Below are 59,675 nucleotides of genomic sequence, written 5' to 3'. Positions count from 1 at the left end.
TTTATTGGATTGTCAACATGGTTTCACTGAGGGAAAATCTTGCCTTACAAATATTTTTATATGCTTTGACAATGTTACTGCATGTGTAGATGAGGTAAGGGTGTATATTTAATGTATCTGGATTTCAGAAAGTATTTGACAAAGTGACACATACGTTTGTGAAGAAACTTGTATCTATAGGAGTGTGAGATAAGTTAACTATTTAGATAAAAGCTTGATGGAAGGAAGCAGATGGTTATAAATGAAATTAAAACAAACTGGATTAATGTAAGTTGTGAACCTCAGGTCTTAGTCTTCGGACAACTGTTAGTTTTGGTTTACACCAATGACACAGATAAAGGAGTTGTCAATAAATTATTTATATTTACTGATGATATCAATGGGCTTTGGTTTTATTAGCTGTAAGAGGATGCTGCTGATTTACAAAGTGATTTAGATCATTTAGTGAGTTGGACAAATAAATAGCAGATGGATTTTAATTTTAATAAATGCATGTTAGTTATACTTTGAATTAGAATAACAATTTTGATGGGAATAACTTCAACAGTCATGAAAGAAAAGGATCTTGGTGTAGTGGTTGATCAGTCATTCAAACCATGCAAGTACGGTAGTTTGATAATGGCAGGACAAACAGGATTTTAGGTTGTATCTACAGAACGACTGAATACAAGACTAAAGACATATTTTGTTGGATAGATCACTGGTTTAGGCCACATTTGGAATATTGTGTTCAGTCTTCAGTTCCTTACCTTACACCAAAGAAAGTGAATTATCAGAAAGAGTTACTAAAGCAGTATCTGGGATTAAAGGATTGTCATGTGAGAGAGTAAGATACTTAAAATTGTTTTCTATTGAAAAAAGACTGTTAAGGGAATCCAATTGAAGTATTCAAGATTGTAAAAGGAAATAATGTTGATGCATTAACATTTATAATATTTAACAGTGAGAATTATAGAATCGGGGTGCATAAATACAGATTTGGGCAAAGTTAAAAAACCATCTTCAGCTAGGACAATTTTATTTTTCAAATAGAATGTTTGCTCTATGGAATTAGTTACCTTTAGGTGTTTTAGAGGCAGTAAATCTGAGTGAATTTAAAAGAAAGTTTCCTATATGAATGATAAGAGCTGGTTTACTTGATGATGAGAAACCCACTTGAAATAAAAACGTATCTTGGAACGGTTGGTATGGGTATTAACACTTATTGATAAGAATAGAACATTTCAACCTTCCTAGGTCACCTTCAGGTTAAGAAGGGCTGGCTTTAAGTTACTTTTTTAGTTTGACTTAGAGGACAGGACAGCTGAGATGGATCAACAGGTCCATTGTTGTCTCAAAACATTATCTTAAGACAACACTTGCAAAGAAAACTAACTTAAAGGTTCTGAAAGACCTTGATGAAGCAAAAGAGAAATAATATTTAATCATTCTGTGAATGGTGAGAGTATTGATATTTTATTGATATAATTATTTTATATTTATATGTTTTGTAAATAATGGTATTTACAAAACATTGAAGTGAAGTGATTATAAGTACAAATGCATTTATTCTCAATAGCTGTCCTTTCCAAGTTGGAAACAGAGAAATTTATACAATAAACCTTTCATGAGAAAAGTATCTACAAACCTCATTTTACATCTAAAAATTAAAACATCTTTTATACATGCATACATTCATCAAGGCTACAGTAAATATAAAGTTTAACATTCACCAAAAGTACATGACAGTTTTTATTGATTAATTCTACCTATACACGTAAACAATGTAATACTATACAAAACTGTCAGAGTAATTTTTAGTTTGAGCTTTATTTCATCACTAGTGGTTAATTCAGATGTTACAACACATATCTTTTAATTAGTCAGCATAAAACCAAAAACCTACACACCGACAGATTGCTGAAGTCATTTTTTTGTTTATCTTACATGATTTTTCAGTATCTTTCATTGATTAGTTTAAATGGGCAAAACAAGATATTAAATTTATGACCTTTACTTCATCGATTAATTTTATAATATAAATACCTCGTTTCAGACATTTTAAGAGATATCCCTCTTTCGTTTTTAATTATCAGAACATACCACAGTTACACAATCTGTTTGTTCTAAATGTTAACATGGGAACAAGGTCACATAGAATTACAAGACAACTAGAATGTTTAGTAACAGAAAAAAGGTTTAACATTTAAAAATCGTTTTCAACTGCAAGTTTTTCCTAGAGATTATAACAAAGAAGAACAAACAACTATATTGATAACTTTTAACATACAAACCCAATGATTTTTACAAATCTTAATTTAAAACATGCATGTAGTATATAGTGTTCAATGAAGCCGTATTGCTAACTTACTCTCAATGTCTGTGCTTTATAGTTAAACAAATATATATATACTATTTATAATACCAGATTCTGGAAATGAATTAAGCCTAACACAAGTTTCTGTACTGAATCTTCATGTCATTATCAAGCCAGGATTCTTCTTTGATCTACGATTAATGTTGGACTACATTGCTACACACTTGCGTTTTTTCTGTGAAGAAAATATACAAAGCACAAAGACAAATTTTGTAGAAATTTGTATTACTGATGAACTTAAACGATTTCACGGTCGTGTTTTAGCAACAAGAGTTACCAATGTTAATACAACTGTAATGGGCGTTGGAAACTCAATCTGTTGTTTAATTTCACATAAAATTTCTTTCAATACCTTTTGTAAATAACAACCAGACAAATATAAAGATGAGAATTCATAGATTGCTGAAAACCAAATTTGAAAAGACATTAATAGAAATATAACTTTTATATCCCAAGTGAAGAACCGTGATCCACATTCTAAATAAGATCTACACATACCTATCAAACTGAAACTTGGAAAGACTTTCTTTCAAACTCAGCTGTTTCTTAGTCCCCGTTGTTGTCTCAGGTGATTTTTTGGACAAACCTGTTCTTCGACATTTTCCTGTATCTGCTAAAAATATAAGACGATAAAACTAATGTATTGACAACCAATCAAGATAGATATATGTTAAAAAGAAATGTATTTTTACAACTAAATAAAATACCACAAACATTTTAATAAACAAGACACTACAATCAGATGTAAAATATAAATTACTGAATTAACTGTTCAGTATAAATACAGGAAGGACTAAATAAATAATCATATGACAGTAAAACCAACCTTTTAAGTTATACAATTATTGGATCATTAAACTCTAATACACTGTCATGGTTAACACAAACCCCATCATCTTTCTGATTAATTAATTAATTAGATATATTACACTGAAATATCTGACATTCTGTTAATCTTTGATTTCTTTGAAACTGAAATGCTTGCCTATTTTATATACATTTTCTGAATTTTTAAAAACTTTAAACAATATTCAATGGATGATTTACTTGGTATCTGTAAATACAACACAAAGGATACATACGTGTCAGCAGAAACAAACTGTAATGTAACCATATAATGAAATAATAAGATAACCAATGATCAGCTATAGAATTACCTGAGGTCAGCAATTATATTGTTTAGTAAACGGATCAAGTAGTGTCATGAAAGTAATTGACTAATGAAAATTAGTTGTTTTCCATTATTAATATTTCATTTTTGCAACAACCAATTAATCTAATTTATACAGTTAAACTGTCAGGAAAACAATCAGCTAATGTGAGTATTAAGTTAATCTTTGCTTTGTTGTTATATAAAGTTACATAATAAAAGGGAGAACTCATGATTTTAGGGCCACTGGTTCAATTACCACTGCCATTAAGAGACCACCGAGTCTGGTCCATCTTTCTGTTTTTTTTTGTAAGAAATTGTTTTACAGCAAAGCCACATTGAATTACCTACCTGCTATGTCTAATACAGGAAAATGATCCCAGATGTCAGCACTGTAAATCAATAAACTCACCAGGTACACACAAATAAAGACTGTATTCTTTAAAATTGTACAAGAAGCAGAGCGAGGTTATGGAACCAAATCATTTTCACCCACTTTTCTTCAGTAATTAATAACTGTATAATTTGATGTTGTATAAGCAAACACAGAGGTAGGAGAGAACCTTTCACCCACTCTTCAAAAAACAAATATTATTTCAAGTTATATAAATAGGTACTAGAATGTTTAAACGAATTTTTTCTCTAACCTGCACAACAACCAATTAAATGCTGCACACTTAATTATCCCAGATGCACACATCTCTCAATATGTTGATGTCTTTAATCTCTACAGAAGTCACTAGGCCTAAAGCTCAAATAGCAAATTAGTTGCATTGCAAAATTACCAAACGATTCAGTAGGGTTGATGGTTTAAAAATATCCCCCTCTCAAAAAACAAAACAAAACTGGTTTACAATTCAGTCAAAACAACAGCACACTAATTGATTATTTCTACACTAATATAATAAATATGGATGTCAATTAAGCATTGCTATTGTAAATTTTTAGGCTGCCTTTTTCTAGACACTTAACAGTGTGTCTAAACTTTATAGATTTGATATTATGACTTGAAGATTGCTTCAAACTCAATAATGATAGCTTACTGCTTAAATAAAGGTTTTTTAATAGGTTTGGTTGAGTTGTAATGTTTATTAACATGAGCTGTTCACCATTTAGTAGTTGTGGTAGGTGACAGCAGAATATTCCATTAACTTCAAACCTTGTGCATATATTTTATGTTTATCCAATTAAAATAACTTGCATATAATAAATATGCTAACTGGATACTTAATTATTTTTTATTGCAACTGTGATAATAAAACATTTTTTTAAATTATTTATCCCTTTATTTGATTAATAAAATGTCAGTGCAAGATTACTGCACACTGTAAACATAACTGGGAGAGAGTGGGTTATTTAGTCAACATCAGTGTGATGTTTGCTAAGTATGAATTGTTCAAATTATCTTTAACATAATTTGTGTCAAAATATTTTCAGTCAAAAACTGTGTTTTTGTACAGAATACGCAAATAACAACCTTCAGAAAAGATGCACGATATGAAATAAAATGCAATTCACAAAGTACTTAAAAACCAAACTACCATTTTAAAATAATGTGATCAAAAAAGTTATAAAGTCAGTGCACTCGTGTTGTGTTTGCAGGAGGGGTCAGAAGGTTCTGTATGATATGCACTAATCATTTAGCTGTCAATAAATCATTATCAAATACCACTAATCTTTCAACGAGCTCCAGATAACCATTCAAGTTTTATTACCAGTCTTCACTATATTCTAATAAGTATCACTATATATGAAACATCAGTACATTAGTAAAGTAATTTAAGTAACACACAAAGCTATTTTATCACAATAATTTCAATCTCACCATATTTTTTTCCTGTGGAATATCTGATTTTCTGAGTTGCAGTGCTTACAAGATCATCAGTTTCTTGGATTACTTGAGAAGGAGAGGAAGAGTTGTGAGATATAGGAGTGGAAGAGAGAGGAGCGAGTTTTTCATCGTCCAAGAAAGAATTACATGGTTGAGATTCTGACAGTTTTCCAGAATCTTGGGACAAATGAAAAGACTCCTGATCTATGCTACAGTTTGTTAGGGGAGATAGGCTTTGAGAGCCATCACTGTTTTCTCCTAAAGGGCATATAGGCTTGTAACCAGACTGACAAGCTGGGCTGCTTTGAAGACACATGCTAGGATTGTTCTTCTGAAAGGAGAAAAGTGTTTGTAATTTGTCCCTCTTCCACTGAAAAGTTCTCGAGTTTCTTGGAGTTAATGAAAGTAAGCTGTCATCAAAAGAAGTTTCTATTTCATCTAAAAAGGAAGATATTTCTTCTTGATTCCTGGTAGAACTGAAGTTAGCAGAAGTGTCAACTTCTGGATCACGTCCTTCCAGTTTGACATTTTCGTCATCAACAACTTTCTTTCGTGGCTGCCGAGACACGGCAGACAGATCTGTCTGGACACTATTGTACTGTTTGTCAATTTCATCCAACCAAGAAACTTTACTTTGTTCATTCTTATGATCCATTGCGTTCTCTTGAGGGGGTGACTTGAAGAAAAACCTAACACACAGTAAAAAAAAAAATAAAAAAAAATTAAATGCATCAAAATGTAAAAATATTTCCACTCAGTTTTCGACACGGCGGTGCGAGTTTATTCCTCTTTAATGAAGCATCTCAACAAACCTTTTTCTTTGATCTATTTCTGAGATAAGAAAGAGCTAAGAGATTTCTATAGTGATACTACTTATAACTGACCAGTGCTGTTCTCTCCGTAGACGTTTCTTCTTGATAAAATACTAGGCTAGAGTACATTAAAAACATTTTAGTTGTTTAAGTGGTGTTAATTAAGAAAAAATGATCTTGTTTCTTTCACATTATTACAATCAAAGATAAAAACATGTTATTAAGCAATTCTTTCCTGCTTAACTGCTTACACTTTTAGTGTGAACCACCTTCCTTACCTACTGCGAACAACAGGTGTTGAAGAGGGCTTGTTTCCATCAACTTTAAATTTGTTCAGAATGGTTTTAGATTTTTCTGGGGTCTCAGCAATTACTTGAAGAACACTACCTTCATCATTACTCTCTACTTTACTTTTTTTGGCATTAGGAGAAGGTGACATGTATATTGAAAATAATTCTTCGTTTGAGGGTGCAGGATTCACAGGGGCAAGAACTGTAAAGAAAAATAAATTGATTGAATATTCAGTCATAGTTAAGTATGACAGTCACATGTTTCTGTAGTTAAGTGTGACAGCCACATGTTTCTGCAGTTAAGTGTGACAGCCACATGTTTCTGCAGTTAAGTGTGACAGCCACATGTTTCTGTAGTTAAGTGTGACAGCCACATGTTTCTGTAGTTAAGTGTGACAGCCACATGTTTCTGTAGTTAAATGTGACAGCCACATGTTTCTGTAGTTAAGTGTGACAGTCACATGTTTCTGTTCAGCTACAACTCTGTCCAGTATAGTAATTATGCTTCTGCTTATTTATAACTCCATCAAGTATGACAGTCACATGTTTCTGTTCAGCCACAGTTCTTTGTTAAGTTGTAGATCCATCATGTATAAAAGTCCTGTGTTTCTGTTTATTCATACACCCATCATATACAATAGTCATGTTTCCAGAGCATGTTACTTAAGTGACTTTAATGTTCTGAAAGTAAACTTAATTCTTAAAACAAGACCCAGTTTTAACTGACCTTTAAACAACCGACTCATATCTCATTTTAAAACAATATTTCATTGAGTAACACCAAAGACATTGAACAATAAGATTGTCTACCCACAAAAGTTACCTTTGTTTTCTCTAGTTCGTTTTGTAGGCTTAATACACTGAAGAATTTGATCAGTTTCAAGTGTGAGTACTTTTCCACGAGTAGTTGGAATTCTTGATACATTCTGGAGCTTTTCCTTGCTGGATTCAGACACTTTATAATTTTTATCCCAAATGCTAAGCTGAAGCATTGAATTTTCTTTGCCAGACCACATCATACTTTTGGGAATTTTTGCCTTTGTTTAGAGATACAATAAAAATATTTTTAACTCAAAATGTTTACACAGACTATATCAATACAAAATATAAATTAAAAAAAAAGATATTTAAAAAAGTATTCTAACAACTCTGTAAATGATGCTTAATATTTAATATATCTTACTTTATCAGGATCAAAGTTGTCAACTGGTTTCATTGTGTGGACATGCAAGTTTCCTAAAGCAAACTGCAAAGCATCATCAAAATATCTGTGACAAACAGAAGTTAAGAACTGTTAATTTTTACAAAATATTCTTCATCTCTATTGGTTTTTAGGATACTGAATGTTAATTTGGGCACTATTCAGAATATGCCTCAAAATCAAAGTATCAAATATATCTCACCTACATCTGTACTTCAAAATACAAGTATGGTGCTCCTTCCCAATCAAAACCTAAAATTGTAAGAAAATAGTATGTATATACTGATAAAAGTGATTGATTTATTAGGCCTATAAAAACAATGTCAAAATGTGGCCTCGGCCAACACCTTTTGCCATTTTCACCAATGTTATATAATCCATTCATTTGATGTAAAATACTAGAAGTACACGCTTCTATAAAACACCATTTTCTCTCATCTATTTTTTATCAAACTCTTTTCTCAGCAGAGCACTCATTCCTGCCACTGAGGTGGGAAAATTGAAATACATATCAAACTTTAACTTCATTCACTTGCTTATCTGTTTATGCACCATTTTTGGGACAGGTCTACCTCAGTTTCTCTATCAACTTCAGCGAAAGTGGTTCAATCACTTCTTTAAAACAACTTGTGAGATCAGACAGACAACTGTGGTTCACGTTTATTGTTTGGTTTATATAAATAGATAGTATATAGTTTTATAAAGTACATTATTAATGAGAAATCACTCTTTATTTGTGGTATTCAAATAAAATCACTAGTTTAAAATATAATAAAAAATATTTATTTTGAAAAATGTGTTCAATTTGAAATTCTCCAAATTGTCAGGAAGAGAGAAAAAAATAAGAATTAGAACCAACATTTTTGGATCAAACCAATGTCTCGTAGAACCACCCAGTGTTTCACATTTTTGTTTCGTAATGAGTAAATGTTAATGCATGAGTACTACAATGTTCATGAATATAAATAATTATCAGTTAACTTAACATGTTTGTTTTATGGATTATACTGTTTGGGAGAGAAGTTATATTAGTAAATAATTATATTAAGATATCTAAGTATAGTAAGCTGTGGATAAATTAAATTCAAATATAAAACCAAAAGGTAAGTACATACAATGCTACAACTCTTTTAAATTTATAAAAACATTTGAAAGGATACTCTCCAGCATAAGACAATGTCTCTGGTTCAATGTCTTCAGAATACGGGTTCAGCGGAACAAGACGCCTTTGAAGAGGACAGAATACCAACTGATACAAAAATGTGTTGTTAGCTTTAATGAAATTCTCTTTGTATTCAGAGGAGACTTCTAAGTTTGGCATTTTCAAGTATGTTGGTATCTTTGGCAATACCTAAAATTAAAATGGAAGTAGCCATTTTAAAAACTGTAACCCATGTATCTTGAGTTCTGTAAGGGTTAACAAGAACAGTTTGATTCACTCAATTGTCTATTCTGCACAGCAATAACAAAACTTAAAATAATTTTCCTCGAGGAAATGTTGGACAAGTTTGGGTTCCTTACATCATGATTACTAATGTTGCCAGGAACATATTTGAACAAACAAAATCATCTTTTTTATTGGTTAATAATAAGATTTAATAATTCTTACCGAACATCGAATACAAGAACAAAAATTGTTTGTTAATAATACAGGCCTGCGATAATTTTATTGTCTTGACACTTTTACCTATTATACTGTAATTCCTGTATGCTAACTTTGAAAATATCCATTTCTTCATTCCACATACAGATTTCACACACAAGCCATACACACCTTTACACAAGTGAATCGTTTTCATTGAAATTGGGTCAGATTTTATTATGTTTAAAATGTTCACAACCACTAGCTATTGATTCCTTTAGACCACTTGCAATGTGAGAAACACACCACTAGTATACAAATGGTTAACAGGTTGCACAATGGTCATGCCTGAAGAGTATTTGATTGTGTGTGCACTGTGACATTATTTTGTCTTCTTAATATTATTTATTCATCACTATGGCTACAAATGTTATATCTGTAGTAGCAAAATAAAGGACAAAACACTGCACAATCATTATGAAGACCATATTATGAATATTTTGGAATAAAATGTAGGACTCAAGTCATATCATGGACTCTACACAAAGTTTGCACCATTCGTGTTGAAAAGATGAGACAATTACTAACTGAGAAAAAACGTTTTTTAATTGGATCAACAGATCCACACTTTCTAAAAACCTACTTCTCTTATATTCAAAATTTAAACTACAGGGCGGCCCATAAGTCCCGACCCATCCATATGTTATTATGTTATATTCACGCATGTATTATAAGTTTGTTTCTTTTTTTCAGAGAAATATGGCCGATGTAAGCTCATTTACACTTGAAAAGCGTATTGTGACAAGTACGTGGGTACATGAGCACAAGAATACTGGTGACACCATACAGATACACTGGATACATAAGATATATGGATGGGTAGGGACTTACGGGCCACCCTGTACATTTTTTATATATTACTTCAGCCAAAACTACTTTTGTCATCAATTCCAATAAAGTTAACCTCATTTATATGTTACCATCTTTACTAGCTTTAGATTTATTTGTCCCCTATCAAGAATTAATTAGTCAATCATCTTGAACTTCAATTGTCACTCTTATTTAAACAACTTGTGTCAATTTTGAGCTGGATATCATTGGTACAGTGTTGGTTCCTTCAATGTATACTCCTGCTCTGTCAATATCAAGTCACCTTTTACATTCAAGCCTTCATAAAAGTATACATACAGTTTAGTTTCAGTATCAACCTCTCTTTCTTTCAATGAACTTCCCTTTTTAGATACCATCTGTTTTGGTTTATCCCCAACATTTATTACAAGATGTCAGCTCTCTTTGTTCACTTTATTCACCAATCGTGGTTGTTATCGTGTCTCTCACGTCCCAACAACATGAAGTGCCAAATTATTTTATCAAATCACTCAAAAATAGTAAATCTTAATTTCTTGGCAGCCTTTGTGGTTGTTCAATCAAATATTTCATGGCAGGGCATTTAAAAATTACAGCTTATGACTGCCCCTGGTCACTTTTCAAGTTCCTTCTGGACCTGAAAGTTTTCAAATCAAAATATCTACCATGGAATTTTGGTTTGCTCTTTTGTCACAGACTCCCAGAGTATGATATTCTGACAGATGGGCAAGCAGCTTTACTTGTGGCTTTATTGTTCACTAGCACAGATCTTTCAGTATGTCTCAATCAAGTTGTGGTACCTTAGCCACGACAGCCTTGGCAAAAGTTACAAACTCCCTGGAACACATCATCTTGAAACCACATTGCCTGATCTGTTTACACAACACATACACACTGTTCCTTGGGTATAATAGCCTCTACATGCCATATAAATCATACACCAGGGCAGCTAGCACACACATCCCTGAATTAAACATTCAATGTACAGACATTAATAGTGATGATGTTTATGGATTTTATATGACTGAAGAGTGTTTGGGAAGATCCATTCATGGTTTGTCACAAGTTCTGCTTCGTGAAGAAATGCTTAAATCAATTTCATGTGGAGCCAAACTTTTGATAACTCTTGATTTTAAGGGGTCATACAGGCTACCTAGCACACACTTTTTGTAGGCTCTCACTACTTTCGAGCCCTGCTATGATATAACCATCACAGATTATACAGTCCCCTTCATTGAGCTATGCTGGACATTAGGATAATTAACATACTTCAGATATTACCACTCATAATAAGTGAAACCCAATATTCAAACTGCTGACTTCCTGTTATACAGTTCACTACTGGGTGGGTCCAAATAAATTGCTCATCCATTACGTATGATGTAAAGATGACCCCAGCAGTAATTAGTGAAATTATGCTGACAGTATTCTTATTTAAATTTTTGGGTGTATGTCACTCGTAGGTTATCAGGAATCCTATAATGGACGTGTGATTGACCCACTACCAGTTTTGATGCATAAATAGTTCAGTAAAAAAACGTGTTTAAAAAACTTGTAGTTTGGAGCACTAGCACTTCTAAGGTTTCAAAATCATTCTGTTATAATCATCTCAGACTACACAGTCCTCTTTCAATGTCCTCCATGGGCAGTGAACAAAGGTCGAAGAGGAACAAGACCATAAAATATGAAGAAACCATTAGGGATCCAGGATTTAAACATTCAAGAAACCAAACTAATTAGAAAAGACTACTTAAAAGCAGCCTTAGCTAGAATTTCCATAGTTAAGCAATACTTTCAAAGACTACCTCAAAGAAAGGATGATAGATGGAGATCCTTGAGGTAAGACTGAGGTAGGTGAATGTCCAAAAATAAGCATGCAAATTCCCAGAAATAGAGAAACCAAGCCAGATGATGTACTGCAGAAGAAGAGATTGAGCCAAAATGTAAACAAGTAGGAACAAATGTCCTCAGCAGAACTGTTGGGAACACAATGTGGAGCAAAGAAACTGAGTAAGAGAAAGATGATGACAAGACAGAACATGAGAAGATTAACCTGAAATGGGAAAAGTTCAGAGGACTGAAAATCTATTTAAAAAAAAAGAAGAAAATCTTGGTCACAGGCCATAGAAACACTGCTATAAAGTCCAGAAGAATGAGTAAGACTGTTGGGGGCCAGGGTAAACCAAGACAAAAAAACAAGTATCAGTATAACCACAAGTAACAGGGAATGGAGAGAATGAAAAAAATAGACGGAGGAAGAAGCTAAGGCAGGAATGCACCCCAATACTTATCAAAATAACTGGAAAAAAATGTTGTGTATCTAAGTAATCAGAAAAACAAAGGTGGGGTTATTATTCTCATCCAGTAGAAAAGAAACAGAATCAAAGACAGGCAGTGGAAATAGTTGGTCAAAATTATTAAAAGACAGAGCAATAGAAACAGATGACTGTAGAACTAGGAATCAAGATGAAGGTAGAAGAGAGCCAGTTACCTGGGATACATGGAAGTAAAACTGCTGACCATCAGGGTATCTCCATTCACCATTGAAACAGCAGGACTTTGAGAAGTAGCAGAAACATAGGATTCAGGAATTTGTAGTGAAAATAAATTTTATGTGGAGTAGAAACAATCAAATTAAGAGTTAAAATATTTCATTACAAATGTAAAAGTGAAACAGGTTTATCTGAAAGTTAAAGAATAAAGATCAAACAATTTATAAGACAAAGGAACAATATGAAGCATATCTGAAGACAAACAGTGTCAAAGAAAGATACAAGTCTTTGTCCCTTAGGATTACAGCACATGAAATGTGCATTTTCCTTCTACTGGTAGAGCGCTATAGTCTCTAATGATGATTAATACACGTATCAATGAGTTTTGTTCAAGGCCTGTGGTGAGAGGTAGTAGTTCTCAGTAGAGCAGAAAAGTTAGTAAATACGTCCAAAACTAAGGTATAGATAAAAATAAACATTACCTTCTTGTGCACACTCACAGTTGACATTTTCACATGACCACACAATACATTTTCCTGTTACATTGAAAAGATACATCAGCGAGTAGCTATAACTTCCCATGGTGCATACTCGTAACATGTTGGTGTTTAGATCTGCCGACATGTCACCTTCCGTGGCCCAGGGCCGTATATCTTTATTCGTGCATTGATTTGGCACATTATCTAGTAACTTTTAGTTCTATGCATTCTTAACACCAACAAAGAAAAACACAAGTGTTATGTTTGATAAAGTCAATATCAAACTTATATCTATTAATTAAAAAGTTGTATTCAAGGTTACTTACAACCTACAGGTTTCATGTACTTTATAATTATTTACCATTTTATTAAAACTCACCATTTCTAAGTTTGGATTAGTTGTCAAGCTGAAAAACTTGCATGATTTAGCTAATCCAATTCCTGGCAGGGATGGGAGATAATCACAGCCAGACAAAATACACATGTATCGAAACTTGTCGAACGTAAAACTCTCAGCATGTTTTCCCATGGTTACAGGAATCTTGGTCTTTTCAACCAGAATACCTCTCCCACCTGTGTCCATTTTAAAAAGTATCTGAAGAAGAAGAAATTGCAGGTAACTTGACTTTATCTAATACAGTAAAAGTCACTTTTCTCTGTATTAAAAAAGTTTTCTTACACTTGTAAAAAAACATTTGAAGTCTCATTTACTAAACTCTGGTTTTCTGAAGGTACGTTTATGTGTATGCTTTGTTAATAAATTGTAATTTCAAAGTAGACTTGTACATAAGTGATGTGCTTTCTGTGAACAACTGAAACTTATTTGTTATATCAAATCAACTTGAAGTACAACAAAGGGTGACTAAAAAATTACACAGATTTTGCCCCAAAAAATACTTGTATATTTATTTCAATATTGGTTTCTTAACAAATTATTAAAAAAAAACATTGGTTCTCAACGTCATTTTGCCATTTCAGATCTATAACTCAGATAAGAATACAGAAATATAAACCTTATGTACAATGTTAAAAAAATTACATGTATATATAACATATACACACAGAAAATAAATCAGAGTATTACAAGAAGATCAGAGTTATTCCTTCATTACCAACCCTCTTGTCACTCTTAAGTCATAATGGATAATGTCAAAGGTCAATATTTCATTTATCAGACAAGATCCTGATGCCAATGTCAAGCTCTCCAACAACTACAGAGAATCCTGATGCCAATGTCAAGCTCTCCAACAACTACAGAGAATCAATTTAGGTGTGAGAGTTGAGTGCTTAAACTTATAATATCTCAACTCTTACCCTTTCCCTGTCTGCAGCCAGTTATTGGGAGGTAGTTACCTTCAACATTTAGATATAACCTTGAAGTTTTTTTTTTTTTTTTTTATAACTGTTAATGAGTCGTACATTGTGTAGTTCAATTATTGTGAACTGTAGATTGTTATGTCATTGTAAAATAATATTTCGTTTCCTGTGAAATGTTCTAGACTTATGTTAGGCTATAAATACACATTAGAAATTCAGATAGATGAGCAGATTTAGACTGAGTAATTGTGAATTCAGCATTAACAGCGTAGAGTGGCATTATCAAAGATTGTATTGCAATAACAGAGTATAGAGGAATAATTTGTCTTAACAATTGTGTTTTAAATTAACTGAACCAGCCTGTGTGGATTTTGATGAACGATACAATTATCTAAAGATATGGATACAACTGTGGTAACCAACACTTGCATATTTGTGTGACTTGTTTTAATATTTTAAAACAAATGGACTGTGTGCTGTTTGTTTATTGTTAACATTTATTGCCAACAAACATCTACTCTAAAGAACCCAACTCACACATGAAAACATGACAATAAAATAAAAAAGCAAAACATTTTCTCATATTAGAAATAAACCATTCTATATTTCTACAAAACTCCCAACCTTCACTTTTCTACTTAATAATTAGTGATGTTAACCAGTACTAAAAACCTTCACCTAACACAGTTTTCCCTTTATCAGCTTGCCTGGTTCAAGTATAAACCAGGTGAGCTGAGATAGCTTAGCTACCTAAAGTTTTCTCTTCACCCAGGTATACTGAATAAATATCTAACTAAATATGTTATTACTTAAAACAAGGATAATCCTGCGTAACTAACGCCCTCTACATTCTCTACAAGATAGTTTCCACAAACGAGAGTTTAATATTCAATACAGTTTTACATTTATTACAAAAAAAAAAAAAACATGCACATTTCTTCTTATATACCAGTCCTTATAAACATTATTTTCCAGTGTATTTATGAATAAAATTAAAGTTTTATATAAAAGGGTTACTGTAATTACAAATTGTTAAAAACCTTTTTAATTAAGAGACAATTCCTTTTAACAATATGGATGAACTACACTGTTAGAAGTAAACAAAACAAAAATGGAAAATCAAATTCTCTTCTCTTATCAAGTAATAGTCATCTTTAAAAACATTACTAAGTGATGTGGATGAATATCACATCCATTACTTCTTTCCGTTATAAGTTTTGTTGAATATATTAGATCTTATTCAAAATACAAGTTATTAATAGCATGTTTTCTTATAGCAAAGCCACATCGGGATATCTGCTGAGGCCACCGAGGGGAATCGAATTTTAGCGTTGTAAGTCCGTCGACTTACTGCTGTACTAGCAGTGGGCGATTAATAGCAATTAAATCATCAATCTAATAGAAAATATAAAGATTACAGTTTAATACCTGTTTGAAAAATATATATTCATAGAACTGATACCATTTGAAGAGAAATTAGTGCTTATCAGAAAACTGTTTACATCTGTTAAAACTGTTTATATAAAACAGACAAAAATTAAGTATGTTTTTACATTGATGTTTTGTTAATTTTCATTTTGAAATAATTAAATAATTATTTTGAAATTAATTATAAAAATAATTATTATATTAAAAACCATGATTAAATCTTTCAGAACTATTTTTAATATATAGAGTATCAAAATCATAAGGAATAACACAGTTGGCTGTTTTTAAAGTTTTGGTCAATCTAAAACTGGATTATTGATTTTAATGATCCAAATCCTTTGATTAGAGTAACTTTATTTTTCAAATAAAATATCTAGAATATTATTGAGTGTAACAGAAACAAATTTAGTAGATGTGTAAAGAGTGTGTAATAAGCCTGAACTTAATACAAGTTTTATGCAATTTCAGAAATTGGTAATTTATAATGAGAAGTCTGTATTTATACTCCATTTTTTAATTGCTTTCTTAAAATTAGTAATAATCATTTTTAATCAAAGGGCTTTTTGTAAGCATGTTTGTTGTATTGATTTCATTAATTAAAATATGTGCACGTACTTTTTTCATATAAAACCAAAATTATAACCAGTTTTATCAATAAATGTAATAATGAATTTTTTTCTTTAACTTCCTTTACTTCATTTTTAAAAATACTGAAAAAATATTTTATATGTTGAAAAGATTATTTAAAGTCTTTAATCAGTTTTTTTCCTTGTACAAAAAAAAAGATTTTTTACTGACTTTGGTAATATAATCATCACTATTTTTTTCTAAGTCTTTTAAAGATTTTACCTTTATTTTTTGTCTTTTTAAAGTTCTAAATTTAGTTTTGTTTTTTGTTTGTTTTTCAAATTTCATGCAAAATTATACGAGGGCTATCTGTGCTAGCCACCCCTACCTTAGCACTGTAAGATTAAAGGAAAGGTAGTTAGTCATCACCACCCATTGCCAACTCTTGGGCTATTTTTTTACCAATGAACAGTGGGATTGATTGTAACATTATAATGCTCTCATGGCTGAAAGGGTGAGCATGTTTATCTTTCAAAGCCTCTAAGTTATCTGTAATAATATGATTATAATAAAAAAACTCAATAAATTCACTATTGAAACTATTACAAGTCAAGTTATAAATTTCTTTCAGATATTATTCATGAATAAATTTTTTCCTATACATTTATTTTTTTTAAAATTAACTGTAGGTTGAAATGATTTTATTGGGAATATTTCTTTCTGAACACTTATGAACTAAATGTGAAAGACCTAAATCATCACATACTTTATGTCTAAAATCTATTACTACATAAAATGTTTCTCTTTCACCAAAATACTCATTCGAATTTGATTCTATTTTAATTATAATTTTATTTAACCTTGAATAAGATGTTTAACATGAATATATACAATTTATTTCAATTCAAAAATTAACACATTTTGACAAATATTTGTTTCATATTCCTTAATTCAATATTTGTTTTATTATAAATTTTAAAATATTAACAAATCATTCAAGAAAAGGATCTAACTTCCTTTTTATAAAATTTTTCAAAATTAAACCTCTTTTTTTAATCTCTATCTTTTCTTCTGCTGAATGTTATAACTATTCATACAAAATAAACATCTATTGGAGATATTTTAACTTTAAGATTCAACACTTTATTTTTACAAAATCCTGGTTTAGTGCATACAGATACATTTTTTCTCTTTCAAAATATTCTTTCCCTTCCAATAATAATTTGACATCATGCATGTTTTCTAAACTAATAATTTTAACGTTAGCAAATAAATATTTACAATAAAGGTTTATTTCAATGGATGAGAAGAACCGTTATTACTTTGAAATCTATGAAGGCTAGTCCTTTAATAAATACCAAATATACCACAAGTCAATAGATAAATTATATTATCCACACTTTTCATACTGGTATATCTTTACATAAATGTTGAAAGTCTGTGGTGGTATGACAAATTAGTCATCTTGAACTGTAGTAAATAACCCTTTCATAAACCAAAATAGCATATTTAAGTTACTACTAGATAGCTAGCCAGGCTAAGAACCAGTATACCAATGTAGTAAAATATTCCTAAGTAAGAAATTCCTAAATAGCAAGACACGAAGAGGGCAACAAATCACTATCTTAACATAACTCTCCACTATATGTATATATATATATATTAGTACAGTCTTTTGTTTTGCATTTTGTGGTTTTTATGAGTGTTTTTTACTACCTTGCCTCACATGGATGGAACTTCACCAAACTTGATATGAAGGTTCATTTGGTCCATCCAGGGGTACATACAAATTTTCATTTCACATTTTGTGTTGTTTTTTTTATGGATGTTTTTGCTTTTTGTTTACCATTACTTTGCCTCCTGTTAACGGACCTTCACCAACTTTGGCATGAAGGTTTGTTGGGTCCACAGGAAGACACACACAAAGTTTCAGTTTTGTGTTTTGTATGGGTGTGTTTTATCACTACTTTACCCCTATTGATGGAGCTTTGCTTGGTCCACCTGGAGATATGTGAAAAGTAGTTGTTTCATGTTTTGTGTTTTGCAGTTTTTATGAGCATTTTTTACATTTAAACATAAGGGAAAAAACTTTTCATATCGTAAGATAACCTATCATTAATTTTATGATTAGTATATGCATTCAAACTTTAACTATTAAAAACAGAACCGTTCACATTGAAAACTAACTATAGCAGAAAGACATGCCTTGTTCATATCAATAATGGAAAACAGCAGAAAGACATGCCTTGTTCATATCAATAATGGAAAATAGCAGAAAGACATGCCTTGTTCATATCAAAAATGGAAAATAGCAGAAAGAGATGCATTGTTCACATTTAAAGTTAAAGGCAATATAAATAAATACAATATTATTTTACAGTCAGTATTTAAATACAAGAACGTTTCAATGAACATACCTTTTCACATCCAAATAAAACCAAGTCTGAATCTTCTGTAATAACTAATTGTACAATTCCAATTTTATTGAGGTAGGCCAGCTGTGCATCAGATTCGTATGGAGCTACAATGTAATCTACACCTTTCTGTTGACACGCCTGTAAAGAAAATGTTATTGAACCATAGAAATCCCTTCTATTTTAGTACACTAAACATATCAGCCTTGTAATCAGATACCTACAGCTCCTTGTGGTAATTAAGCAATCTGTAGTTGAAACAGTTCTTGCACAAGCAACTGATATCTTTTTCCTCTTAAGAAAATCATATACAACCCTAACACACAAATGTTCTATATATATTGTCTATACAATTAATCTATGGTTTTTTATTCTCGGTCATACTCTTTTTACAAATCAAAACAGTCAATTATCTGTCAAGCTCAAAGTTAACATCAAGCAATGTCTTTCTTTTTAATGTTGGTTATAAATCACACATCACAAAAGAACTTTGTACAGTCTTACGTAACCATTAAAGATGGAGAATCTCTATGTTATTATGGTTATTTTTTGTCCATTTTAATTTTAACAAACTAAAAGTCAACAGTTTCAGTGTCGAGGTTATAACTTTAACAAAATAATGTACTTAACAGAGTAAATTTAAAATACACCTCAGTTTCTAAACTACAGCCCCTTTCAGTCAATCAATCAGTAATTCATTAAATATATATTCATATTATTAAACTACTTGACCTAATCTAATGTCTCCAGTAACTAAACATTTTCAGAATTCATAAACAATTAAAAGCTTTCATAAATTATTAAATCATCTGGTTATTAAACATAAAACTCAAGATCAATATATTTCACAATCTGATAAACACAGATAAACAAAACTCAAGATCGATATATTTCACAATCTGATAAACAGAGATGAACAAAACTCAAGATCGATGTATTTCATAATCTGATAAACACAGATGAACAAAACTCAAGATCGATATATTTCACAATCTGATAAACAGAGATGAACAAAACTCAAGATCGATGTATTTCACAATCTGATAAACACAGATGAACAAAACTAAAGATCAATATATTTCACAATCTGATAAACAGAGATGAACAAAACTCAAGATCGATGTATTTCACAATCTGATAAACACAGATGAACAAAACTAAAGATCAATATATTTCACAATCTGATAAACAGAGATGAACAAAACTCAAGATCGATGTATTTCACAATCTGATAAACACAGATGAACAAAACTAAAGATCAATATATTTCACAATCTGATAAACAGAGATGAACAAAACTCAAGATCGATATATTTCACAATCTGATAAACACAGATAAACAAAACTCAAGATCGATATATTTCACAATCTGATACACACAGATAAACAAAACTCAAGATTGATATATTTCACAATCTGATACACACAGATAAACAAAACTGAAGATCAATATATTTCACAATCTGATACACACAGACTAACCTTAATCAATTCATGAGCCATTTCTGAGGTGATGTCGACACTTCTCTGAAAACACTCCCTTGCTTCTTTTAATTTTCCTTCTCGAAGGTATTCTTTTGCTTTTTTCCTGTTTTTTTCTCGGTTCCTAGAACATTACTACACATTTAACCATTTTCTTCTGCAGTCTTATATATACAATTCATTGAGTTATATGTTTAATGTAAAATTCTTTAGAGAAATTGGTTTAAAAAAAATGGAGTCACTTTATCTTATTTTTAAAAAAGCAGAAAAGATTAAACACACACTACACCTTGGCATCACAGAATGTAAACCACCAGATCTTTCCTACAACATGTAAATATTATGGCAAACATATCAACATATGGATTCTTTTATTAAAAATTTGCTAATTGCTTTGAGAGATAACTGCTAAAATTTAAAGCAGGAAAGTAAGATGACAACAATTAAATTTGATTTACAGGATAAATCAGATTTCTAATGCACAAGGATGAAAACCATTTTCTTACATTTGAAAAAAAAGGTAAAATACTGGGTAATTTATCAATGTTACCAAAATGAAGTCTGTACATATCAAAAATCTTATCTGTGTTAAACACCTGATAGTAATCATTCTAAGAAACATGAATGAAAGTTAAAAATATATATGTCAACTACACTAAAAATAATATCTCATTTACTGCTATGTACAGTATCATATATATAAAATTCTAGATTAGTTCAAGTATTTTTTCTCCACACAGTACATACTTTATTAATTAAATATAATTATTTATAACATTAACTATAATTATTTTCCTACTCTCTTCTCTTTTGTTCTGTAACTTTTTTAGATGGAAGATGTCGTCCATCAAAAACCAATACCGGTTTTATACCAGCTCCCAGCAGCACATTCACCATTTTCATGCAGTACATAACATACCTAAAACAAAAAAAAAAAGTGAAAAAAATATCCCAATTATTAAATATGCTAATATCAATTGGGCTGTGACAATAGAAATGGGAATACTGGTATAGTACTTTGAGGTATCCATTAAAAGCATATCAAATATTTCAGAATTACAGAAAGTTAACTAGTTTTTCAATACATTCCATTTTGGTTCCTTTACTACAAATATCGTAAGATTTATAAACAAAATCATAAACAAGAGTCATCAAAACCTTTACTCTGCCTCCCTCAAAGGGAAAAAGAGCTGGAGCCAGGTCTATTATTACTACGAATATTAGTAATACTTATCAGCCTAACAGCAGAAATCTGAAATAGCAATGAAAGTAAACTACAATTTCATACCTTGATGTTCAAATGACAATTCCAGTACAAAACATTTGAATACATGTACACCAAAACATGGTTAGCAAATTAAAAACCAAAAATTACATGATTAAATATATTTCAAAAATATCTTTAGGACCCATCACATCAGATTTACCCATCCGTTTTCTCTCCCTTGACTAATTTTTCAGCACACGAAAATGCTCCTTTATGAAGCCAGCAATAGACATCCACTCCAGCAGTAATCCCAGTAAAGTCATTAATATTAACCTCTCTAGAAGCTTTCTTCAAAAATGGAAGCAGACCTTGAATCCCCATACTTAAACTATATTATATTTTCCTTACAAATCATGTACAATTTCTAACTTCATTTATAGTAGTATTTATAAAACAATTTCTTATAGTTTAACATACTTTAAAACCCCATCCTAATATTATGGAAATCGCGCCAAACACACCATACACCCGCCATCTCGTGGATATTAAGCTTTAATGTTTTATGATCGTAGAGAGATACCCGATGATATCCCAGAAAAATGTTTATACTTCACGTATTTCATAATGCCCAAAATATTCAATTACATGATTCATTTTTTTTGAAAGATAAATGGTTAAATAGTCCTAAAGTGTATCTGCTCTGATTTTTTAAAAAATTAAATATTAGCACTTTGCATGAATATTTCTGAGAGAAGAATTTCAAACATAACCTAACTTGTTATACTAGCTGTCGAATCTGTTGGAACGTGGCATGCTTTTGTTCGTAAATACCTTAACAGTCTGACGAAAATGTAATCTTATTTCAATTTTACATAAGTTTATTTAAATACATAGCAAACGTCTATCTGAGCTCTGAAGAGAAGTTCGATTGCTTGAATGTATCCGACTTTATAGAATATAAAATATTTCTAAATCCTGTTTCAAAGAAGCATTGGAAGAAATCTTACTTTCATTTACCAAAAATAAAATAAAATAAAACCTGAATACAATTTGCCATTAAAATAATTCACGTTTAGTTAAAATAATGCAACAAATACGTTTTAATTGGGTTTAGAGTGTAATATTTAGGTTTGACTACTTATATTTCATCATGAGAGCCATAAACTCATTTAGGCTAAAGATGCTTATGAATGCTGAACTTGTCGCAATAAATTTGACAAAAATTATTAATTAAACAGAATAAACTTAATGTATGTTCATGAACAGATATTAATATTTAGTTGAGTGTTTATCTTAAGTGAAGAAATTAAGGAGAGCTGAGATAACATAAACTTATTTTAACGCAAAAATAGCGCTATAGAAAACCTTTTAAGGTATTATTTGAAAACTGTTTTATTTTAGTGCTCTTACCACATATGTTTGTTTGTTTTGAATTTTGCGCGAAGCTACACGAGGGCTATCTGTTCTAGCTGTCCCTAATTTAACAGTGAAAGACTAGAGGGAAGGAGCTAGTCATCACCACCCACCGCCAGCTCTTGGGCTACTCTTTTACCAACGAATAGTGGAATTGACCATCACATTATAACGCTTCCACGGCTGAAAGGGCGAGCATGTTTAGTGCGACGGGAATTCGAACCTGCGACCCTCAAATTACGAGTCGAGTGTCTTAACCACCTGGCCATGCCAAGCCTATCACATATAAATGAATAAACATACGTATGGAAATGCAGGGAAAAGTTAACAAAACAGTCGCTGGTATGACAGACAAGAGACTTCAGGTTAATTTTAAACGTTTAGTTTTGTTCTCAATCATAGAATAGCCAGATGTGGAAATTTGTCTGATGATAATCAGCAGCTAGCTTATATTTCTTAAAATATTTTTCAAAATAAAATAAAATATGTAAGGGTTAATATGAACCTTTTCAAGATGTATTAATATATATATATATATATATACATTAATGCGTTCATGTTTAACAAGAAAATTTTCAAAGTTACATTTGTGGAAAGATGTGTTACAACAAGAGGTTTCAAGGTTCTGTTGAGGTAAAAATAACACAATATTTGTGTAGCAGTAAAAAAACGCATTAAATGGAACAAACTGTAAGAAGTCTTGACATTAGAGAAACTAATTGCGACACATTCATGTGTCTTCTTCAGTTTGACGTTGCATTCCGGCTATAAGACATGCATGTGTCAAAACTAATTTCAGTAATATCAAGTCTTCTGACAGTTTGTTCCGTTTGCTGTTCTCATGCTGTTGTAGTTAAACTCTTGGTAATTTACTTTATATATTGGTTTGTTATCAGTTGTTTAGTGCAGAAATTTAACTTTACAAGTAAGTCATTAGTCTTCATTTAACTTTACAAGTCGTTAGTCTTCGGATTATTGTTCAAATGTACAAAATGAATGTAGCACGTGACAAATATTATTTAAGAAATAAATTAGTTCGTTATCATTACGTAGACTTGGCATTAAAGTCCATTGGTTCAGCTGAAATATGTGGAAGCATTGTTCAAATTTAAAAGAAAGTCCCAATCTTTAGGGTCACGTACTTTCATATATGTAAAATTACATAAAAGCAACCAACATTTTAGGTCTGAACCCTGTAGTGCATTCATTGGTATTTGCATTTGACTCCTGTAAAAAGATGAATTTTTATGATATAAAGTGACCTTTCTGTGTTTGATGTGCATAAATATTATCTTATGCTTTAAATGGCGTAAATTTTGAGTGAAAATAATTATTTTTGAATATTTACACTGTGTTTGTCAATTTTATTTATATTTAATAGATATACATACATTGCTATGCAGGTAAAAACGGCTGGTATGGGTAGAGTCAGTTCAAGAAAGATGTAATACAGAACCAACGTATCTCGCAAAAGCAGCACAATTATAAAATAATGGGAAATAATGAAGAGAAATAGAAATGTTATAGATATTACATGCCATGAAAAATCAGTATCACTGTTTGCACTTGTAAATGTGATTTTGAAAGGGCATGAGATCAAAAATTAGAGAAATCACCAAGGTTCTACACATGGTGCCGTGACAGTCTTTGAATTTCTCATATTTAATGTTGTTAAGCATTCAAGATCTGCATCTACAACATTTTGATACAACACTAACTGGGAAACACTACTGTCTATCTATCTTTTCCTTGTCGTCCATGCTGAGGCTCGGACAATGGGATTAGTTGATAAACTCCACACGTTGAAATTGGCCATTTCATACCACCAAGTAATGCAAATATCGTCTGACATGGGCAACAGCTTACGCACCTTGTGTGTTCACTAAAGCTCAAGAAAGGCCTCGTGACCACTGGAAATGTAAACAGCATAGATCGCAACTTAAGTTCCAGAACAACAAAAGAGTCTTTCCACTGAACTGTCATTTCCCTAACTCAACATTCAAATGGAAACTGACTTGGAATCAACCTCTACAGAACGTTTTTAAATTTTGGCATTTCAAATTCGAGGCAAATCTTACAACTTCCTTCTCAATATACATGTATTCTACCAGTTGTAACTTTCACCGATAATCAGTTTGCTCCAATTACCAACAGTTCTTCAAAATTCCCTTCAGATCTTATGGTAAATATCATGTAAATGGAACATCAATAATTATGTAAGTTACAAAATTCTTAAACAAAGAGAAACTGTAAGAGTACGACTATTTATCATGGTGTTCTATAACACGCAAAGAAAGCAAATATATCTAATAGGCCATGCTTGGAGACAAAAAATTATAACTAGGCAGAAGCTACCTAACCCTGAGGAATAGGGTTGCGTTCAACAACTGAAGGATTGCCACCGCGATCGACAACATTACTAGAAACATTAAAGTGGTTTCTAGAAGTGATCTGTGTGGCAATAAAAAGCTTGTAGAGCACCGCGTAAAAGTAGTCAGGTCAGTCTTTCGTGTAACTGCACTCTGTATCGGAAGTGGAATGATTTTGAGTGGGTAATTTCCTTAAATATAGTTGCTTAAGTTAATGTCAGTAGTTATCTCATTTATGCTACATAAATTTTGTAAATAATTGGGTTATGTGTATGTTTCTTATAGCAAAGCCACATCGGACTATCTGCTGAGCCCACCAAGGGGAAGCGAACCCCTGATTTTAGCGTTATAAATCCGTAGACATACCGCTGTACTAGCGAGGGGCGATAATTGGATTATCTGTAAAAACTGCCGAAGTCGTGAATATTTCTTGGGTTAAACGTTCTTTAATTTGGGAGAATTTAAAAGAAAATTATAATATGGTTAATGCTCACAAGAGAAAACAATTAATGATCATTTGAAGGTGACCAAATAAAAAAAATATAGTGTTAATATAAATTTTCGTGTTAACCACACTGCATTTCTTACATATTAGATAATATATTAAGTAATTGGACCTAGAGGTAAAATCTAAAGTGGGGTTTGCTTTTATACGATTCCTCACACAAAACTCTATAAACCCACGAAGTTTCATGATTTCTTCCAAATTTGAACACTTTTTAACCTAATTGCTGGATTGTTATTTTTGCCAAGTAGTCCAATAGAACCTGCTTAATGGTAAAACACGTTACAACACTGACGTTTGAAGCGAGGTTATTTTGGAGACAATAAAATAAGACTTTGACTCAGATAGTTAATTCCAAGATGACAACTTGATTACAAAATGAAATCGAAATTTGCTAAAGCTTAAGAAACAATCAATAGAAGGACAAGAAGAAAAAGACAGATAAATTAAAAGACGATGGAGAAGAATGAAAAAGAAAAATGGGAAGAACGTGATATAAATTTAATAGAAAGACAAGAATAAAAAATCAAGAGACAAATAAAGTTAAAAGAAACTGAGGTAATATTTAAGGAAGAATAAATACAAGACTAAATATAATTGAAGACAAAAGAAGTTTTTTAAGCTGTAGAATATAAACTTTCTACATAATTCACTGACTTGCTATTATAGACAATTACTTATTCCTGTATACTTTAGATAAAACTACTTTCACTGTAAAATCACCAACGTATATATTTAAAATGAATGGATATTTAAAAGTTAATTATGTTAATTTAAAACTAGTAGCTAAACATTTCTTGAATTGGTGAAATGCTTGTTAACACTGAGTGGTCTCATTGGATATATTAGTGTTTTAAGTAATATGTGTAGAGAATGCCCTGCATGTTACAATGACAGGTCAAACAAATGTGTTCCTTGATATTGCCCAATTATAAACACATTTAGTATTAGACAGGTCTGTATACAATACCTCTCTATTGGCTATGTATTCCAAGAAACTAACCCATTGACGAAACATTTCATGTACTTCTTTGGATTCAGCGTAAGGTTCTCATTATAATGACTTTCTTCAGCCCTTCATAAACATTACAAAAGATCTTCTCGTGTGTGAGTATCCTATCCAAGTAAATGAGTACGACATCCAGGATAGTTCAGAAAAAATACACTTCATAAACCATTGAGGTGTATCAAGTGTATTACATAGCCCAGAGAGTAATAAATTGTCACAATCCACTTAATTCAGCAAAACCTATTTTCTCCCTACTTGCTTCGTCAGTTTCCTCTTCCTGTTATTCACTCTTAAGATTCAATGTTAAAAATAAAATTGTTCCTGATAGAGCATCTGAAGTATAGTTAACCCTTGATGGTGGGTAGACATCCTTATCTGTGGCCTTATTTATCTACTCATTATTATTTTTCAAAAGTGCGACAGGTGACGCCAATGGTCTAGTACTGGGTTCTGTTACTTCTTTTCCATGGCTTCTGTCTCTTTAAAAGCCTCAGCCTGTTTCGTCAATGGGACTTATCAGGCTAACTGGCATATTCATAATGAACTTTCAGTACCAAACTTGTAAAATATCTTATTCAATTGATCTAAGTTATGAAGTCCACTATAGAAACTGTCTTAATACTTCCCGAACAAATCGTAGCATCAATCAGTTATAAGGCCTCTGCATCTCTGGTTATACAACACTTGCAAATGAAGTGAAAATATATCCTTGTGTGCGGATGTACCATAAGATTTCTTATATCTTTCCTCAAAGTTATTTAGTTCTGATGTTCATCACATCAAGTCGTATCTGTTTTCTCACCCAGTTTGGAGCAAATTGGTACTTTCAGCTAAGCCTTATTTCATAAGCTCATCTAATTCATACTCCCATTATTTGGTTAGCACTTTATTGTTCTATTGATCTGACAGGATTCAGAGATTCATTGCTAAGGTTTGAGATCCTTGATGAATGAACAGCTGTTAATTCTTCAAACCTTTTCGAATGTAATGGTCAGACTTTCCACATATATAAAATTTCCATCTTTTTGGTATCCTTTAGAAAGAGTTTTTATTTACCACAAAGTTTGTTTGCAATTTCTGGCCAAATGTCTTGGCAAGTTACATGTGAAACACCTATTGTCTTGTGAATTATTTTCTCCATCTTTTGTAACATGTTATCTAATTAATCTTTTTAGTTATTCTAGATTATTTATAAAGTTCATATTTCATTACTACTCGATCTAATGGTCCCGTAAGTTCTAGATGGGGTACTTCAGTAGACTTCACTTATTCCTTTCCTATGGATAAGTTCACCTGCTCATGAACATTTCAACTTTATTCCATTTTAAGTATCTTTTGCTTTACTTTTTGCGAAAAGCATCTGATAAAGCTGTGTTTTCCTCTCTCATATTTATAGTAGATATTTATTACTTTTATTTCTTCCATGAAACCTCAAGATTATCCAATAATTTAAATGTCAAAACTGAAACATTCTCTTACTATTATTAATGAAAATAACACGCACACAGAATTTTCCAATAATAATTTTCAGGTTAGTTATTACAGTTAACGTCATACTCATCAGTTCCCTAACCTGGAGATTAAATTCTTTGTCTCTATGCTATCATTGCTTCTTTCACTGTTGTGCACTTTGTAACAATTTATTAATTCATGTTTAATAAATTTTTGAATGACTTTATATAATGTTCCTAGACACACGTGGAACCACATGTATATATTTATTTTACATCTTCATTACACGTTCTTCGGTATTCTAGTGCATATATAATTTGGTACCACTCAGGTTACCCTTATGCTCGGTAGTGATGGTAATGTCCATCAGATACAGTTGTTACATTTCAGGCTACACAAAATAAATAATCACTGAGAACACTTGCAATAATTAAGACTTGTAATCTAATGGTCTATCTAGCCGTGATTAAAATTCGTGCTGTTTCTACTGATTATCTGTATACACTCAGATGAAACATAACTCTCTCATTGAATGTAGAACTGACATGCTCTCCAGGTAAATATGTAAAGAACTAGTGGGTAGAGGGTAAATTGCTCTGTAGAGTACTCAACACTCAGGTAAATTATGGGGTGATTATCTCAAACATTGGAGAATATTTCACCTCGGAAATTTCCCTCTGTGGCTTAGAAAGCAAAGATTGAAATATCATTTTGGTCACTGGTTTTTCATTCACATGATAAACTCAGCTTATAAAGTAATTCAACTGATTAACACTTGCATTTTACAGTGACATGCTATCTCATTTTTCAGAAAGTAAGGTTTTCAAAGTATTTTCAACTGAGTTTTCAAGCTCTTAACTACCATCTTTAGTTGTATAAAAACTGTTGATGCACAAGGTTTCTATCTACATGCTCCAGCTACCTTAGCTTCTGTTGAGTGATTAGTAATCATATGATGAAGTATATACATCGTATTGCATGCCATGTTACGACTCAGAGGCTTAGAAAGCAAATATCACGACACAGTTTCAGTCACTTGTCAATGATAACCTTACAGTATAGTAGGTACATTATATTTCGATACATCCTGAGGTCAACTGATCATGGTAACAACATTTATCCTTCCTATCTACAAATGGTATTCTCAGATAAATTGATTTATGTGTAATTCAAATGGTTCTCTCAATAGCAGGATTGAACAGGAAGGTTTTAGGATAATCTAAATTTCAAAAATCAACTGAGTTTTAATCTGTGAGAGAAATAAAAATATTAGTACATTTGAGAAAAAAAATAAGTGAAAACGATCTTATTAATGATATGACAAAAGTAATGCACATCTTTGCATAAAATACTGGGTAATTGCCCTCCCACTGGATGCGGAAATTAAGAAAGAATACAAGTTCTGATTTAGAAATAAATCTCGTATCTTTTTTCATATATATATTTTCAACTTATAACTAGTTATTCTCTCACATCATTGATTAGCTCCAACATATAGACATCATCCACTTGACTAGAAAAGGATGTTGTGATCATCGAACATTTTGACATGAATGTTATACAACAATCACTTGGGCAAAGTAAATATAACCTGTTATAGAGATTAAAGTACAAATATAAAAAAATAAAATGGAATTAATTGTTTTATGAACCACATATTTATTTAAACTAAATGAAAAACTTAAAAGTTTCCTCAATTGCTAACGCGTGTATGAATTTCGTGCAAAGTTACACGAGCACTATCTACACTATCCATCCCTAATTCTGCAGCGTAAGACTAGAGGGAAGGCAGGTAGTCATCACCACCCACCGCCAACTCTTGGGCTACTCTTTTACCAACGAATAGTGGGATTGATCGTCACATTATAATGCCCCCGTAGCTGAAAGGGCGAGCACATTTGGTACGACAGAGATTCGAACCTGCGATCCTCGGATTACGAGTCGAACGCCTTAACACACTTGGCCATCCCGGACCTGGACAAAACAAACCTTACCTTATGTACGATAATGACTGAGAGTGCATGAAGCAACTAAAGACCAGAATAACAACATTGGGGAATTACTTGATGTTGGTTGAGAGTAATTCTACAAGACAATGTAAACTGCGCTCTATTTAACGTGGGAAATAGACACGGGGTTCAACATTTGAAGCCTGTAAAATCACCGCTGATCCATCAAGGTACCAGAGGGAGTAGTCAACAAGCTAAATGAAATGTTAAATGTTGAGACTAGTATTAAATTCTATGTTTTAATGTTAAATTAACAATGAAGTTTGATGAACAGGCTGAAAGGAGCGGTTTTTTTTTTCATTTTTTCAATGACTATTAAATCCTTCAGGAAATTGACTGTATTTTGATATGCTACCTTGTAAAATGTATAGAAAGCAACTTCAGTTTAATAAATCATTTACTAAGCACAAGTCGATATTTATTCAGAAACTCGTGCATAGTCCGTCAAAACTAACAGAGTAAGTACTATCGCCCTCCACCCCATAGTCGGCCCGACATGGCCAACCGTGTTAAGGCGTGCGACTCGTAATCTGACGGTCGCGGGTTCGCATCCCCGTCGCGCCAAATATGCTCGTCCTCCCAGCCGTGGGGGCGTTATAATGTGACGGCCAATCCCATTATTCGTTGGTAAAAGAGTAGCCCAAGAGTTGGCGGTGGGTGGTGATGACTAGCTGCCTTCCCTATAGTCTGGCACTGCTAAATTAGGGACGGCTAGCACAGATAGCCCTCGAGTAGCTTTGTGCGAAATAAAAAAAAAAAAAAAAAACAAACATCACATTGCATCAAAATCAGTGTACATATCTAACTAAAACTTTGACCTCCACTGTCTACACGATGTGCAAACTATTTCGTAAAGCCGCTGAACAACGTAACAATATACTGGATTTTCTATACTTTTCTGTATCTTTGCTGGCTTTTTTGTGGCCATGGTATTTTGTAATAGCATATTTTTTCGAACATTATTTTTACAGTATGTTTTTAAGTATTTTCGGTGTTGTTTAGTAATTTTTTTATCATTAGGACTAAAGTGATTAAATATAAAGAAATATGCTTCATAGGTGGAATTTTATCGATAAAAAGCAGCATTTTTCTTGTGTAATTCTGTTATATAACTAACTACTTTGGACATTGGGATTTCCGTCGTACGTAGTAAAAACAATCAAATAAGGTTAGAACCGCCGTTTGAACTACTTTCGCTCACATGATTAAAATGCTAAACTCAAAGGTAACACTACATGTGACTAACAATAACATGTGCCAATGTAGCAATTTAAACTAAAAACTGAGGTTAAAGTTGCTACAAATACTAGTATTTTTAAAATCAAAACATGTACAGAAACAAAATTATCTTCACTAAATGAAAAACAAAACATATTACTATAATAACAAGGACTAGCAAGATCTGGTATATTTAATTTGACATTAAATCAATATTTGTGTTCCTACTTGTATAGTGTTTTAACTCGCCACGACGCAAAATCCAGAACGTCGTCGTCAAGGTTGTTTCCTTCGCTCGCCTATAACTAGAAATTATTTTTGCGCTGGTTTGAATAAGATACGTGGAAGGTAGGGATATATAAATTTTGTGAAGACGATTTTTACATAACTATTTGCCCTGATAAATGATATTGCGCGTAAACGTTCGTTTACTTTGATGTATAGAACAAACGTGAATGACAGAATATGTACCGTTTGTAATAAACAAACTTGATAAATTTTATGAATCCAAATCAATGGTGGCCAGAAATGTCGCTAAAACGAGGTCCATTGTTAGTATTTCTAGTCTTACAGCGTTTACGTGAAAAATAACTCTAATTAGTAAAAGAATGGACGTAGTAGAAAACATTGTAAAGACGACTGGGAAGTTGAAGAAGTCGTCAGAATATACGGAATGCAAGAATTCTAGAAAAAAAAACTTTGATTTAATCGTACAGTATACACGAAAGCGAGATATAATGTTACTATGATTAGCCTATTTCATTTTCAGTACTAGTGTTGGTATTTTACCTTATTAATATTAATAATTAATTGCAAACCCTTTTAGTTGAAGTCAGTTTGAAAAATAATGTGTATTTTACTTACAGTTATTCCTTTATTTTGCTGGTATTAAAAATCATAAATAATCATTGCCCGACTCCAAGTTTTTCTAGTTTGTTTGTTTTCCTCTCGTAACTGTAATAATTAAGGGGAAAGTGTGGATTAATAATATGGAATTTAATCTGAGTGATTGGTTAAAAGTTGTGAAATCACACGTGACCAAAGAAGTTAATGACAACACACACTTCGAAAAACCTTTGAGTATTTTCAATGTTACCTGTCCAGTGGAACAGCGGCAAATCCACTTTGCGTAGTTTTGTGCTAAATTATAAACAAATTTCAATGTCGTGTTATTAATAAACTCTGACAATTTGTTTTCATTGTGAAGGAGAGACTACAGTGTTTGCTTGTTTTTTTTTTTTATATCAGAGTAAAGCTACGTTGAACTGTCTACTATGTCCGCAGAGGGGAATCGAACCATCACTTTTCAACGTTGCAAGTCTGTAAACTTACTACTGTCCCACAGCGAGACAGACATTTAAAAGAATTAATGTAGTAATTAACTGATCACATGAGTATAATAACCTAACGACTTGATACAGTCTATTGAATTTACACACACTGTACTTATGATTCTAATTTGATAAATCTTGAATACCCAAAGTGGGAATTTTGGGGAGACTTTCGTTCTGCGGTGCCATTAAATACATTGCGTTGCATCCGATGATCTTCAATCACCATTTATGGCACTGGGAGTTGTTATATTTTGTCACAACAGATGGCACTATTGTATTTATTTTATAGGGTAAATACATGGACGGACACGTCGTTGCACCGTTATACTAATATATACACTGCTGGCCAAAATCTTAAGACCAATGAAGATAAAGAAAAAATATGCATTTTGCGTTGTTAGACTCAACCACGTATTTGGGTAGAGCTTCAAAAGATAAAAATAAAAAAGGGAAAAAAAAAAAAAAAAAAATTTTCAGCATTTAATAGGGACATTGTGAACACTATGAAATTAGCCTGAATACTAGCTGGTCAAAAGTTTAAGACAATACCAAAGAGAAGTCCTAAACAGGGTAGGAAATGCGCAACAAGAGGTATCAGTAGTGAGTTGCACGGCCGTCATTGCGAATAACTTCATATTCGCTTTAGCATGGTCGATATAAGGGTTTGCAGAAGGCTGGCTGGAATGTTATTCCAAGTGTTGAAGATGGCTTCACGAAGATCATGCACTGTTTGGAATTGACGTTCATTTATATAGACTTCCCTTTCCATCCACCCCCAAACATTTTCAATGGGGTTCAGTTTTGACGAACACGTTGGATGGTTCAAAAGAATCACGTTATTTGCCATGAAAAAGTCCTCTGTCCTGCGGGCATTGTGGATTGCAGCGTTGTCCTGCTAAAGGATCCAGTCATTTGCACACAAGCGAGGGCCTTCAGTCAATAAGGATGCTCTCTCCAACATGCCAATGTAGCCAGCTGCTGTTCGATGCCACTATATAACCTGAAGCTCCATCGTTCCATGGAAGGAGAGAGCACCCCAGATCATGATGGAACCTCCTCCACTGTGTCGTGTAGAAAATGTCTCCGGTGGAATATCCTTATCGTGCCAATAACGTTGGAAGCGATCTGGACCATCCAGGTTAAATTTTTTCTCATCAGAGAACAAAACCTTCTTCCACTTTTCTACATCCCATGTTTGGTGCTTCTCAGCAAAGTTTACCCGAGTTGTTTCGTGGTGTGGAAGGAGACTTGGCCTTTGATGACGTTTACAGATTTTAAAGCCTTTCTCTCGTAGATGCCGTTTTATTGTCCTTGAGCCGCGTTCCGCGTCCGTAAGTGCCTTAATATGATTGGACGATCGGCTGGTATCTTGCCGGGCAACCAGTCGAATCCTCCTGCTCAACGCCATCGAAATTTTCTTGGGCCGACCACTTGAAATTCTCGTTCCGTATCCCTCAGAGTCTTTTAAGAAATCTGCAACAGCAGTTTTACTTCGCCCAATCTCACCAGTGATGACACGTTGAGAGATACCTTGCTTTTGCAGCTCGACAATTCTGCTACGTTCAAACTCTGTCAACTTTTCAGCCTTTGCCATGTTTTTACCTAACGTAACACAGGAGACGTCAGTTGGGGTATTGAAAACGCTAATGCTTGAACACAAATGACTAAATTTCGTTACGTGTTTACCAATTAACGCTTCATTTCAGTATGGTTTTAAAGTTTTGACTAGCTAGTATTTAGGCTAATTTGATAGAGTTTATGTTTTCCCTATTAAATGCTAAAAATGTTTTGTTTATTTTCCCCCTTTTCTTATTTTCATCTTTGGAAGCTCTATTCGAATAAGTGGTTGAGTCTAACGATGCAAAATGCATATTTGTTTGTGTTCATTGACCTTAAGATTTTGGCCATCAGTGTATATATACTTGAGTTTTCTATCTATAGGAAACATTTTTATATTTTCAAGATGCCCACAGTACCAGTTTAACTGCACCTTTAGTAACTAGGTTCCATTTTTGAACAACAGTCTAGTACATCTGAGAAATTATTACTATTATATCCACAAGTACTATGGTATATTATAAATAGATAGTAATTACATCTACGTAACTTAGTATGTTATAAATAGATATACTGTCTGTAATTACAACCATAGGATCTTAAATGTATTATGATGTATTGTAAATAGACATTGTTTGCACTGACTAAAAGACGCGAGTTTGTACCACAAGAGCTAGAAAAACCGTCGTATAGTGGAAGAGATGCTACAACAAAAAGAGAAAGAAAGAACTTTCCAAAATGGAATAGGTGTAAGTAGGTGGTACACGTTTACAGCACAGAAGCTGTCTGGCTCCAGTTGGCCAGGTCCACTCTTAATATTTTGGAAACTTTATTCATTGAGATAAGAGTTCCAGAAATAATGTGACACTCATGAGCAGGTTCAGCACGTGGATAAGTCTGACCATATGTGATCGATGAGCCACTCAAATTCTGGTTTGACCAATGGTCGATGGGCCAGAGGAGGAAGGGGTTACAGAACGTCTTAGCTCAGTTTCTGAGAAGGAAGAAGCGTGGAGTACTATCTGGCTGTATTTGCGGGCTAGGAACCCGTGATTAGTATGGTTTGGGTTAACTGCCAGACTACCAGTAAGAAGATTCCAGAGGTTAAGAAGGAAATTACTGAAAATAAGTAGCATTCCTTACTTTTCAAACTATCAGATAGTATTTTGTGATACAATATTTGCATTACATTGTGTGATTTCAACTTGAACAGCTAAGAGATTAGTTTTCAGTAAATCGATAACTGAAAGTGCTGTAACTCTTTGCTTCTTAGCTATAGAGTGGTTTAGACTTTCAACTAGTCAATCACCCCATGTTATGACAGTCAGTTGCACGAGAAACCAAGTAATTACCTATAGTAAAATGGTAATCTAACACTTAGTGAATAATTCACACCCTTATCCCAGTAGGAGTAACTTTCCATAACAAACCGTGGATGCTCGAAAGAAATTCCAACATGTACAATTAATTGTTTGTGGCATACCTTTGTGCAGTAAAGGGGTTCTGTTATTTAACAGTACAGAAGATGGGTTAGGGACTATGAACTTTAATGTAAAAGATGTGAATTTATTGAGATTATTTATGGTAAAGTTCCTGTGATGCTCTTAACAATGTATGAATTTAAAACAAAAGTTTTTGTTTGTTTAGTTTCTGTCTAATTTTAGCATGAACTCGCGTCCAGAAAAACTTGTTCTAGTTTTGTTATTTCTATGTTCTCTACAGCACGTAATGCCTAATGTGCCCAACGGAATATTATGGTCTACTTTGAATAAGTATGGAGGGTTTAATGGTTGAAATGCCTCTCGCTGTTTGAGTAGATGTTTGTATGTTACATCCAGTGAATTCTGTGAGGGAGTAACAGACATTTTGTGACACCCTTGCTGAAGAAGTAATTCAAGATTTCTTTTTAACACTGAAGCAATTGCTCATTCTCAGTTCCACCTGTTTTCTGATTGTGATTATTTCATCAGAAATTCATTTTGAGAGATAGAAAACTCATGGTCTATTCAACGATTCTTGAGAAGTGTTTGATTGCCTTCACAAGTATACATGATGTATTTTATTTTTATAAGAACGATTGTGTTTGTTGTATTAAGAAATTTTCAAATACAGATTACTCTTCAAGTCTGCTGGTCAATCCTGCTGTTACTAGCCTATCCATCTGATACTTATGCAGAAATCGGTTTTACCTTAAAATAACAATATAGGAAGGAGAAATTTAGCAATGTGACAGTAGGATTTATTGCAGAGTTTCAGTTCTAATTATGTGCTTCCTAGTCCTTACTTTAATGTTTATTAAGTTTAAAGTAACACATTTACAGAAGAAATAGCTTATTCTGGACGTGGAAATACTCATAATAGTTACAAGGGAGAATATGGCATATAAAGATGTCCAGTGTAGGACAAAGGCTTTCTCCAACGAGAAGAAGGTCCTTACTATTGGTCGGCCTGCAACTGAAGGCTCAGGGTTCATTTTTTATGTCTGGAGCACCCAAAGCACGTGAGCAAACCATAATCCTGAGAATCAACTGTGGCAAGAGGGAAATGCACAGTTGAGAGCTGTCAGAGTGTAGTGGAGCTGACGAGTCTGTTACTGTGTGATGGACCCTTTACAAGACTTACACTATCGCCAGTCAGAGCATGCTGGCCGATCTCTGTTTAAAGTCATTGGTAACCAATGGAGCAAAGCTAGTTATGTTGATGGTGGACAGACTCAACCATTCAGAGCTGTTTACCCTGCAGATGTGGCAACTGTGTTTTCTAAAAAAAACAGCTAAGAGGAAGTAACTTTCACATCACTGGTGACAATAATGGGATTACTCTGAACAAAATTATATAAAATCTAGATTCAATTTCAAGATAACAATACATGCTTGAAGCAGTACTTGAAATTTAACGGAAGCAATGAAACACTGAAAAGAGAATAAAAGAGACAAAAAATTAAAATAAGAAAGATTAAGAAGAAATGGATAGAAAATTAAATGTAGATAAATGAAAAGGAAAGGAACTTAAAATGATGAAGAAGAGCGATAGAGAAATTAAAGGATAAATCACAAGAATGGTACACAGTGTTTACAGAAAAATAACATTTAGTTTGAAAACAGACGGATTTGAAGAAGTCAAAGAAAATATAGAAAATGACATCATTGCTAAAATAAAACTATATGAACTGGACTGTCAAATGCAAAGTTTGAAGCAGTCACATGTCCCTCTTCGTCCACTAAATATTCTGTGTTTGCTAACCTACCCGAGTTTCTTTAAATTTGAAATAACGAAACTGGATAAATATGCAAATTCTTTGTTGTGACAATCAATCAGAAAGTACAGGATGTTTATCTCCACAGTTTTTCCATCAGGATTAATATCTGTAGAAATAAAAGGTAGTACAGTAGATGTAAAATGATACTGTAAACAATACATACATTTTCTGACTTAAATTCCTCCAGAAATAAGAAATCTGCAGATTTGTTTTCTTGTAGATATTGGTAACAGTCATGTTACTTCCACTTAAATGTGAAAGTCTACTAGATTGGAAGATAAACATTAGATGCCATTTTGTAAAGAAGTGTAGTAACTCAAATATAATTGTATACTTTGTCAAATTACAGAAATGAATAGCAAATGTTTACTGCTTGGATTTACTCAATTTCTTCATTATAATTGCACAAAGTGCTTTGGAGATCTAGCCAGAAAGAATAATATAGGACCAAAGGAGATATTACTTCCAAAGAGACGACAGAGATGCAGAAGAACAGTACAATACTAACCTTGTTTAACAAAAGTTACTCCATTGAAACTGTACTTCTGAGCAATGCTATAAATGTCTAGATAAAGCCATATCTTAATGATATCACAGATGCAAATGAAGTTTTGATTGAGAAAATGAATGTATCTAATTAGAAAATTACTAAAACTTAAAGACAACTGCTTCTGAAAAATTCACATGCATCAATGAAGATTAGACAGCAACATATGCTCGCAACAGTCAAATACAGCCCAGAGAATCTATATAATCAAAATGAGCCTTCCTAACAGCACAAGAAAAGAACAGCACCTTTGAAAATTCAAAGAAAACTTCAGTCAACTACAAGGATCCTGGTCTAAACACCTACAAATTGATTGATTTTCAACCTTTCTGTCTTACTCACTTTAGATGCATTGTTGCTACTTTGTTGTGACTGCCAAGAGTGGAAGAGACATGTAATCACGGCTATCATTTCAATCAAGATGGACACCTGTCACAGGGCTTTTGAATAAAAATCAGTTACCAGGAAACAGGCATGGGCTGCTGAGATGAAACCCCAGTAGGCCCTCACTAAGTGTCCAATATGCACCAGAACTTTTACCAGAAAGAGAGGACACCAGAGAACAACAAAGCTGCCACAGTTCTCAAAGTCATCTATAGAAACACAGTTAGGCACTCAATAGTGACCATAAATACCATTTGTTCTAATAGTTAATCAAAGAGCACCATTTCTCGTCGGAAAACTTCAAACACAGTCTCCACCTGCACAAATACAGTGAATTAAAACCTTAATTTTGTATCACTGATTAAGAGGACATATCTACCACAACTCTAGTTCGATAAAGTAGTTCCTACTTTGTTAACAGGGGTAGGAGGGATACACCATACATGACGACTATTTGATTCCATCAGCCAGTCCTTATTTCGTTAACAATAACAAAGGAGTTGTTTCCATAAACCAGTTCTATCAAACATTCTCGACTTTGTTAGCAGTTTTGAAGAGGATGTGTCAGTTGTAACGACCAGTTATTTCTGTAAATCAGTCCTAACTTTTCAGTAGTGATGAAAAATAGGAGAAAAGCACTGTTCTTGTAATATCAGTCTGCATTATGCACCAAAGGTAAAATGTTTGATGAAATTCAAAAGTATCGTTTTGGAAAAGAAATATTCATTTCCAAACACATAATTTGGTAATAAGGCATTGGTTCTGGTTTACTTGCGTTAACATCAATTTTAAGTCCAATGGCACATGTCGAATATTTACCTAGAATCTGAAAACAAGTGTTATTGTCATATCTGTATACCGGCATATAAACAAGATATAATAACATTTTCATCTATCAAACCATCATTCATGTCGACCTCCTATGTTAAATGGAAAGATTTCCCAGAAAATAAATGGAAAACATTAATGGTCTTCTCGTCATAAATTAATTGTAGAACACGTGAAGTGATTTATAATAATATACAAGAATTGTAAGAGAAGCATGTATGCGTGTTTTCTTATAGCAAAACCACATTGGGCTATCTGCTAAGTTCACTGAGGAGAATCGAAATCCCTGATTTTAGCATTTGTAATTCCGTAGACGTAAGAGAAGACAGACTTGAGTGAAAAACAAACAATCAGTCTAACAAAGACGACTGACTGTGTATGAGTTACATCAATCTTCAAGATTTTGTCACTACAGAAATGAACTTTCGAAGAAGCAAAAGACAAGAACAAATAGTCCAACCGAATTAATATACTTCAAAGTAACAGTTATCTGGAATTTTGGAAATTGCTAATCAGAAAAATAAAACAAAATTTTGTCACCAGTGGCACTAAATGAAATACTTAATATTACAGATTATGTAATATTACCTAAATTTTCTACAAAATTCTGGTTTATTTGTGCTAATGGATGACAACTTGACGGAGAAATAACAGCTTGTTGCATCTCTAAGTTTATCGACTGTAAATTAAACGTGTTTGAAGGCTTCGCTGGTATGTAATAAATAGACATGACAATATTGGATCTCAAACAATTTCTAAAGTTTTAGAAGACGGCTTAGAGGTTTATAAAGCAGATTCATGTTCGTATCAGAAGCACGAAGTTATAAAGTAGAATCATATCTGTCACAGAATAGTAATGTTTCCTGTTTCAAAATACAGTAAAGTATAATTATGTCAAAAGTATTTCTCCATTATTTCTAGTCTCTTAAACATAGTACAGCAGATTCTTCCTGTTTCAAAAGTTAATAGTTAACTTAGCTGCTAAGCCTACTTCTAGTCAGCTTGTATAATTATGCCAAAAGTATTTCTCCTTTATTTCTAGTCTCTTAAACATAGTACAGCAGATTCTTCCTGTTTCAAAAGTTAATAGTTAACTTAGCTGCTAAGCCTACTTCTAGTCAGCTTCTTTCGGTATATTCAATAACTACTTGCTGAAGTCGAACGTGGTCTAGTAGTTGCGGTGCTCAGTCCGTAAACCCGTACAAACGCACTCCTGACTTTGGGGTCGTGGGAAGACGTCATCACAGTAATAATCAAATCACGCTGTATTATGTCACACTAAGGTTAGCAATGAGTTCTAGTAAGTAATTGCCTTTGTTTCGGTCTCTCAGCTCAAAATTAAGAACATATATATACGCATATAGCCCTTTGAAATACCTTGCGTGAAAATTCTGAACTAAATAAAACACAAACAATATTCCACTACCGACCACAGCAACATTGAAACCTCTAATGTGATGAAATTTACTGGGGGAAAAATTAATATAAAAAACAAAAGAAAGTTCGTTTGTTTTTAAACTAAAAACCATTTGAAGGGGGAAAAATGTAGTTCTGGTCCAAATGTTTATGATTTTGTATTTGGTTTGTCCATTTGTTTTTTTGCGTAAAACTACACAATGCTCGTGCTCGTTTTAGTGCGGGGAATCGAACCCCGAATTATAATGATACGAATACACAGATTTACCCCTTACTCACTGCTAGGACGTTTATTTTTATCTCAAATGCTATGAATATTTGATTAAAGATTCACTATATTTGAATAAAAAAGAACGTTATAATTGTTACGTTTGTTTTAATATTATGTAGTTAAATAACCATGCCACAATGAAACACAAAAATCAACACTCATAGCAGACTAATTAGACCCATCACAAAAAAGTATATTTTCTGTTTATGTATATATAAAGACACGCTACTGCCATATTTTAGTGACCAGCTCATGTGTTTCAACTTTTCCAAATGTTCAAAGTCCAGCTAACATAGATTGTGAGTAAGTAATACTAAGATTGGGTATATTAATGTCAGAATATTGGAACAGGGTATTATGTTTCACTGCATATACTCATGTGAATGCAGCCCTATTCCAATTTCTAATTGTTCCGTTTGATAGTTTTTTGAATTTCGCGCAAAACTGCTCGAGGGCTATCTGCGCTAGCCGTCCCTAATTTAGTAGTGCAAGACTAGAGGGAAGGCAGCTAGTTACCACCACGCACCGCCAACTCTTGGGCTATTCTTTTACCAACGAATAGTGGGATTGACCGTCACATTATAACGCCCCACGGCTGAAAGGACGAGCATGTTTGGTGCTACAGGAATACGAACCCGCGACCTTCGAACGCCTTAATCCACCTGGCCATGCTGGGCCGTTAATCATTCCGTTTATTTAATACACTTTCATAGTTACGTATTTCATTAGTTTCTTTTTTTTCTTTAATTCAGTTAAAACCACCAACTTTACTGTTAAAAGTTTCTTCGCAATAATATATAGTATAGGGTATGTCAGAGAAAATATAAACACTCGTGATGATAACGGTTAGTCTGTAGAAAACTTTAATTTTATATATTAAAAGTTTTCATAAAATTTATTATATATTAAATACATGAGCAGACTTGAGATATACAGATTCTAGGCTCGGCATGACCAAGCGTGTTAAGGCGTTCGACCAGTAATCCGAGGGTCGCGAGTTCGAATCCCGGTCGCACCAAACATGCTCGCGTTTTCAGCCGTGGGGGCGTTATAATGTGACGGTCAATCCCAGTATTCGTTGGTAAAAGAGTAGCCCAAGAGTTGACGGTGGGTGGTAATGACTAGCTGCCTTCCCTCTAGTCTTACACTGCTAAATTACGGACGGCTAGTGTAGATAGCCCTCGAGTAGCTTTGCGCGAAATTAAAAAAAAACACGTTTGAACTACAGAAATGGGATCCCATGAATCCAATAGGAGGCGAATCAAATTTACTGTCATCAAGTTTGCCACATTTTCAACTGTAATGCGGCTTCTTCTATCTGAATATATGATATTCATTATTGAAAACCCTCCTTCTGCCTCTTCAGAACTAAGATCAACAGTATTTATGATATTTTTAACCTTTTGTACAGTTCTTGGAGTATCATGGCGATTTCGTGGGATATTTTCCACACAGTCACGGAAATCATTAATGCTGATTTCGTGATGAAAGAACTTACTGAATTCATACAATTTTTCTTCAGCAGCTTTCCAAGGGACAACAACTTCACCAATATTCCAATGGTTCATAGATTTTAATGTCATTTTCTTGTGCCTTATGTTTTGAATTTATCACAAACCATCAATCTGGCTTTCATATTTTTTATTACTGCTTTCAGTAGTTTTAGACGAGGAAGACCTGCATATGTTTGTTTTTCAGCAAACTCAGTATTTATGTATCTCAGAACGGCTGGTATTAAAATTTTTGCTGATAAGGAAAGAACAACGTTTCGACCTTCCTAGGTAAGGAAGATGAGTGTCAGTAAATGTTTCATGTTTGGCAATGTGATGAACTGTTTTAACAGCAGTGTTCCAAGAATGGAGTCCCGTTCCAATGTCTAACTCGTTCTTACTTGTATCTCAATCTCATGTTCACCGTCAGAAAATAGCCTGCTTAGTTTTGCTACATTGTAGATTGTATTAACAATTGTACATTTAGAACTTATATATTTTTGGTTTATTTTATTTAGGCATTTGGTAATTGCATCATCTGCGCGATCTTTCAGTTGTGTTGCACACATATCATGTGTCTTCAATAAAAAATACTTTAAAAATGCAAGAATCCCTAAAGTGACAGTCAGTTACGTAGCATGAATTCCCATAGTGATAGTCGATACATTGTGCGTCTAGCATCAGAAGGCTACAAGCCGGTAAGAACCGGTTTGGCGAACTCGTGAAAGTTTAAGAACAGGCTTTACGAGCTGATGCGAACCGGCTGAATCCCACCATTGGCTATAACCAACCTATCGTGGAACATTTGAGACTTGAGATTGAAAATGTACATCTTAGAAGTGAAGTGTTATGATAAAAGCAGGGACACTATGGTTTACGAATCACAGCTGACGGAAAGCAAGAAAGAAACACGAGAACCAGATTTATCCCCATGTTACCGCCGTTCTTTCAGTTCTTTAAAATACGTAAGGGACTGGACATTCGCGAAATGTGCCTTTTATCGCTGGTTATGCACGACCTTGGACGTCAGATTCAATCCAGAACTCTTCCTTCCTCACTGTTGTTTATAAACCACGTAATGTTATAAAATCTGTGAATACTAAGATATGACGCCGCATATATAACAATTTACACAGCTACTGTTTTGTCAATTCTGAGATTAATACCACATTATATCGTTTGTAAAAGATATCAACATTTGTATACCCTTGCAGTATGCGCTACAAATTTTGAAAGACACTTCATAACACCCTCATGGCTGAAGGGGCGAGCATGTTGGGTGAAACGGAGAGTCGAGCACCCTAACCATCAGGCTACGCCAAACTAGACGAAGAACATAGCGTTTAAAATACAATAGGCCTAACACTAATGTCTTATAACAATTAGGCACGACGTAGCCAGGTGATCAATGTACTCGACTCGTAATCTGAGAGTGGCGAGTTCGATTCTTCCTCACACCAAACATGCTCGCTTTTTCAGCCGTGGGAGCGTTATAAGTTACGGTCAATCCCACTATTCGTTGGTAAAAGTAGCCCAAGAGTTGTCGGTTGGTAGTGATAACTAGCTGCCTTCCGTCTAGTCTTTCACTGTTAAATTAGGGATGGATAGCGCAGATAACCCTCGAGTAGCTTTGCGCGAAAATTCAAAACAAACCAAAATTCTCTTATCTAAATATCCTGGTATTCTAAGTCTGTTATTTTTATATAGCGCTGTTTCCGATAAAAAAACAATTGTATTTGTTTCTTTGACGATGTCTTCAATGCCATATTTCTTGGAAGAACGTGCATCTTGAAGGTGACATGTTGAAGTATAAATTTCCATTGAATGAATTGTCTTGTAAGGTATGAAATTAATTCTAGAGGTAGTGGTGAGACTTGTTGTTGTTGTTTCTTTCTTTTACGACTGTTCTGAATGTCTGAAAGTAATCTTTTGATTTAATGGCCTTGGTTATTTCTCTATAAAATCAGTGGAAATATTTTTGCAAATATCGATTAAGGAATTTTGTTTGTTACTGTTGTCAGGTTCTGTTGTGTTTCAGCTTGTGTTTCGTTTATCATCTATTATTGTACTTGTTTTGGTTGGTGGTGCATTCTGGTTGGTATGTGGTTCACTTGTTCGTTTTTCTAAATAGTTTACTTTTTGTAATTTTCATGATTCATTAATTTATCTTTTTCATATTTGTTTTTGAAAATTAAATAAAATCGATTTATTAGAAGAACAGATAAAGTGCTCGAAATGTATGAAACAAAATAAATATTTACGATATATTTACCTGCTTCGTTAAAATATATTGAAACTTCTAACATTCATTCCCTAAAAGTTTGTTTGTTTTTTGGAATTTCGCATAAAGCTACATTCCCTAAAAAAGAGAAATTATATGTTGAAAAGTTAACTTAATTTTAGTTTTTAAATGCTAATATAATTTTATTCTTTATTTCATTAACCCTAAAGCTGCACAAAGGGTTACCTATGATAGCTCATGCAAAAATCTAACTTCGAATTACGCCATTATAAGCCCTTAAACTTACCTCTGAGCGACTGGAATGCAACAAAATTTTAGAAATATTTTTCATTTGATTTTTCTAAATTTTACAAGTAAAGTTACATAAAATTTAGTTGCGTACAGCTGTCCCTAGTTTCAACGTACAGACAGAAATAGAACAATCACTCAACTGTACCTACCCAGTACTAACTAATGTTTAATTTGATTAAGTAATGGAATTTGACAGTAACTCTAATCGGTCTCAAAGGTCGCATTCTTAAAAATGTTTAATTTAACGTCTAGGTTTTAATGCCCTTTCGAAAACAGCTTATATATATGACTTTCCGTAAAAAATAAAGTTAGCTGATGTACAAAGAGAATACCTATTTTGAGTGATTTTAGAAATAGCAGAGTGAATCTGTGTTAGTTATTGCACTGCTTTGTACAACTTAAATCGATTGATTGTGAGTTGTTAGAAAGTTAACGTTATTTGTGAACGTGGACCTACAGTAAAGAGCAAAATTATATAGTGTTACGGAGGAAATAAACCAATTTATGACTGTCACTGGATTGGACGTTGACTTATTTACACTATGAAATTTTAAAAACCGAAAATAAAAAAACTCCATTGCCACAATTTGTCAAAAGTTAGATTTATTTTGGCGAAAACTGAAGATAACTTGTAATGTACTTGACACAGAATTTCAACTCGAGATAAAGTAGTGATATTTATGAATTGCTTAAGATAAATTATTGTTAAGATAAGATGAGGGAAAAAGGAGTTCGAAAAGTGGAATATCTGGACAGAAAATTCAAATAAGAAAAACAAAACAAAAAACAGCAAGTCAAAAAATGGAAGGAAACCAAGAAGGAATTAATAAAAAAAATCAAAGATGGTCAGAAAGAATGTGACAAGAATTTAAGAGAAAAGTTAAAGTAAGTAAAACACAACTACTGAAGATACTCAATATATAAGAAAGAATTGAATTCCAAAATAAGTCTAATTGAAGACTAGATTGGAACATCTGCTGAAGATACACAGAGATTACAACAATAAGATTGAATACTAGATTGAAACAACTACTGTAGATACACATTGGTTACAGCAGTAAGATTCAAGATTAGATTGAAACAACAACTGAAGATACTCAAAGGTTACAACAATAAGATTGAAGAAGTGTAGAAAGGCTGTAAGGACAAAATTGAAAAAGTACAAAAAGTTTTGAGAAAGTCGAGAGTAAAGTAGAAACGAGCAGTGGTGAGACAGAATAAAGCATCTGGAAAATAGATTATTGAATGCAAGGATTAAACCAGATTTACCTGTTTCTGTATTGGCACAAGTGTTTCAACATAAAGCGTCTTTGATTACAAGATATGGAGCAGAAGGGCTTAATTAGTCTACACTTTTATCACTACTGCCACACCATATGTTACCGAAGTATCTTCGAGGTCTTCTCCAACCATATTACTACTACTGTTTAGTTGGACAATTCAACATAGGCCAGTCGAGAAACCAGCAGACTGTAATGGGAAGTTACCATGAAATATGTATCAAGCTTGTTACATATTATAATTTATCTCGGACGAGTCTCCGATTTATTGTATTATGTACGTTATGTATTACGATTTATCAAATTAATGGTATTTGCCAACAAGAATGATTCACGCAATTTTCATTTTTTCACACAAACAAAAAACAACAAAATTTGAAATAACGGTTATTATGAATAGTTATTAAAATAACGGCTTATGTACAATTAGTTAACAAACATACAAAGAATAACAATTCTTATATCTGGTTTAGAACTGAATATTTATAAAATAAACCAAGTCTACGACGAATGAATTAATTCTGAGTTGATGTTGTTGCACCTCGCTTATCGCTAGCTAGCTTGGTTCTTGTTTGGCCTCACACACCCCATAATCTAACTTTTACCAATGATGACATTTAATTTCCTCATAGAAATAATAACATCCTAAGTAATTCACTGAAGTTCAACAGTTTTTAATGATCGAAGTATGTGTTTTCCTATTAATAAACGTTACTCACAATTATAGCTTTCGAGACCTATATAGGACTACAGCTGACGAATAATGTTCTCCTTCTGTCTCTCGCTTAACTCCTTTTATAAGAATCGCGTGATTTTTTCGAAGTTTCAACAATGTTCTAGCGCGTTTTCGTCAAACAAATGTTGTTGATTCTTACTTTCAAGAATCTTCTACAAATTACGAAAACAGGCGGGACTTACACAATATACAGTAAAAAATATACGTTATATCAAAAAAACTATACTGGAGAAAGTATAGGTATTAAAATAAACATATAACAATAAATCCATTACACAGGATACAAAGGAAAGAAAGGACCTCAGCTGAGCTTGAAAAAAGATATGAAAAGGTTTGCATAGTCATCTTGCCCAAATTTTCCTTGTGAAATGATGAATTTTTCGGCATACGACTAGTTTATAGATGCCATGAAAGACGAGAGTATGAGAATTAGGTTGAAACAAAATACGTGTACTTACTTAAAAAAAACTGTACAATTGAGGATGGAACTAGAATTAATCAAGATTGCAGATGAACTAATAAAGACATTGTCTAAAAGTTATGGGATTATTAAATCATGCGGTGTGTCTCAGAACAGCTGGTATGGGTATTAACACTTTTGTTGATAAGCAGAGAACAACGTTTCGACCTTCCTAAGCCATCTTCAGGTTGACTAAAAGGAATTTCCTGAGCACAAACTAAGAAGTTATTTAAAGCTAGTCTAATTTCGTTTTGCGAAACATTGTTCCATGTTTGTCAATAAGAGTGTTAATATACATACCAGCCGTTCTGAGACACATTTTTATTTCAAGGGGGTTTCTCGTAATCAAGAGTTAAGTCATGCAATTTTGAAACACAATTTCCCACCAACAGTCTAGAAGAACTGAAATAATTCATCAGACAGCTATTTAAATAGAATAGGGGAAATAAACATCAAAATAATAAATGTTTAAGGTGTAACCTTAAGGGACATATTACCACAAACTGTAGGCCGAAGTCTTTGTGGAATAACAACTCTCAAAGCATATAGTTGAGAGAAACATGGCCACAACAGCTGGGAAGTTTGAAATTACTTTTACTCTAGGAGACTTCTATAACATCTCATGACATCTGGTTAACTTAGACCGAGGAAGATTTCATATTTAGAACAAACTTCTCACAGAAACATGGATGCAGAATTAAACTAGCTTTAAATGACTTCTTAGTTTGTATCCAGGAAATTCAGTTTAGTCTTACACTGCTAAATTAGGGACGGCTAGCGCAGATAGTCCTCGAGTAGCTTTGCGCGAAATTCAAAGCACACAATACAGATTCTATATATCATAAGTATAGTCTTAACTTGAAACGTCAAAGTCTTAAAGTTCACTTTAACAGAGATTAAGTTCAGCTTTCTTTGCAGGTCATATGGGGCCGGGGATCTAAGTTCAAGTTTCTAGTTCTATTGCTGTCAAGTATGACCTTTTTTCGAAAATTAATTACAAGAAAAAAACGTTACTCTCTGTTTAGCTACTTTTCTTGATTCAACAATTTTCTATCGTTAACGTTTCACAAATAACGTGAACAAATTTTTAACAAAACAAAACTAACAGAATCCAAGACATTTCTTCCTTCAGTTTGATTAACACCATTCATTTACACATGATAGGATCTGCTATAAAAATTAGTCCTATGAACTTGTTTTTCATTTATAAACTAAAAAAAAAGTAAATTACTCAAATACTTCCGGGTTAAAAAGTTTGAAATGTTTTAATTATGTTTAGTTAAAAATAGGCCATTAGAGGGCAAAGACAAGCTGAACGTTCACTTTATTTTTTCTGATCACTAGTTTAATGGATACATAATATATGTATACACCCACATACATTGGTGACCTATGAGATATAGGTAAGTTTTAAAATGATAAACAAGCTCTACTCGTTCATAAGTTGAGAACATTAATTTCTTCCAGTTGAAAGGAACGCATTTTTTAGTGTTACGCATTACGTTATACAAAAGCCTACTAAAACTCTGGCTGGTGAGTAGATAAAAACAATTAATATATGTTTTAAAATTGAATTACAACTAATTTCTTGTAGAATGCAACTCTGAATTAATTCACTCCTGATCATCAGTAAGATTTTACGTTGCGGATCGAAGACTTCTGCAACTGTATTATTATTATATTTCTTGTAATATCAATCATGAACTGCAGCGTGGCTTAGTATAGTGGCGTAAGGTGCTCTCCGCAAGTTGGGGCCTTTGTTTGTTTGTTTGTTTGTTTGTTTGTTTCGCACAAAGCTACTCGAGGGCTATCTGTGCTAGCCGTCCCTAATTTAGCAGTGTAAGACTAGAGGGAAGGCAGCTAGTCATCACCACCCACCGCCAACTCTTGGGCTACTCTTTTACCAACGAAAAGTGGGATTGACCGTCACATTATAACGCCCCCACGGGTGGGAGGGCGAGCATGTTTGGCGCGACGGGAATGCGAACCCGCAACCCTCAGATTACGAAGTACACGCCTTAACGCGCTAGGCCATACCGGGCCCAGTTGGGGCCTGACTAACTTAAGAATTGCCGATAAGGAAAGAGACGTGTGCAAGTTAATTTGTTTGAACCAAACGGCAGTTGCACTATTTTATGCTAGTGATATCAGTCAACCAGAATCATAATTAGAATTAGAAGGAAATCTGTGTAAGGGACACATCTTTCAGACTAACGCTGCTAGCTTAGCACTCAGTGTACTGGACTAAAGAATCGAGGATTTCAGTTAAAAACGTGATGTCATTCAATACTCTCCGGGTTTTTCATCTGTGGACGCACTGTAAAAGAAAAAATGAGTCTATTGTTCATTCATCAAAGGGAAAGATTCTTAACATGGCCGTTTAAATCACTGTCTGCATAATCACTAATTAGCTTTAGAATGTACACCATTCACCCATTTTCTTGTTTTACGTCTGAAGGAGAAACCATATCTCTGCAATTTTTGAAGTGAGCGCTAGTTGGTATAAACTTCGATATTCTACGTCCTCCCCCGCAAAAAAAAAATAATTAAGTTGGTGTATATGTATGTGTCAAGATAATTAGTATTTAAATATATGTGTATGTAAAAATATGAAGGCATAATTCATTTAACGAATTATTTCTTAGATATTTATCTCACATTTGGAAGGTTTTTTGTTGTTTTATCTCTTCCATTAAAATGGCTCAGCGGTTAGCAAGCCTGAAGGCTTACGACACAAAAAATTGGGTTTCGATGCTCGTTGGAGACAGAACAGGTATAGCAGTGCGTAGTTTTGTGCTTAACAATTACTAATCATCTTTCTAATCAATTTTTACGAACGAATAGTTTATAATTCTCTTATATATTATGAAGAAAACGAACGGCAGTAACACAATTAATTATTCATTAATGAAATCAAGTCAACGTTTAATAATACCCAATAACTATTTAAAATGGGATTATTTCCGGCATAAAATAGAAAAGTAGTTCTACTTAACAACTTCACTGTATCAAGACAAAATTAAATGCTAAGGTTTGCAGGTTGTGCTAAAAAATAACATATTTTCCCCCGTTGAATCAAGTATTTAGTTACATTAGTAGGTAAGCTAAAGTTAAGATCTTTATTTATTATTTCTCGTATTGGCTAGATGGGTTAAGGCATACGAGTTGTAATCTGAGGGTCGCGGTTTCGCATCTCCGTCGCACCAAATATGCTTGCTTTTTCAGCCGTGGGGGCGTTATAATGTTACAGTCAATCCCACTGTTCGTTAATAAAAGAGTAGCCCAAGAGTTGGCGGTGGGTGGTGATGACTAGCTGCTTTCCCTCTGGTCTTACTCTGCTAAATTAGGGACGGCTAGCGCAGATAGCCCTCGAGTTGCTTTGCGCGAAATTCAAAAACAAACAAACAAATTTCTCTGTGTTTATTTATTTTGTAATTAATATTTATTCTAGTTTGTCCATGTTATTTTGTATACATCTTTCTTTTTCTATTAAATCTCTTTTTGTCTTCGGATATAAATTTCACTGATCTTCTTCATCGGTCTAAAAATGGGAAACGTATTTAATTTGTTTGTTATATACTGTTATAAACCAGGTATAAAAGGAAATACAAGTCTTTCTTACTCTTTTCAGCAAATAGTTTTAACATAATATTTTTATCCTGAGAGATTTCTTTGAGAGATATAAAATACTAATAGCTGGCTCGAAAATAATACTAAAACATCAAATATCTGTTTTGCAGTAAAAGTTACAATGGTCAACGTTCCATCAGTTTGCTCGGTTGTTACGTTGATTGGTGTGTTGTTAACATTATTCAACATTCTGATGGTAGTGACATCTGCCAGAACAAACAGAGAGGTTTTGGAACAAGAATCCAATCAGAATGATAATTCAGTTTCAGCGTACCAATCAGGACATCGACAACTATCAGCGGACTGTGAGATAGGTTCGTCAGTTCGGGACTTATGTGAACGGTGTGGCATTTACTTTAAAGATATTAGAGCATTTGATTTCTGTTGCCATAACATCAGAAATGTTCGGGCTCATTGTCAGCACATTTTGGTTAACTACAAGCTTGGAGAAAATGATTGACAAGGAAAAGAAAGAGATACTTAAAACTGTCAAATAACTCGGAAAACGCATATACCAGCTTCTGTGGAGCGCTTTAGGCCTAAGTTAGGTTTTAATAACATAGCTTTGAGGTACAGTTAAACCTACAAGGTGCGAAATCAAAATCGTTAAATTTTATCGTTTGTTATTAAAAAAGTAGTTTCTATAAACAAGTAGAAATTGGAAGTTTCTGACTTAGTTTTGTAGTTATATGTTACCATATATTCCAATTAATACAGTAGGAATGTTACGAAAAAATGTGAAAAGCGTCAAATATTTTGAAAAACGAACTAAAAATATGAGAGTCATAACAATATTTATGTGTAAAATAATTTTCTTTACCTAAAATAGTCATTTTTTATTCAACATTTTTATTAAACTGTACTTTATACTATAATCCTACAGCGTAATAAGTTTTCATTTTTTATGTAAAAAAAAGTTTAATGCCATTTTTGGTAAATATTTTTTCTTATATTGCTGTTGGTTTTGGTTTCATCATGCCCACTCTACTATTTGTTTCAAACATCAAATAAATTATGAAAAATATAAATTGGCATAACGGATTGTCATAAAAAATACAGTATTCTTTGATGTCAATATAAAAACAGTCAAATAATCACCATAGAACGATCTAACAAAATACCATCTTACTATAGTAATGCATTCGTATTTCTAATGGTAAGTTTTCGAATTATTTTCTATTATCGTTCACTACAATCTGATCATGATCATCACGTCTGACGGCGGATGGGTAACTTCTCTTTTAGCCTGACGATGAACATTTCAATTAAAAAAAAAAAAAAAGATAGATTTTCCTTTGAATTTTCACTTGGATCTCCAAGTATGTTAAAAAAGAGTACTGGGTAAGTGTGAAATATGTTATCATAGATATCCCATAATAGACAAGATAAAATGTTCGCTTTCTCTATACTTTTTCAGATGTCCGTGATGACTAGAAATCCACTTGAAGAAAAAATGTATAACGGTTGTTATGGATACTAGAACTTTAATTAATTAAAGTACAGAACAAGGTTTCTACCTTTTTAACCCAGAGATGACCTACTAAGGTTGAAACGTTGTTCTGTGCTTCAGTTAAAGTTCTGACAAACATACCCGCCGTTTTGATAATACATTTTTACAAATGTGTGTTTGTCAGGCGCTCTCTTTATGTGTTATTTCTCTTACTTACAACCCAGTTCCTATATAGAAACATAACACAGCGGATAGCAACAAAATGGTGTTCCGACAAAAATAAACTTCAACTTAAGTGACTTGTACTTTGGACACAACACATTACAATGAGTAGGGTTGGTAATACACTGGTTTTGCTGGTTCTGGCTCTAGAGTTGGTCCAGGTTGGTTCCTGAACTGATAAGATAAACCCTGCTCCAACTCCAGACTGGTTCTAGCAGTTTCTGCCCCATCTCCAGAGCTGCTCCACATTTATGTTCCAGCTTCAGCTGTCCAGAGTGATAAAACTTCATGCCTAACTGGAACAGTACTGCCTAATGGCTTATGATTTTATTTAAAATTAAAAGAATCCTTTAACTGCCTTTTGAATATATTAATATCAAGCTAAATATGTTAACATTGTTCATTAATAGCAATAATTCGAATAAAAAAACAATACAAAATTAACTTTTTTTGGATCATTTTATGGTCAAGTAAAAATGAAAAACAAAAAATACAAATAAACTTTTAAAATATTTCGTGAAAACCCATATTTTTATATTCCGACATCTCACCGTTTCACTCGCCAGTGGAACATAGTATGTCTTGTGAACTTAGAACGCTAGAATCCAAGTGCCCCATTGTATAGCTTTGTGCTTAATTAAAAGCAAACAAACCCTTCCTATTTTAATATATTAAATCAAGAATGTCCTCTGTGGTGTTAATTTTCATTCCAATGTGTTTGACTGGCTATTTGAATAAAAAGAGAAAAATTTAAAATATTTTTATTTCCCAAGATAGAAATAAACTATCGTATTATGAATAACATTTTACGGACATTTTTTTATTTTTGTAAGTGAATTAAAACTAAAAATAAAATGCTTTCTTTGAACTCAACGTTTTTTGAATTACGAGAGTAATGAATGTGTGCACAAACATCTAATCAGTTATATAATACCATAGATTATAAAATCTGTCACAACAAAATTTTATATTGATGCTTTGGTTTTGAATTAGTTACTTATTAAATATATTTTATTACAATTTACAGTAAACAAGGTTCATTTCTTGAGCTCAGCATCCAGCTATACGTAGTTTTTATATTTATCGATATATTTTCCCGATACTTGTTTACATTTTTCATAAGATGGCGTCCATAGGTTATAGTGTATATTCTAAAGCTTTATAAATTAAATAGGTTGTCAAAGATTATGAAGACTGTGTTGTATTACAAAATTATGATAAAATTATAGTTACTGCCAGGTCTAGGTAGGTGCCAAACCTGTTGAAGACAAATGATATAAACAAAAATATAGGTTTTGGTTATTTGCTGGTATTTGAGTTTGGGACGAACAATATAGGAAGGAGAAATTTAGCAATGTGACAGTAGGATTTGTGCAGAGTTTCAGTTCTAATTATGTGCTTCCTAGTCCTTACTTTAATGTTTATTAAGTTTAAATAACACATTTACAGAAGAAATAGCTTATTCTGGACGTGGAAATACTCATAATAGTTACAAGGAGAATATGGCATATAAAGATGTCCAGTGTGGGACAAAGGCTTTCTCCAACGAAGAAGTCCTTACTATTGGTCGGCCTGCAACTGAAGGCTCAGGGTTCATTTTTTATGTCTGGAGCACCCAAAGCACGTGAGCAAACCATAATCCTGAGAATCAACTGTGGCAAGAGGAAATGCACGGTTGAGAGCTGTCAGAGTAGTGGAGCTGACGAGTCTGTTACTGTGTGATGGACCCTTTACAAGACTTACTATCGCCAGTCAGAGCATGCTGGCCGATCTCTGTTTAAAGTCATTGGTAACCAATGGAGCAAAGCTAGTTATGTTGATGGTGGACAGACTCAACCATTCAGGCTGTTTACCCTGCAGATGTGGCAACTGTGTTTTCTAAAAAAAACAGCTAAGGAAGTAACTTTCACATCACTGGTGACAATAATGGGATTACTCTGAACATTATATAAAATCTAGATTCAATTTCAAGATAACAATACATGCTTGAAGCAGTACTTGAAATTTAACGGAAACAATGAAACACTGAAAAGAGAATAAAAGAGACAAAAAAAAATAAAATAAGAAAGATTAAGAAGAAATGGATAGAAAATTAAATGTAGATAAATGAAAAGGAAAGAACTTAAAATGATGAAGAAGAGCGATAGAGAATTAAGGATAAATCACAAGAATGGTACACAGTGTTTACAGAAAAATAACATTTAGTTTGAAAACAGACGGTTTGAAGAGATCAAAAAAAATATAGAAAATGACATCATTGCTAAAATAAAACTATATGAACTGGACTGTCAAATGCAAAGTTTGAAGCAGTCACATGTCCCTCTTCGTCCACTAAATATTCTGTGTTTTGCTAACCTACCCGAGTTTCTTTAAATTTGAAATAACGAAACTGGATAAATATGCAAATTCTTTGTTGTGACAATCAATCAGAAAGTACAGGATGTTTATCTCCACAGTTTTTCCATCAGGATTAATATCTGTAGAAATAAAAGGCAGTACAGTAGATGTAAAATGATACTGTAAACAATACATACATTTTCTGACTTAAATTCCTCCAGAAATAAGAAATCTGCAGATTTGTTTTCTTGTAGTTATTGGTAACAGTCATGTTACTTCCACTTGAATGTGAAAGTCTACTAGATTGGAAGATAAACATTAGATGCCATTTTGTAAAGAAGTGTAGTAACTCAAACATAATTGTATACTTTGTCAAATTACAGAAATGAATAGCAAATGTTTACTGCTTGGATTTACTCAATTTCTTCATTATAATTGCACAAAGTGCTTTGGAGATCTAGCCAGAAAAGAATAATATAGGACAAAGGAGATATTACTTCCAAAGAGACGACAGAGATGCAGAAGAACAGTACAATACTAACCTTGTTTAACAAAAGTTACTCCATTGAAACTGTACTTCTGAGCAATGCTATAAATGTCTAGATAAAGCCATATCTTAATGATATCACAGATGCAAATGAAGTTTTGATTGAGAAAATGAATGTATCTAATTAGAAAATTACTAAAACTTAAAGACAACTGCTTCTGAAAAATTCACATGCATCAATGAAGATTAGACAGCAACATATGCTCGCAACAGTCAAATACAGCCCAGAGAATCTATATAATCAAATTGATCCTTCCTAACAGCACAAGAAAAGAATAGCACCTTTGAAAATTCAAAGAAAACTTCAGTCAACTACAAGGATCCTGGTCTAAACACCTACAAATTGATTGATTTTCAACCTTTCTGTCTTACTCACTTTAGATGCATTGTTGCTACTTTGTTGTGACTGCCAAGAGTGGAAGAGACATGTAATCACGGCTATCATTTCAATCAAGATGGACACCTGTCACAGGGCTTTTGAATAAAATCAGTTACCAGGCAGGCATGGGCTGCTGAGATGAAACCCCAGTAGGCCCTCACTAAGTGTCCAATATGCACCAGAAATTTTTACCAGAAAGAGAGGACACCAGAGAACAACAAAGCTGCCACAGTTCTCAAAGTCGTCTATAGAAACACAGTTAGGCACTCAATAGTGACCATAAATACCATTTGTTCTAATAGTTAATCAAAGAGCACCATTTCTCGTCGGAAAACTTCAAACACAGTCTCCACCTGCACAAATACAGTGAATTAAAACCTTAATTTTGTATCACTGATTAAGAGGACATATCTACCACAACTCTAGTTCGATAAAGTAGTTCCTACTTTGTTAACAGGGGTAGGAGGGATACACCATACATGACGACTATTTGATTCCATCAGCCAGTCCTTATTTCGTTAACAATAACAAAGGAGTTGTTTCCATAAACCAGTTCTATCAAACATTCTCGACTTTGTTAGCAGTTTTGAAGAGGATGTGTCAGTTGTAACGACCAGTTATTTCTGTAAATCAGTCCTAACTTTTCAGTAGTGATGAAAATAGGAGAAAAGCACTGTTCTTGTAATATCAGTCTGCATTATGCACCAAGGTAAAATGTTTGATGAAATTCAAAGTATCGTTTTGGAAAAGAAATATTCATTTCCAAACATAATTTATTAATAAGGCATTGGTTCTGGTTTACTTGCGTTAACATCAATTTTAAGTCCAATGGCACATGTCGAATATTTACCTAGAATCTGAAAACAAGTGTTATTGTCATATCTGTATACTGGCATATAAACAAGATATAATAACATTTTCATCTATCAAACCATCATTCATGTCGACCTCCTATGTTAAATGGAAATTTCCCAGAAAATAAATGGAAAACATTAATGGTCTTCTCGTCATAAATTAATTGTAGAACACGTGAAGTGATTTATAATAATATACAAGAATTGTAAGAGAAGCATGTATGCGTGTTTTCTTATAAAAACACATTGGGCTATCTGCTAAGTCCACTGAGGGGAATCGAAATCCTGATTTTAGCATTTGTAATTCCGTAGACGTAAGAAGACAGACTTGGTGAAAAACAAACAATCAGTCTAACAAGACGACTGACTGTGTATGAGTTACATCAACCTTCAAGATTTTGTCACTACAGAAATGAACTTTCGAAGAAGCAAAGACAAGAACAAATAGTCCAACCGAATTAATATACTTCAGTAACAGTTATCTGGAATTTTGGAAATTGCTAATCAGAAAAATAAAACAAAATTTTGTCACCAGTGGCACTAAATGAAATACTTAATATTACAGATTATGTAATATTACCTAAATTTTCACAAAATTCTGGTTTATTTGTGCTAATGGATGACAACTTGACGGAGAAATAACAGCTTGTTGCATCTCTAAGTTTATCGACTGTAAATTAAACGTGTTTGAAGGCTTCGCTGGTATGTAATAAATAGACGTGACAATATTGGATCTCAAACAATTTCTAAAGTTTCAGAAGACGGCTTAGAGGTTTATAAAGCAGATTCATGTTCGTATCAGAAGCACGAAGTTATAAAGTAGAATCATATCTGTCTAGAATAGTAATGTTTCCTGTTTCAAAATACAGTAAAGTATAATTATGTCAAAGTATTTCTCCATTATTTCTAGTCTCTTAAACATAGTACAGCAGATTCTTCCTGTTTCAAAAGTTAATAGTTAACTTAGCTGCTAAGCCTACTTCTAGTCAGCTTCTTTCGGTATATTCAATAACTACTTGCTGAAGTCGAACGTGGTCTAGTAGTTGGCTTGCTCAGTCCGTAAACCCGTACAAACGCACTCCTGACTTTGGGGTCGTGGGAAGACGTCATCACAGTAATAATCAAATCACGCTGTATTATGTCACACTAAGGTTAGCAATGAGTTCTAGTAATTGCCTTTGTTTCGGTCTCTCAGCTCAAAATTAAGAACATATATATACGCATATAGCCCTTTGAAATACCTTGCGTGAAAATTCTGAACTAAATAAAACACAAACAATATTCACTACCGACCACAGCAACATTGAAACCTCTAATGTGATGAAATTTACTGGGGGAAAATTAATATAAAACAAAAGAAAGTTCGTTTGTTTTTAAACTAAAACTCTTTGAAGGGAAAAATGTAGTTCTGGTCCAAATGTTTATGATTTTGTATTTAGTTTGTCCATTTGTTTTTTGCGTAAAACTACACAATGCTCGTGCTCGTTTTAGTGCGGGAATCGAACCCCAATTATAATTATACGAATACACAGATTTACCCCTTACTCACTGCTAGGACGTTTATTTTTATCTCAAATGCTATGAATATTTGATTAAAGATTCACTATATTTGAATAAAAAGAACGTTATAATTATTACGTTTGTTTAATATTATGTAGTTAAATAACCATGCCACAATGAAACACAAAATCAACACTCATAGCAGACTAATTAGACCCATCACAAAAGTATATTTTCTGTTTATGTATATATAAAGACACGCTACTGCCATATTTTAGTGACCAGCTCATGTGTTTCAACTTTTCCAAATGTTCAAAGTCAGCTAACATAGATTGTGAGTAAGTAATACTAAGATTGGTGGTATATTAATGTCAGAATATTGGAACAGGGTATGTTTCGCATACTCATGTGAATGCAGGCCTATTCAATTTCTAATTGTTCCGTTTGATAGTTTTTTGAATTTCGCGCAAAACTGCTCGAGATCTCTTAGCCGTCCCTAATTTTAGTAGTGCAAGACTAGAGGGAGGCAGCTAGTTACCACCACGCACCGCCAACTCTTGGGCTATTCTTTTACCAACGAATAGTGGGATTGACAATCACATTATAACGCCCACGGCTGAAAGGACGAGCATGTTTGCTACAGGGAATTCGAACCCGCATTGGCCTTAATCCACCTGGCCATGCTGGGCCGTTAATCATTCGCGTTTATTTAATACACTTTCATAGTTACGTATTTCATTAGTTTCTTTTTTCTTTAATTCAGTTAAAACCACCAACTTTACTGTTAAGTTTCTTCGCAATAATATATAGTATAGGGTATGTCGAAGAAAATATAAAACACTCGTGATGATAACGGTTAGTCTGTGAAAACTTTAATTTTATATATTAAAGTTTTCATAAAAATTTATTATATATTAAATACATGAGCAGACTTGAGATATACAGATTCACAGGCTCGGCATGACCAAGCGTGTTAAGGCGTTCGACCAGCAATCCGAGGGTCGCGGTTCGAATCCCGGTCGCACCAAACATGCGTTTTCAGCCGTGGGGGCGTTATAATGTGACGGTCAATCCCACTATTCGTTGGTAAAAGAGTAGTAGAGTTGGCGGTGGGTGGTGATGACTAGCTGCCTTCCCTCTAGTCTTACGGCAAATTAGGGACGGCTAGCGCAGATGATCCTCGAAGGTAACTTTTGCGCGAAATTAAAAAA

At 33.2% G+C, this 59,675-nt stretch overlaps 1 protein-coding gene across 5 annotated transcripts; it reads right to left on the bottom strand.

Annotated features, from left to right (window-relative positions):
* Positions 1 to 1,530: 1,530 nt before the first annotated feature.
* tos (Exonuclease tos) lies at positions 1,531 to 22,051 on the bottom strand. Of its 5 annotated transcripts, none has more exons than XM_076458011.1 (12): positions 21,953 to 22,051; positions 21,068 to 21,187; positions 20,269 to 20,392; positions 18,790 to 18,927; positions 13,440 to 13,655; positions 8,801 to 8,991; positions 7,623 to 7,707; positions 7,263 to 7,476; positions 6,428 to 6,641; positions 5,332 to 6,026; positions 2,855 to 2,969; positions 1,531 to 2,531 (listed from the first exon to the last, which is right to left on the bottom strand). In XM_076458011.1, the coding sequence occupies exons 2-12, from the start codon at positions 21,178 to 21,180 to the stop codon at positions 2,513 to 2,515; spliced, it is 2,124 nt and encodes a 707-aa protein (XP_076314126.1). In that variant the 5' UTR covers positions 21,181 to 21,187; positions 21,953 to 22,051; the 3' UTR covers positions 1,531 to 2,512. The 5 variants fall into 5 exon arrangements, with proteins under 5 accessions (XP_076314126.1, XP_076314123.1, XP_076314124.1 ...); XM_076458008.1 differs by having other exon boundaries at positions 21,696 to 22,020; XM_076458009.1 differs by having other exon boundaries at positions 2,855 to 2,966; positions 21,696 to 22,020.
* Between the last annotated feature and the right edge of the window lie 37,624 nt (positions 22,052 to 59,675).

Source organism: Tachypleus tridentatus, chromosome 9 (assembly GCF_004210375.1).
Source record: "Tachypleus tridentatus isolate NWPU-2018 chromosome 9, ASM421037v1, whole genome shotgun sequence".
In the NCBI taxonomy this organism is placed as follows: Eukaryota; Metazoa; Arthropoda; class Merostomata; order Xiphosura; family Limulidae; genus Tachypleus; species Tachypleus tridentatus.
This window is presented reverse-complemented; position numbering and strand designations above follow the sequence as displayed.

What these genes read in the sequence shown, in the direction of transcription:
- tos (XM_076458008.1), bottom strand. Translation starts at nt 21,856, where the DNA reads ATGGGGATTCAAGGTCTGCTTCCATTTTTGAAGAAAGCTTCTAGAGAG. An exon ending in TTTTATTTGGATGTGAAAAG is followed by an intron (nt 13,656 to 18,789) that starts GTATGTTCATTG and finishes CTTCTTCTTCAG; the next exon opens with ATACTTTTTAAAATGGACAC. An exon ending in TTCCACAGGAAAAAAATATG is followed by an intron (nt 2,970 to 5,331) that starts GTGAGATTGAAA and finishes TTATATTTTTAG; the next exon opens with CAGATACAGGAAAATGTCGA.